Below are 72,089 nucleotides of genomic sequence, written 5' to 3'. Positions count from 1 at the left end.
AGTGAACAGTACACTGCTACAACATCATGATAGGCCATACACAATGGCCAGACATACAACAACCTCTTAGCAAAACAAATAAAATGTCTGAACATAGCAAAGAAAACTTCAACCTGCCAGTAATTCACACATGTTTATTATACTCTGATGTCTTGGCCAAAGCCTTCAAGGAGTAAACATTACCAGAAATACATGCCTTAATCACAAGAAGCAATTAACACCTAATTACATAATTGAATACACAGCCTTAAATTACACTTGTCATTTAACCCCCTACGATCACAGTTAATATTAATACATTGAGTCTGTACATAACAAATGTCTGTTTATGAATGTTTCATCATTCATCGTACTGAGAAACAGACATTTTCAGAAACAGTACCTTGAGACCCACTACTGTCCCCATGGTGAGATTTATTCAAATGTACAGCTATAGAACTGACATATTTCTTATCAGTAATATGTCTGACATGTTCCAACAGCCTAGTTTTAAAACATGTGTTACTGTCCTCCACATAAAATATGTTACAAGGCCACCTAAGAGCATTCTCCATACACCAACCTCTTGCATGTATGGGCTGCAACATGTTTCCCAGCCATTCCCCTCAGCAGGAATTACAGCACTAAATAATGATAGACCAGTATACTTATCCAACTACATCTGACATCTGGACAAAGCCTGATATAACTGGTGGACAGAAGTCCAAATACACAGCCATACATGAAATATTGCTGTTATACACTGAGAAAGCTGCTGGCGTTACAGGGATATAAAGTCAGAAAAACAAATGGAAATTACCATCTGCATAATGCAATCACCAGAGTATGCTACTGATTTGCCAAGGACAACACCTGTCTGAGGAACAGCCCATACATAACAGGCTAACCTGTGGCCATTATGTGGATGGCCCTACAGATGAGAGCTATGCAGAGACAGAACTTTGTCAGACTGAAACCCATGCAGAAGTAGCATATGCAGACAAACCCTGTTAAACTAGCAGTATTCCAAACATATAACAGCAATACTCACATCCTGCCCCTAAGTCTTGTACCTTCCCCACCATTTAGTTGGCTTGTTTCCACAAGTCTTGTTGTAAGAGGTAGTAGCTCACATACCACCAGGATGTCTTCCTCACAAGTAAGGGAAGGGCCAACACCCACATGGAGTACTCATTTATAGGAGTGTGTTGCCATGACATTGGCTATTTGAAGAACTACACAGCTGCTCTGCATGCATTTAGCAAATGGGGAACCCCAATAGGCCATAACCTGGTCATGAGCATCACCTACTAAAGCCATGCTGCCACCTATCCAAACCAGCTCTATCCCTGTAGTGCACAGGGAGAGAGAAAGAAAGAAATAACAAATGAAACATAAAGTGGAAAAGCGAAGAAAGAAAAAAAGATAAGTGGAACATGTAAGCAAGTAATTGAATGTAGTACTTGGTCTGTAATAATGGGAAATATGATTTGTAGGAATATATGTCCCAACAAGACATGCTGTACTAATGTCCTGCTAAACAGTTGCCATGGCCATATTATCTGTCCCTCTCTGCAGTAGGAGATATCACAGACATACCTCTCAATTATACAGATCTTCACAGAATGTCCACATTTTACCATCATGTATGTTTGTCTGTTTCTCCTGAGATCTGTACTTTTCTGCCAAATAGCTGAGGATTGAAGTCCTCAGGTAATGACGAACACTTGAGTTTCAGACTCCACATCCTTAAGAATATTTACAGCAATGTTAAATGTACCATTCTACGAACTTCCTATGTTTGTAACAGGAATATTTAAAGTATGTCCCTATTTATCCCCCCATAATTTTAGGCATTGTCTAGATGTGATGCTCTGAGATGTTGTGAGGTGGGATCACAGCTCAGGAGCCTGACTCACCCTGGGAAAGGACAGCTCATATATGACAACTGCAGGGGTGTCTGTTAAACAGTTGTGCCTGTGCCACTGCTAGGCCAGTTAATGGGATCTTTTCCATATCCATGTTACCTGTGATTATGAGCATGACACATGTTTAACTTGTAAAGCTAAGAGACCTATAGAGGGCATGTGTATAGTAAAGTACTGTTGCAGACATGTGTGTTGAACTGCATGTGATATATTGAATTAATAACATTCAACTGTACAGTGTTCTGCTGGACAATAAGCACATTTGTGTCTGATATCTGTAGTCACATACACACATACCTGTGTTATGTCAGCCAAACCATTGGCAGGTCTGTGAGCAATGACATTGTAACATAATAGCCTACTTATGACTGTTGGATGTCTTCCGGGTTATCACAATGATGTCAAACCCTACTGTGCAATCAATGTAGCAATGTATGGTGCAGCTATAATAATACAGTATCAATACTGATGTTCCTTTTGACACCCATTTATGTGTGCCATTGTCCAGACGTACTGCTGTAACAGGCTGAGAAGTATGATTGAGTGGCAAGACTGTAACTACAATGAAAATCAAACTGAAAATATGCCTCTGTACAAGTGAAAATTCACAGTTAAATAATACAAAAAAAGCACATGCAAGGTGTTGCAATAAATTCCAAAAGCTGCTAAGTGGTGAATCCCAAAGAAAACTTTGTTTTATTGACACAAATACAGGCTTAAGCGCTTTCGGCCATGAAAATGGCTTTTATCAGAAACACCCATGATCCCAATGGCAAACACTTAAATACCCTTCAATAACAAAAAAATATTATTCAGTTAACCAATTAATATATTTTATGCAAATAACATAAACAGTAAACTAAAAACACTATTATGAGACACTTATAAAAACTACAATTCTACTTGCATTTATTATATTGTGCTTTTCTACGTAAAACAACTTTATAATTCACCCGACTATTAAGACCAGGTTTGTTATAAGCATTGAGCAGAATCTGCCATTTAAGCTATTTAAATTCAAGCTCTCCTTCTTTGTCCCCACTGAAATAAGGAGAAACATAGTCTATTTTCTGAAAACAAAAACTTTGAACACTTAGGATCTGTGAGTTATACACAGGATATAAATAAAGTGAGGGACATCTTTGAAAGGAATTGGGGAGCATTGTTGGTGGATCCGCAGTTAAGAAACATAGTTGGAGTGAAACCTCACTTTTTATATAGGAATAGAATGAACTTACAGAGGATGTTATGTTATCCTGAGCATCATAAACAGGATTCTAATGATTTTAATGCAGAGGGTACGAGACCATGTAATAACTGTAATTTTTCTGATTTTATATGTACTGATCCCCACTTCACACTCCCTGTTTCGCGCAAGCACTTTGAATTTAGAACAGCAGCTACCTGCAATATACAGCACGTTGTTTATTTAGCTCGGTGTACAGCCTGCACATCATTTTATGTAGGCAAAACAGACAGGCATTTATGTGAAAGGATGAGCGAACATATATATAATATACGCATACAGACTACCACCAATGCTTTATCCAAACATATTTTGGACACTAGTACTCAACACAGTTTTAAGTTTCAGGTTATCCACATCAACAAACCAAATATTAGGGGAGGAGATGTGAGGAACTGCACTGAGAGGAGTGAAATTCAGTGGATCATTAGGCTCAGGGCAGATCAGAAACCTGGGCTTAATGTTAAAGTTTCAATTAAACCAGTTTTAAGAAATAGAAGGTTAATTATTAAATAAACGTTTTATGAATTGGTTAGTAATTATTAATTTATATATGTTATTTATAGATGAGTTTTTAATAGCTTTATGTTTTTAATTAAATTGAATGTTTTTAATTTGTATTAATGATGGGAAGTGATGTCATAAGTTGTTTTAGTATATAAGAGGTGCTTTTTTGAGAGATGTATTAAGGTCTGAAGAAGTCCATGAGGGTAAAAGTGCTAACCTATTTGTTCTGTTACAAATATATTTAGAATTTTGGAGATATACATATCGTGTTTTGCTGCCTAACAGTGATTTTGTATTACATTTATGTGGATTTATTTGGTCAGCCTTGGAGCGCTCCTGTACTTGCTACTTGCTTTCTTGTTTATTTTTTCAAGTTTTGGGAGCATTTACACACTGGTCACTATCGTTGGATTTTTATTTTAATAATTTTTTGTTATTGAAAGGTATTTAAGTGTTTGCCTTTGGGATTATGGGTGTTTCTGATGAAGGCTATTTTCATGGCCGAAAGCGCTTAAGCCTGTATTATGTCAATTAAAGGAAGTTTTCTTTGGGATTCACCAGTTGGCAGCTTTTGGAATTTATTGCAACACCTTGCAAGTGCTATTTTGTATATAAGACTGTAACTACAGTTGCTAACATACAACAGAAATGTATACCAGGTATCCCCTGAGCACATGTATGTATGCTTATGTTCAGCTGGAAGGCACAAAACCAAATCACATGGGTTTCAAGCATTCAGGTACATAGGTTTTGCATGTTGCATATATGTGTAATATCAGTGTCAGTGCATACAACAGACAGAAATGTGTACCGCTACTGGTTGTTGCAGTGCCCTGACACTGATATGAGTACTAGAGTAGGCATGACATCCAGCTATTAATCTGAGAAATGTCCACCTGTGTTAAGACCCTCTGTGCATGCCTACCACTACCAGCTATAGCCATGCCTATATAAAGAGGATATTACAAGTGTACACACCCCTGTTAAAATGCCAGGTATGTGTGCTGTATGACAGTCAGACCACAGAATTTCATTTCATAATGTTTCTCATCTTTATGTGACCCCCTAATCTGTACAATTCCATTGAAATACTATCAAAGGCATTTTTAGGAAGGTGACCAACTATTGACAAGCGAAGATGTGCCATGATGTTAGAGTCCAGAGCAAGACAGATGAATGCTGTAAGCATCTCAAGATGTGTATACACAATATATCAGTTTAAGGGTGTGCACACTCATTCAGCTGGCTTATTGTACTGAGTATTATTTCCATATGTTTTCACAGACCCAATTGTTATGTTTTCAATTGAATTGTACAGGTTATAGGTTACACTACAGGTGGGAATTGTTATGAAATGAGTTATTATGGTGTCATGTTCTAATTACACAAATACCAGGCAGTGTATCATGGGGTGTATACCCTTTATATCCACTGTAGCCATAGGGAAACAGCAGTACCTAACCTGTATATCCAGCCTCCACCAAGGTAGAATAATCCCCTTTGGTCGACATCAGCAATACACAAACCACATAATAGGTTGTTACATTGGCTGTACAGGGACACATAGGTGCAGGCAACAACTTTGAAACAAGTCCACTTATATCTGAGCAAGCATGTAAGTTCACAGGTGACTTCTTGTAAGGTTGACTATGACTATGAATCAGACATATCCACACCACCAAGGACAATTGCAAACATGTCTCCACATACGTTGTAAGTCTCAGATGAAACAACACAATTCACCCTGTACTGGGAGTAAAGAACACCTCATACACACACATACCATGGATATAGGCAACCTGCATCACACAGGTTGGGTGGGAACATTGCCACCCTGTCCACCCCAGTTGTACAGGGAGATATGCACATCAACCAGACTCTTCCTCTCAGCAATGGTGAGCATGAACATATTACCTACTGATGGCAACAACACATATCTCCATGGGGCAGAATAACATCAGTGTCTGCTTCCTACATGAACTCAGTCATGCGCTCAGATCTCCATCACACACCATAGTCAAACAAAGACCTGCCACCATCCTCACACCATCCACATGAAAGATGCCCACTGTCAACCCTCTATACAGAAATGAATGGAGCATAGAGGATTATGCAATTAAGTGTCCGACATTAGGGAGAATAAGCTAGCTCAGGGACAGGCGTGTAATGTAAGCTGCTATAGCCATGATAGCTTGGAGGGTTTCGGTGTAGTGTGGATTACTTGCAAGTAATATCCACTGTTGATGTGCATTTTGACAACCGTATGAGGCCCTGTGACCTTTTTTTTGTTTATGTCTTCCGGGTAACATGCAGAGTGCTTGCCTATCAGCATTCTCTGTTGGGGAAATAGACATCATCACCCAATATGTGTTTGGACATTATGCCCTGTCATTTGGGTGGAAAGCAGAAGATGTGCAGGAAAGGATTGCCCTGTGGAACAGTGAGGTCTACAGGGTAAATTATGTTGGCCTGCACAGCAGAACTTATGAGCATGTGCAGCATCGGGCCACCAACCTCAAATGCCATGCTCGTCAATGGGCTGCTGCTGTAGCGAGGAACTGACTAGCCACAGGTGGGGGCCAAGCCATCCAGCCTCCACTGACACCCACCGAGGAGCTCCTCACCACACTTGAGCTGCATGCAAAACGCACAAGCCATGATGCTGAGGGAAGCATTGTGGAGGTGGGTTGCACACACACACTGGTTGAGGTGCATGCAGGTAAGGGCCCAGTGGGGATTAGTACACTAATGTAGTAGACATACAAGTATCTGTATTGTATCTACATGCATGTGTCAGGTCCGATTGCAGTTGTGGATGGGATTTTCTAATGCACAGAAGTGCACATCTATGATGAGGACAGGACATTGTGTATTATTGTGGTTAGCACTGTAGATGTACAGACATACTGCATCCACCCTATACCAAGGCCACATGTGCGATTGCCAACAATAACTCCCTCTCCCAACTATTTAGGACCCTCTGGTCTGCATATGGAACAGCAGCCTGAAGCTGGTGAGTATGGCATTGTTCTGTTGTTGCCTGGCAATACCCCAGGCATGTGAAGTGCATGCAATTTACTGTGCACACAACTATCAGTAATAGCTATATTATTTTATGTAATGGCTATATTGCTTGTTGTGTATGTTCACTTGTGTTGGGGTTAACTGTATTGCATCACAGTGGTCACCACTGGGGCCTATCTGACATGAATTCAACATTCCTGTAGCATATCTCACAAGTTGTCAGTGCTAAGATGTCTGGACAGAGGCCAGCAAATTGTGCTGGACAAATGGCCTAAGGTAGGGTCATGAGTGACACATTACGGGTATACAGTGGATATCAACTGTGTACACACCCCTCTTAAGATGCAAGGTGTTCCTGTTACATACTAATTAGGACAATGATAATACAGTCCATGCCTCTTCCAGCCTTTAATGTGACCCATAACAGCTACAGTTCACTTGTAAAACCAAGCATCTGGACTCATGTATTGCATCTGTAAGGCTGGTCACCTGTGAGGCTGGCAGACATCCTATCAGCATGAAGTTTCAGTCAAGTATGATACCTCATGCTGCCATATGTGTCAGTACACTCACTGTGGCCTATATGGCTATTATATCACATACATGGGCATTGTTAAGAAACACAGACCACTTACGACCATGTATAGGTTTCAAACATATGGCTATTCCAGGCACATCTGTACAGAGGACTGTACAATGGTTTAAACTGCTGCATTTGAGGCAGATGCTGTTACCACACTATATAAAGTAATGGCAGCAGGAGGTGGTCACCAGCCGTGTATGGTATATACATCAAAATGATATAAGCCACACAAGATATGATCCTCACACACACACAAACAGTTGCCAGCATTAGGATTAGAACTCCTACCTATGTAGGTATTCCTACTATAGTGCTATGCAGTTATCAGATGCACCACAGAGCTTATACGCTTCCACCTCTTCCAAAGGTACTTCTAAGGTGGATGACATCAGCAGGTCTACTAAATTGGAATGAAGGGAAGTGTAAAGGGTAATACACAGGTTAAAAATTGTATGAGCCAGACAGTACATGATTCACACATGCATACACACACACACTTGCCAGTATTGGGATTAGAACTCCTACCTATGTAAGTATGTCATGTCTAATATAGTGTTACACAGTTATCAGACACACCACAGAGCTTATACATTTCCACCTCTTCCAAAGGTACTTCTAAGGTGGATGGCATCAACAGGTCTACTAAATTGGAGTGAAGAGAAGAGTAAAGGATAGTACACAGGTCAAAAATGGTATGAACCACACAGTACATGATTCACAGACACACTCGCCAGTATTGGGATTAGAAATGGTGCCTATCTAGGTATGTCTACTATAGGGTTACGCAGTTATCAGATGCACCACAGAGTTTATACATGTCCATCTCTTCCAAAGGTACTTCTAAGGTGGATGACATCAACAGGTCTACTAAATTGGAATGAAGGGAAGTGTAAAGGGTAGTACACAAGTCAAAAATAGTATGGGCCAGACAGTACATGATTCGCACATACTTGCCAATACTGGGATTAAAACTCATGCCTATCTAGGTATATATTCTATAGTGTCATGCAGTTATCAGACATGCCACTGAGCTTATACATTTCCACCTCTTCCCAATGTACTTCTAAGATGGATAACATCAACAGGCCTACTAAATTTGAGTGAAGGGAAGTGTAAAGGGTAGTGCACAGGTCAAAAATGGTATGAGCCAGACAGTACATGATTCACACACACACACACATACATACTCACACACTTGCCAGTATTGGGATTAGAACTCCTGCCAGTTTAGATATGTGTACTACAGTGTTATGCAGTTACTACACATGCTACAGAGTTTATTGAACTTTCAAATGGCCAGAGCTGCTGATAACTGCATAGCTGTGGTAAAGTATTACAGGTGGCAGACAGTCTGCCTTCTGTTCTACCCATACATCATGCTATTTCTTTCTGTCTTGCACGTCAGCTAGCATTATGGCTTGGCACTTCACCAGGTTATTGTATCAAGAAGGGTGGCACGCCTGGGAACCATCAGCAGTGCTCATTCATCACAGATGTAGCCCCAGTACTTACTAGTAATGTCCATCCCTTCTGGCATGTTTGAAGGACAATTATCTGTACTTTCACCCATTGACCTGGTGCATTTGTCCATTTTGGGGCACTGTTGCACCTGCCTCATGTACACAGACAACCTTCCCCTCTAAACTCCAAACACTCAGACCTGTCAGGGTTACCCATATATATCACCCAATGTGGACATATGCACTCTACAGCAAAGACTGGACTAGCAGGCCAAGAGGATAACATCAGCACCTACACTATACCATACCATGTGGAACACGTAACTCACCATGGCACCCACTTTGACAGCCATGACATACAGTGAAAAGCCACACACCCACCTTCCCAGAGGCACACAATGGACAGTTACCCAAACAGGACAGACCAGCAAGGCAGACACCCACTCAGACACTGTGACATGATGCATGCCAACCTACCCAGTACAACCTAAGCTCCTAAGGCTAACCACCTTGCTCAATACAGTGATCATGGGAAACTCAATACTGAGGCACACACATCTCACTCACTAAGTTGAATATGGAGCAGGTAACTGCCAAATATCTATCACATGCCTGCATCTAACACATGACACAACCAGTCATGTCACTCCACAACAACTATAAGTATCACTCCGTATCCGTGTGGGTGTGAATAACTTGGGCCACACCTCCCTGGACTACATAACAGGAGACATAGTTGAACTCTCTGATTATGTGGTCCAGGCAGGTGTGACAATAGCCCTGGGCAGTATACCACTGTCACCCAGAATGATTCTGTGGTACTATCAACAGATGATTGACTGCAACATTGGCTTACATGTTATGTGTCATTCTCAGGGGATCCAGAGCCTCTCTGACTGGGATGACATGATTGACAGAACCCAAGGACTTGCTATGGATGTCCTACATCTGTCACCACTGGGTTGCCAGGTACTGGCTAAGTGTCTTGCCACCCCTAAGGTGCTTTATTAGGCAGTGTTCTTAATGTTATTAGCACCATAACAGCTACACATGTATGCAGTCTGAGGGTCATGTTGCTCAACAGTGGACATCTAACTGTCAGGATGCAGTCACTCATAGCAGTCGGAGTGGAAGACGCATGTCTGCTGTAATGGATAGGTAGTTCACAGCAGCAAACAGCGGACCTGCAGTATCAGGCTATGCTGCATTCCACAGCTGTCAGCCCCCAAACATGGACTACACTACACCTCCACATTTATTATGGATAGGAACACCTGCAGACTAGTATCCCATCATAATGCATTGGAGATACTTCCGGTACAATTGCCTCGGGGTAATAGTACAATCCAGACCATAGCCTGCTATGGGTCCACATCTATGTCCCTAGACTGTCAATGCACATTTTCAACAACTTGCCATCTAGGATGGTCCAACGCAACACTGACATAGTACAAGTCTTCAACTACCCCTCCATCACCTGGGGAATGTAGCCAAATGCCAGTACAGTGGCCCAACACTTCTGGGATTCATAGTTTCCATTGCCCTAGACCAGCTCATACTGACCACTGGTACAGGATGCAACAACCTTGACCTGTGTTGACCACTTAAATATGGGACTGTTGCTCATCCACATATGTTAATCCCTGCATGGTAAGATCCAAACAGGCTGTAATCAACATGGAACTCAACATGTCAGCCACAACCCCCACAAAGATAACCCCCTGGCAAAACTTCTCCAAAGCTGACTTTCCAGCCATGAACACAGGGGTGGATGTCTTCACTGCACCCATGGCAATGGGAAATAGCTGCATGACTGTGGAATCATACACATAGGTACTGTACAAACAGCTACATGAATGCATGGTACAAGAGAGCCAGCAGAACCCAGACACTGTCCTCCAAACACTGGGAGACAATGTGATGGTCCCCTGCCATTACTAAAGTGTAGATCAGAAAGAAGACACTGTTGCAAGGAAATGTGGTGTCCCATGAGTGTTGAACTCCCTTATTAGCCTCAAACACAACTTTGGATCCCTCATGGAATCCCTGACAGGCATCCATGGCAGCAGAGATGCAGCAGACACTGAAGACAGTCACAACAGCCTTTGATAGTTACATCAACAACCTCCACAGCATTAAATATAAGTGCTGTGAGTTACTGCACCATGTTAATACCTATCCTGAGACAACAGATATTGGCCACAGTTTTGGCAACACATTCAGTGCCAGCTTTACCCCTCTCTCCCCCCACAAGCGAAGTGCTGAGTGAATGTGTTCTCACATCCTGTATCCCATTTCTGTTCTAGGCATCTGTGTGTCACCAGGATGTGGCCCTGCAGCTAGGCCACTGGGTATGGCAGTGTGGTAACACATCCACCATGTCATAGGCAGGGTGCAGTATGTGCACGGTAATCCCTGGTCTGTAACACAGTGATTGCATATGCCACACAGATTATAGGGCTGAGGGTTGTACATAGGTATATGCTGATTTAAAACATCTGTTGTAGAATGGAGAATGGTACATGTTGTGGTTTGGACACACCTCCGATTGCTAATAACCACAGCCACAGGGGATATTCATCAACCAAACATACTGAGATTACTGTTAACACACACACACACACACACACACACACACACACACACACACACACACACACACACACACACACACACACACACACAGCACACGTGCACATGTATATACACACACACACACACACACACACACACACACACACACACACACACACACACACACACACACACACACACACACACACACACACACACACACACACACACACACACACACACACACACACACACACACACACACACACACACACACACACACACACACACACACACACACACACACACACACACACACACACACACATCCAGAGATCCAGAGGTTCATTGTTTCATAGGCGTGTAGTAGATGAATGGGTCTGAAGGCTCTACAAGGATATCCCAAGGGAATACCCGGGCATCAGGCCACATGAAAATAGTTTCCAGTGTGGCTTAGGTGTATAATAACTGGAGTGGTCTCCAGGAGTGGGTATTATATTCCCCATCCACTCATCCAGATTTCTGTTGTGGGTGGCCAGTGATGTGCACTGCTTCCCATGTATGTGATTTATATTCCATAAAATGGACAGTGTCTGGGTTGTGCTCATGTCCCACACGCATGTTCTTTGAAGTGTGGTTGTGTGCATGAGGTCTCTGGGGCATGGTCTGTGGACAAATTGGTATCTTCTGATGTAGCATTCCTGACCTTGTTTGGTGAGACCTGACTATGTAACTGAGGTAGTGATTGCACCTACATTGACAGTATGATACGGGTATTCATTGGAGTTACTGGCGTCTGTCCATACAGGGCATATGTATAAGGCATGGTATTCCCTTTGTGGGGTACATTTGCTGACTCTACAGCTATTGCAGACATCCAGTGGGGAACATGGCAAAAGAGCCACTGTACACATTGATTGGGCTACTGAGGGGATGGAACAGGGTGCCATGTCCTTTTACTTGCTGGATAACACACGCTCAGTCAGGAGATGTAACACATCACAGTACTTCCTGATGTCAGTGGCACTGTTGTGGTCAACAGGCATGTACTCCACTGCAATCACACTGTGGGTACTATCTGTGAGGCAATATGCAGGGGAACTACTGATATAGTGGTTGTTGCCTAGCCAAGTGTGTTTGTGTATGATTCGTGGGTGGAGAGTGGTCTCTGAGTATTAGAAGGGTTGCCTATATTGTTCACTAATCCATACTGTCACATAGTCATTGCACATGGCACTAGACATTTAGGGCTATGGATTGTCTACACCAACATCTACGGTGTTTGACAACTGTTGGCCTTGTAATGTGGACATCGGGACATATACTAGGTCCTCCACATAATAATGTTATCAAAACCCAACCCCCATAGATCTTGTTATTACACATTCACACCAACCCCCACACAGGATACTGATGACAGACACACACACACACACACACACACACACACACACACACACACACACACAGACACACACACGCTTGTCAGTACTGAGTTTTGAACCCCTATCTAGCTATGTATTGCTACTACAGTGTTACACATTTATCGCATGTGCCACAGAGCTTATAAAATGGATATTGTCCCAAGGTACTTCTAAAGTGAGGAAAATCACCAGCCCTTGTAAATACTGGCATTGGGTGATGTAGTAGGTGAGAGATATTTTACCCTACACACACATTTATATTTTCCAGGAGTGATGTTCAAACCTCTATCTAACTATCTTTTTGGACCATTAGGTTATTCATTTACCACATGCACCACTGCCCTTACATGGCTTAGGATTGCCAACAGGTTACTTCTAAGGTGAATGATATCTGCAGGGCTGCTAAAGTCAGGCACTGAGATGTGTATTGGGTGTAAATGGGGCTAAAATCTTTAAGGTATGGACATATATATGTAGACATATGTATACACAGATGAAATTCTCTCTGTCGCTGTCTGTCTTTCTCTTCCCCACATCTCTGTGTGTGTATGTTTGACATATTATATTATGTTGGCCTTAGATAGGTGTGAGTATTCCTATCCAATGTGTGTGTGTGTGTGTGTGTGTGTGTGTGTGTGTGTGTGTGTGTGTGTGTGTGTGTGTGTGTGTGTGTGTGTGTGAAGTATCAATAGTGTACAATTTGGTGTGTGTGTGTGTGTGTGTGTGTGTGTGTGTGTGTGTATACAGACATCTGCGAATAACCAATATCTGTAGTCCACTGTGTTGTGAGACATGGGCTTCATTTCTCTAAGTGTAAGCACATGCCCAGTATGACCTTCTATATTGAGTGTGTGCATCCATTCCAGGGAGGGTTGGACTCCAGTTCAGGGTTTTGTGTGCTACAGCTTCACCTAGCAAACTTTTTCTGCAGGATATCTGTAGATAGGTTGCCAATATGGAGACACAATGGACTTAACATACGGGGGATACTGTAACTATTGCTGTCTGTGCTGCTTGTGTGACATGTTTGGTTGTAGCATAGATTTTCTGTCATATGTACTGTTTTACGCTGTGATGTGTCATTTCATCAACTACTGACAGTTATCATTCTTTGCTCACAGTTATTTCCGGGAAATACAAGATGAATGAAGCTGAGACCAATATTCCGAGGCATATAGATTACACATTCTGACACACACCTGCTATTGTGGAGTAGTAGCTACAGACAATAGACTTCTGGTTCTGTGTAAATGGTCCAGGACCTTGTTAGTATGCTGGCTGGGGATAGCCTCCTTGTGCTCTCAACTTCATGGAATGGCCATATCCTGCTGGGGCCATACATCTCAGCTGCACAGATACATCCAGGTTATCCAGAGGCAGGATACATATATTTGGTCAGTTTACCTTCACATTGTGGTTTACAAGGGGTTTGTGGCTATTCATTCATGGGTTTGCACTTGGGAGTAGTATGGGGGGACATTATAGTTTCAGACTTCACACACTCCATGACATCCATACTTCTACACCCCCCCTCTGTTTTCTCTCCTCCACCTAACATTATGTAAGCAATATCTCAGTGGTATCCCTATAGTTGGCCCTTTATCCCAGTAGTATTTATGGCCTGATCCAGAGTCCTTACAGTAGGACATGGGAAGGCATGCTACTGGCATTTGTCAACATGGGCTTGCATTTATTTTTTCTTTACTGTGTTAGGGTGTTAGTTGGGACCCCCTGACATTCCATACATTGGTACTATGGGTGAGGCATATGCCTTTCCAGAGGACTGTAGGCCATTTGAGAGTGCTGCAGTCCATCTTTTACTACATTTCTACATGGGATTGTGGGGGGAGGGGTGCACACCTGCAAACTTTAACATTTGGAAATGACTGTACTGGTATTCAGGTTACTCTGTTGGCTTTCATTTGCAGACAGGTGGCATATCAGTAGAGTACACATGTTAGATCTTAATGGCATATATTTCAGTTTCAGACTTCTTACCCTTTAGAACTAGAATGCAACTGCCAGACCTGTTGTAGTATGTCTGTGTAGGTCTGGTGGGGGGGGGGGGGCTGTTCACCATTGCCATCATTGGGGGCCTTAGCCCGGCCTTTCTTCATGGTCATCTACACCTGTCCTGCTAGGTGAGGCTGGTCGTGGGTATGTGACCCTCATAGACATCCATGTATGTGACCTATTGACACCCACAGTTCTTTGGGCCATCACATGCACTGCAGTGGGGGTTGTCACCTTGTGCAGTGCTGCCTAGTATGTTGACACCAGTATTTGTTATGAATTTCCTGCTGTCCCATATGGCTGTCTGCTGCTATCCCATTCAGCCACCCAATTTCCTTGCATGATTGCATCCATATCATACATACAAGTATGAGAACATACTACTCCATTCAGTACTTGATAGGAAAGGTGACTTACCTTGTTGCTGGGCCAGGATTGAGGACAGTGCTGGATGGCTCACTATGTTGCATGCACATGGTACACTCCCTATACATGGTAAAGCTCAGTTAGTGTCATGTTTGACATCCCTTTTACTGTATGTGCGAGTTGGAGAGAGGTATCAGTCCCTGGGTCCCTACAGTGTCAGTGTGTGTGCTATGTGTTGCGTTGCTTCTTTGCCAAGGCCTGGGCATACTGTGCACACCTCCTTCTGCCTACAGGGGTAGGCTCAGGATGTTCCTCCTCTGAGTCCCTCTGTGCCTGTGCTAGCTGTGGCAATGGTGGGGGACTGTGTGGCCCTGCCCTGTGCTGTTCCTGCTGCAGCTGTTTCCACAGGATCACATTGTGTAGCATTGCACATACTATGAACATTTGTGTACATGTAGCTGGAGAGTACTGCAAGGCTCCACCAGATATGTCAAGGCAGCGGAATCATGACTTGAGCATCCCAAACACATGCTCTACAATGATCCTGGTGTGTGCATGTGCCTCATGGTGTTCTTGTTCAGGTGTGTGTGCATTTCTGATGGGTGTCATCAGCCACAGCTCCAGTGCATATCCAGCATCCCCCTCTAGATGGCCATATGGGATGTCTCCCCTGGCAAATGCCTGATGCAGCTGTGAGCAATGCCAGATGTGGGAGTCGTGATAGCTTCCAGGGCTGCCAGCACACACATTCATGATAATGCCTTGGGCATCGCACACGACCTGGCAGTTGATGGAGGGGAAGCCCTTTCAGTTTATGTAGATCCTACCCTGCTCACCAGGTGTTGCTTTGATGTGGATATGTATGCAGTCTATAGCACCAACTATCTCCGGGTATTCTGCTATATGGTGGAAGAGATGCATACGTCTGGTCAGTGCCTCATGGGTGGTGGGGAAATATATGTGCTCATTGGCATGTTGTGCCATGGCATCCAGGAACTGGTGGAGTACCCTGGATGCTGATGCCTGTGAGACCCCCATGATATCCCCAAATGGTCTTTGAAAGGTACATGTGGATATTATTCTGAAGCCTAGACATACCTTGGCATCCACTGGGATGGTTTTCCCTCTATTAGTTCTGTGTGTGAGGCGTGGCCAGCACAGCTCAACAATATGCTCTAGAATGTCACTGTCCAACCTATAGTGCTCTACTATCTCCAGCTTAAAACTGAAGATATTAAAATATTAGATATATTGATGATGTTAGCAGGGAGAGTTTTATTGTGTTATGTAAGAAAGAGGCAGAATTTAGAAGAGTAGTAGCAGTGTATGCCTATACAAATAATTCTGAAAGAAAAAATGTTTGAGGAAATTGAAAAATAATGTGAACGTAAATATGTCTGTTAGGTGGTGGGAGACTTTAAGTGCAACTTAAGAAAAGTGAAAGGGAAGATAGCATAAGATATAAAAATGCTGAGAGAGAGGCAGTAAATAATGGTAGGTTAAGAAAATCGATATAAGTGAAATAAAGATGGGAAGGAAAAAAGTATAAAATAATGAAATTGAACTGTTATATTGATCCTTGGGAAAATGGGGAATGAATACAAGAAAGCAATAAGGATAAGGCAGGCAAGACTGAATCTGTTTTGAAGCAAATTATTTTTTGTGGTGTTTATTATTGGATAAACTGCCAGTGAAAAGAAACATGAAATACAAAATAACAGAACAAAGAACATGTAATAGCTGTAATACTGAAGAGACATCACAACATTGTTTTTTTTTTTTTTGGATTCTAAGAAAAATTAAGGTTTCTGGACACTATTCAAAGATGTTTATGACTAGAAAGTATTTGACAAACACTGATATGGATTTGATGCTGTATGGGAAATATAAGACTGGGAATGAAAAAGAAACTGAAAAATAGGATAAAATTCTATTCATTGCTATTTGGTGTTTATGGAAAAGATATGAAGAACTGCTGTATATAAAAGAAAATATTATGAGGGAGTACTATGTGATATAAAGAAATGGTTATGGTGGGAAGGGTAGGGTGGAGAAATGGGTTTTACATGTAAAGCATTTTATTGCAATATATAAAGTATGACATAAAATATAAATATAATGAATGTGTAAATACTGAAAGAAAGATGGAAAAGTGTTTATGTAATAAAACAACCCCTACTCTTTTTGATAGGTGCTGTGGGATCTTTTATATATACCTGAACTAACACCAGTTCAAGCAGATGAGGCCTTGGTTTAATGTCTCATTCAAAAAAGGCACACTCAGGAGTGCAGCACCCCCTTTATGCTGCACTGTAGTGTCAGTAATCAATCTGATTGGTGTGGGAATAGAATCCACAGCCTTATACTCCAAATGTGAGTGTGCTACATGTTGTACTTCTGACACTGCCTACATTACCTGCACTACCTATATTTGACAAAAGGTGATACCTCTCACTTGTCCAAATGTTGGAGGGACATCCGAATTTCTTCTCATATTTTTGCTCTATCCCTCCTAAAATTTAAATTGTGCCTAATTTGGATGCTTTCCTGTAATTATTTGTGTTCATTCACATTGTCAGAGGTAAAAGATGAGAGGTACTAATACTTGCTTTATCCTATTTGGGGTTACAGTAGAAGTGAGCCTGTCTCATCAACTAATGTCGGTAAGGCAGGAAAACAAGTCTTGAATGTAATAGAAGTCAATAGCAGGACATACTCACATAGTGCATGTACATCTACAGGTAATTCTGAGGTTTGCAGATTGATCTATAGTTATCTCATTACGAGGTCCATGGTGATACATTAAAGACTCAAAGCTTTATCCAATAACCTCAAATAATTTGCACCGATGTACTGAAAACCCTCAATCAACGCTAAACATAAACTTTTTCTTTTTTTTTTTTGCAGGGGCACTCCTTTACAAAACTAATTCCACAATCAAACAACCATGGAGATACCTGAACAAATATAATGTTCCAACACCACATCTGTAGCACTCTGCTAAGGGTAAGAACTTATACAAACTGTAGATACAGCTCAAAATGTCAAAGAAGCAAAAATCTTTCTTTTTTATCTCCAGGACCCTATAAACTTATACTATATTAAACACACCAGAAGTATAAGCAATTGCTGAAAACATATGTATAAGGCATAGAAACATGAAAAATATTTACTGTAGTTTGTTTTCTATGTTATTAATGTATGTGTACCTATGTCTTTGTTTTAAATATGAGAATTTAACAAATATGTAAAAAAATTTGAAATCCCTATTGTGGGGGGCCACCCACCCCCAACCAAAATATATTCCAACTCCGAGATCACACTACAGTAAGGAAAGGGCAAATTTTCCAATCTTCACTGTACCACGATCTCACAATATAACAACACTGTGTTTCTTATGCTTAGTCAAACACTCTGCTTATGCTATGCTGATGAGGTCATAACAAGGCCGAAATATGCATATCCATAGCTACTGGGGTTTGGCTTTATTGGCCTGATATTGTCCATTAAAACAACTTCAAATGCAAAAGTCATGTGAATCAGAATCGTCATATAGCTGAAACACCTGATGTTCATAAGGGTCATTTGCATATATCCCATGTGCCTCTGTTACAGGAGGTATGGGAGGTCACTCACTGGAAGTTCTTGCTTGGCTGGAGTTTTCAATATACTGTTGTAGGTACATTTACATTTTTAATTAATAAAATATGTGGCAAGAGTTTCCTTTGAACTGTTTTAAAGCCATATGCACATCAACAGTTATTAAATATCATACTTTGAGATTTTTTTTGATTGATTTACCCTTCTGGTATTCAAAACATAAGTAATAATATAGTTGTTAAGTGGTTCATTGGTAATGCTATTTTCTTCTGAATACAAGGGCAGCAGGTACTTTTAGCATTTGATTTGTTGGTGTACTTAGTTAAGGCAAAATATAAGCATATCATTTTGCTATGGATAAGGGAAGACATTCAAACGTTATGCTGTAATGCATATCTTATTTTGTGCCATTAGCAGCTATTATGTTTGAGAACTGCTTACTTGTCTAAAATGAAATAAGCACAACATTTATTGTTTTTAGTTTGAATCAAGCATTGTTAATAAAAATGTAACTGATTAACTTAGCATGGCATTCTTCAAAGCTGTCAAAAACTGTCAAAAACAAAATAGACTATAATAGAACTTTGAAAGGTTGCTTGTAATTACATTTCTTCTTCATTTGTTCCTTTGTTCTCTTCCTTCTTGTGGAGAGGTTTGTGCTGGCAGCTGACTATGGAAGGCAGACAAAGCTTCCATTCTCAAGCTGCATGTAGGAGGACAGAGATAATAATATGAAGTTTCATAACATAACACTTACTAATATAAATTGAAAATATTTTACAGCCACATGCACCAGCATGCAACTGTATATATGTGTGTGTGCGTGTGTGTGTGTGTGTGTGTGTGTGTGTGTGTGTGTGTGTGTGTGTGTATGTGTGCGCTTCTTTGTGTGTATAGAGAAATATACACACACATATAGAATATAACACACTGATATATCCACATGTTTCTGTGTGTCTCTACAGATATATATATATATATATATATATATATATATATATATATATATATATATATATATATATATATATATATATCCTGGTGAATTGCTATAGAATTTTTTCGGCAACACATTTTTAAATAACATATACTATCTTCATTGTTTGTGAAAGGTAACTAAATATATATTTCCTATAAATATTGTAATAGTGGGTAACTGGCTGCAATAATCTAATTTGTAAGCACTTTTTGCTAATCTAGAAGAGACATTCTCGAAGCCAGATCAGTTTTCTTTTGGCAGACATAACGGATAATTTGTAGGACTAGTTGACTTACTTGAATCTTTTTATGCTTCATCTTGTCGAATGGTGCATTACAGAGACCATATGTTGTAAAGCCTAGCTAATTGTTGATTTATGACTACTGAAAAGATTGAATTTGTGTATGGAGACTGCTCTGGCCGGTGTAGGCTATACAACTAAAGAGCTGTTTTTTCATTTGCTTTATGCTGCTTGTGATGATCTATAAATTTGGCTTTTGGTCACATACATGTATACAGTAGGTAGCATTTCAATTTACCAAACCAATAACATTTCTACGGTTCTGTATGATGTCATTTATTTGAAGTATTTACATGTTTTCTAAGGCTCCCATTCAATCATTTCAGTATGATTTCTCTTTTCTATGATCAAGCAGAAGCATTGTTTTTATAGAAAATGGTTATCATTATAATTATAAATAAATGAACATAATGAGAAATATGTGACTCAAACTGGAAATTCAAAAAAATGTACTTTGATGTTTAACCCTTAAAAAGTTTATCATAATGCATGAATAACTGATTTCTAAGCACTAAAAGTTGAACATCCTAAGTATCAGCATCAGTGGATGTTTTAATGGTAAACCTTGTTTTTATCAGGGTTTGAACAAAAAAGGAACATATTTTTTCAGATGTAACCAGCTGTGATCATAGTGCTACAAGGGATGAAGAATTCTGAAAATGATGTTATATGAGGAGGTCAAGCAACACTCCACCATGGGGAGGGGGGCACACTGGCACTGCTTCTAAAGTTTTTAATCACCTTTTGTTGCAATCAGCAAACTCTGTTTTATTTTATTTATTTTATTTTACATTTATTAAATGGGAAAGTCCAACTGAACACAAGTCCTTTTTCAGTGGAGGCATGGGGAGAAAAGCTCCAAGTAATTGAAAAGTCAAAAACTTTTACATAAAAAAGTCAAAACATTTTCATAGAAAAGCACAGGAGTAAATACACTCTATACAAGCAGTACTAAAAAGCAAACTTTTACTAAATAGTGATAGTAGCAATGGCAATGTTCACAATTAGTGAACAGTGAAATATGGATACCATAAGAGTATACAGATATAGTACACCAAGTTCCATTCAGATTACAAGTCGTACAGCTACATTTCTGATGACAAATTGTAGAGTTCAATCATTAGTGAGTTATGTACATATATTGATATTCAGTTTTTGTAACCCAGGAAATAGAGACAGAAAATATTTTATGAGTGTTTTCGGGGAAAATTGTTTTTTTATCCAGGGGTGTTGTATGAGCATAGTCAAGATTTAAATAGACATACTTCGTGTATATTTTTAAAATGGAGTGGGTTAGTAGTACTAGTTATGTCAGGAGGGAGTTTATTCCAGAATTTGGTTATATAGTTAGAACAGATGGAGTTGCCAGCCAGCAGAATCATATATTTTCCTTCCTTTGTTGTCTTCTGAATCTGGAAAAGCAAAATATCTCTTCTGAAATACACTGCTTAGAGGAATATGATTATGAAAATCCCATTTGCAGGGAGTCACAGTTTTAAAATTCACAACTAACTGAACAAAGGTCAGTGAAAATTAACCTTTCTGAATCTGCTTCATCAAGGTAGCAAATCAGTTATCTGAGCTATAGTCTTGGAGCTGACTGTTTTAGGGAAGGGGGTGCAAGGTGTTTCTTCTCACATGCACAATGTGGGGGGCTTTACTCACTAACTTTTTGCTTTTTACTTGTATGTTTTATGAGAGTGAAGCTATTACATTAGCAGTATTTCTTTGTAGTTCTCAGCGTGCTAATAAAACTGACTGTTGTAGCCTTGTGCCCCCCCCCAGCTAGTGCAGTAATCCTAACTGTCCAATAGACAGTATACATTTAATTCAGATCTCTGTGACTAAATTAACCATCAAGCAGCCCTCTCAGTGCGTTCTGCCTTATTTGAATCACTTGGAGGCCCACCTGTTTATTTGCATCTCTATACATTCCCCTTCATTGCTAATGTATCTCCCTACTCTAATCTGTGCATAAACTGGTTACTAATCAGCAAGTCAATGTGAAGACAGACTCCCAACCTTAATAAACTTTGCTGTCTCTTCTCTCCTTCAGTTTACAGGTAGTTTGAATTATTACTTACCCCCTCTGAGGCCTTCACTGATAGATTTCCACTGATTGCCTCTCTGGTTTCTTTGCATTCCACCTGGTTTACACCCCTTGTGCTATCTCCCTCCCCCAATACTAAGTCTATATTAGAATCCTACTGAGCATGGGGCCATCTTTAAATTTCTAGTCTCCCACCAGGAAACAAGTGCTCTTCAGTAATTGCATTCTGCTTGCTGGTAAGCCAATAGACCTCAAGAATTTATTTAAAGTGTTCAGATTTGTAAAGTAATACTTACTTTTTACTCTTGTCTTGGTGGGCTCTGCCCCGCTCCGTTCACCCTTGCTAACGCTCAGGCTCTCTCCAATCCCCTACCCTGCCCCCTATTCCCTCCCACCCCCACTACCTCTACATTTATAGTAATCACAGCCACACCCACAGGTCACCCTCACATCACCTCCACCAATTACAGTTCCTCAAGTCAGATCACATTATACCACACCAATTTGCTCCACACAAAATACTCCCAATCACTCTCATTCCCACTAGGTATTTTTACATCACCCACACTACTTACCCATTCACATATAGTGCAACCCTATAATTCCTATTCAGACCCCCACCTAGAACCATCTTAAACTTTATAACCATGACTATCACACAACTAAGTGTAGTCTGCCTTCTCATAATTCTTTATAACACCACAAGTTATCACTCTAGCAATATCCCTAAACTTAGTAGCGCAACACTACATTATGCACTCTCATATATAGACACTGCACATTACAATAATATCTGCCCACAATTGTTCAAGAACTACATAACAGACCAATTCAGAACTAAACACATATGCTCTCATTCCTACTCCAAAAAACACAATATTTTCTTATACTCCTCACCAAACTTCAACATCTGATTCACCATTTTAACACCAGGCTCACCATAAGTGGGGATATCCACCCCAACCCAGGCCTAAATCCATCCTGTCCAACACAAACTGCTCCAACACAAATGTCAGAACAAAACACCTCCACTATCTTCATCCCTGGACAAATCAACAACAGCAGCGAAACCAACCATCTTTTAATGCTAAATATTAATATTAGAAGTATCAAAAATAAAATACATGAACTCCAGGCCACAATAACACACTACTCCCCAGACATAGTTGCTTTAACAGAAACCTGGCTAAATAAAAACATAGCTAACTCAGAAGTTCTCCCTACTGGCTACAATATCATTAGACAAGACAGACCATTTCGTAAAGGGGGTGGAACTGCCTTACTGAATAAGTCCAGCTTAACTGTACGTCATTTACCAAACTCATACCCCTCCCACAATAATCGGGACATACTTATCTCACAACTTCAACTTCACCATAAAAAGGTCATCACCACAATTGTGATCTATATTACACCTGGTAATACACCTGCTAGCCTTGAAGACTTCTTATCTTGCTGTTCTTCCACATACTCACAAGAAACCCTTATTCTAGGGGGATTTCAACCTAGATTGGTTCACCTGTATATCAGAACCACCAAGTAATCTAATAAATCTCCATGGCTACCAGCAGCTAATCCAAATTCCAACTAGATGTGATAAAAAATCTAAAAGGGAATCCATCCTTGACTGGGTCCTAACTAACAACCCCACATTGTACCCCCACGCAGGCAGTCTCCCAGACACCTTAAGTGACCACAACATAATATACTTTATATGTAGTAGAACAAGCATATGCAAAACCATTAACTATATATCCATATATCCACTAGAAACACAAAGAAATTCTCTCCTGAGATCCTCAATACTTTACTCTGTAACTGTGACTGGATCCACTAAAAACCCTCCCACTTGACCAGGCTGTAGCATATTTCAACAAAACATTTCTACAACACCTTGACACTGTTGCTCCATTGCGCAAAATCAAGGTTAGAACCTCTACAAACCCCTGGATCAGTAAAGAAACCAAACAAATCCTCAAGTCCAGAGACACTGCCTGGCTTTACTATCAAAAAAACAAAGAAACCAAAGCCTAAATAAGTACCAAGAGCTGCGCAACCGTGCAAATAAATGCATTAGGCTGGACAAAAAAATCCTACTACACAACATTACAAACTAAATACCAAGACAACTCCCAAAAATTTTGGAAAAATGTAAACCAGCTACTAAAAAACACCCAAAAGGCTACCCCCAAACCAACCACCCCTGACACTAAACTTCCCATCGAAACACAATTCAACTCCCACTTTGTGAACTCAATTCTATCCTTAGTATCACAGGACAGTTCCTTTCTCACTATTTCCCCCAACACAAATAACACTAATACAAGCTTTACCCTCAAAACAGTTTCTACCACTTCAATCAAAAGCATGCTATCCAAACTAAAAACCTCATCAACAGCAGCCGACCTACATCCCAGCTATTTCTTGAAACTCACAGCAGATGCTATCGCTATCCCAAAATCCACTCTCATAAACAGATCAATTGTCGAAAACTATGTGCGCAAACTCTGGAAAATATCCTATGTTACACCCATACATAAAGGTGGGACCTCCACTGAACTTAATAACTACAGACCCATTGCTTTACTCTCCCCCCTGGCAAAAATCCTAGAAAAATGCATCCATACCCAGATGCTAAAATATCTCCTAGACAACAACATCCTGTCACCTACTCAGCATGGTTTCAGACCTGCCCATAGTACCACTACAGCCCTCCTCTGCTTCACAGACACAGTAAACCATTTCAAAAATGAAGGCCTGCAGGTGTCAACTCTTTTTTTGGATATGTCCAAAGCATTTGACACAGTCTCGCACCAAATCCTACTAAATATACTAAACCAATATCACCTATCAAATTCCACTCTTACCTGGTTCAAAAGCTACTTAACTGACAGGTACCAAGCTGTGAAATGGGAACACTCTCTCTCTCCTCAGCTGCCCATAACTATAGGAGTCCCACAGGCTTCTGTCTTAGGACCATTACTATTCACACTCTTCACAAATTACCTCCATAGCATGCATCAGTTATTCAGTATGCAGATGACACTACCTTAATCTGTGCTGCACAAAACATTCCCACCCTCCTGCAAACAACTCAACTAGCATTCTCTGATGTTGAAAACTACCTTACCAAAGCCCAACTTATCCTCAATCCAAAGAAAACTCAGCTTATGATTATAACCAGTTCTAACAAAAACACTAACAGTCAATTCACTATCTACTCCACAAATGCTACTCCAATTGCTCCAGTGGCACAGGCTAAGCTATTGGGAATAACAGTAGACTCCCACCTAAAATTTGATAGTCATCAAAACTTAACTATTAAAAAAGTACATGCCAAACTGGGATCACTCTACCGTATCAAACCATTTCTTGCCAACACCACAAGATCAGCAATTGCTCACTCCCAACTTCTATCCACCCTACTCTATGCATCTCCCATTCTGACTAATCTCAACAAAACTGAACTAAGCAAAATGGAAGCCTGCTATAACAGAATTGCCCACTTTGCTGCAAATTGCTCATATAGAACTCATCACTGTACTGCTTTGAGACAGCTCCACTGGCTTGAACTGCCCAACCTCCTAACCTACAATCAGCTCTGCCTCTGTCATTTATTCTATTACCTCCCCAATAAGTGTACTGCCCTCAAAAACCTAGTACAACATCACTCAGCCAACAGGCCTCTTAGATCATCAAGCAAACTACTACTAGAAGTCCCCAACAGCTACAATAGCTTTGGAGATGCACTATATAGTTGTTCAGTGGCTAAAAAAATGGAACTATGTCCTCACTAATATTCAAAACACATCATCCAAAGCCTCCTTTAAAGACCTCATTAGGCAACATCTCAAGCAAAGTTGGCAGTGCCATGATTGCTCCCCAGGCTAGTGAAAGCGGATAAGGTACACATACTAAACCTACAGTACTTGATAATAGTTTTCAGTCTTACTCACAAACACTGGCTAATCTACAATGTATGTACTGTACCTGTGTACTATGTATGTATTCTACCTATGTTCCAAATTTCAGTTGTACATTAATATTGTTTTGTTTCTTCTCTCCACTGTAACTGTTGATGTGCTGCATACCACTGTAAAAACATATATTTTGTAATTTGTGTGTATACTGATCATGTCTAAATAACTAAATGTATCTGTAAATTTTCTATGTGGAGCTTTTCTCCCTGGGTCTTTGCTGAAAAAGGGCCTTTTCGGCTCAGTCAGACACCCCAGTTAACAAATGTAAAATAAAAATAAAACTAAATAAAAAAAATAACTTAAAACACATTTTATTATTTCCTGATGTTCATAGATTGCCATAAGACCAGTTGACATAATGGTTAAGGTCTTCACTTTCTATGCAGAAGGAAGAAGGTTCGAGCCTGACATTCTGCCAATGCTTGTTTTGTTCTGAGTTTGCATGTTCTCCTTGTGTTGCTGTGAGGTTCCTGCCACCTCCAAAAAACATGATGAGTGTTTCCATCTCAAACTCACCCAAGAATGGTGATGTGGGCAGCAGCACAGATTCTAGGTGGTGCCCTACAGGGGAAAGAGTTGTATAGACCAACTATTTTAATCATCTACTGTGATGTGCGGTATCTTCAAGACAAGAGAACATGGATCACAGACTGTATGCCATGGCAGGGCTAGCCACTTGAGGGTGTAAAAATAGGGCTGTACATGATTTGGTCATGTTGACTAATGCTGTCAAATGGGTATTTGCCGGTGTTGAGGACCCAGCCTTCTCTGACCTATACCAGGGACCCCTGCTAGTGGTGGGAGGGGTGTATGTGCCCATAGTGTCAGCGTGTGCCAGCCATAAAGTGAAGCAGCCCTGGGTCAGTAACTTACTGGCTGGTGTCCAGTTTCCCAGCTTGGGTTACCTGGGATAGCTCTATTAAGTGAAAGCTGGATGTAAAACCAACCAACCCACCAAACATGAAGTAAGAATTGCTACACTTAATGTAGGTTCATTGACAGGATGCAGCTTGGAAGTGGATGACATAAAGGTAAGCATGAGGCTGGATATCCTATGTGTCCAGGAAACAAAATGGAAGGACAGTGCAGCAAAGCCACTTGGCTTGAGATCCAGAATATCCATTTGGAGGACAGACTAAAATGGTGTGGGATTGTTGTGAGGTAGAGGCTTCAGAAGGCAGTGATGGATGTTATCGGAATTAATTGCAGATTCATGCCAATCCAGTGTAAGGACAGGACACTATTTTTAATCTCAGCCTATGCTCCATAGCAGGGTTGTGATAGTGAGGAAGACAGTGCATTCAGACAGCAGCTGCTACTAGATAAAGCAGGGCAATGTGAAATGGTGTTGATAATGGTTGACAAATGCACATTTTGGGATAGACAGAACAGGATATGATGACTGACTGGGTCCACATGGGACACGTGAAATAAAGAAGGACATGCCATTCTAGACTTCTGTCTGGCAAATGCCTTGATAGTAACTAACACATGGTTGAAAAAGCGGGACAGTCACAAAATCAAATATGAAAGTAGCCAACATGCAACACCGGTAGACTTCCTCTTAGTAAGGAAAAGACACTGGGGTAGAATCAGTGATTGCAAAGTCATCCCCAGAGAGACAGTCAGCCCACAGAATAAACCACTGGTTGCCACAATCAGCTGCAAGCAGTGGTCAAAGAAGGCTATAAGGTCAACAGACACAAGACTGAAAACTTGGAAGTTAACTGCAGAGAAAGCAGAACGGTTCAAGGAATTACTCCGGGCTATAGCACATCAAGAAGAAGAAGAGGAAATAGGTGGAGTTGAAGAAGAATGGTGGCACCTCAAAATAGCATGTGTGAAGACTACAGAGCAGATATTTAGAAAGGTATGGAAATAAGGTACATAAGGAAAGCAGGTGGTGGGATGCAGTAGTCCAGGAAGCCATCAAAAGAAATAAGGAGTGCAGGAAAAAGTCAGAGAGATAGAAACGACAGACCAGGCTAGAAATAATATTGGTTGGCTAACAAAGAAGCTAATAAAGGAGTTGCAATAGCAAACAACAAGGCATCAGAGGCACTCTACCAACTTCTGGAAAGTGACGTAGTAGATGGCACAAAGAAACTATATCTTTTTGCAAGCCAATTACAAAGAGATAAAGAAGATAGTCAGGCAGTCTTCATAAGGGATGCCAGCAACAACCTACTCACTAGTCCACAGGATATCAAAGGCAGCTGGAAGGACTACTTCCAACAGTTCAGAACAAAGAAAACCCACTAGAAGCTGTACTGCCCCAGACATAACCTACAATGAGAGAAGAGAAGGAACTTTCCATAGAAGAAGTAAGAACAGCAATAAGGAAAATGAAGTCAGGGAAAGGAGCAGGTTCAGATGAGGTCACAGCAGATATAATAAAGATGTTGGGTGAGATAGAAGAGACATTTGTCCTGAGGGTACTCATAGCAGTATGGAGAGAAAAACATATCCCACATGACTGGAGAGTAAGCATACTAGTGCCAGTGATCAAGAACAAAGGGGACAATGGACATCACAGAGATATCAGACTCCTGTCACATTGCATGAACGTTCTGGAGAAGGTGATTTATAAACAAATATGCAGAGTAGTAGATATTAAAATGGTAGATGAGAAGTTCAGATTCAGATCAGGATGCAACACAACTGACCCAATGCTTGCAGTGAGACAGATGCTTGAGAAGACATTAGAAATGAGGAATGAATCCAACTGGACATTCCTAGCCTTACAGAAGGCATATGACAAGGTCCCAAGAAAGCTGATTTGGGCAGTCCTGCAGTGGTTCAAAGTTTCAGAAACACTAGAAAAATTAATGTCGGCTATGTACAAGGAACCAATGACTCAAGTATGAATAGTGTTTGGCTTCACACAGAGGTTCCCAGTGGGTGTAGGTATGCATCAGGCTTCAACTCTGAGCCCATTGCTGTTCATACTGGTGATGGACTACAGTAACAAATATGTTGGAGGGCACTGATCAAGAAAGTTAAACACCACAAACTTGCCAACAATGAATAATTAAGACAAACATATGAAATATACCATGCAGATAGAAACGGAATGAGAAAGTTACTGTATGCAGATACGTGGCATTACAGGCAGACTCTGAACTAGATCTTCAGCAAAGGATAAGGGAATGGAATGCAAAAATTAAGGCACTTGGGATGAAGCTGAATACAGATAAGATAGTTGTAATGGCAACAAATGGGAAAATCAGTGAGAATTGAGATAAAAGGGAAAATAGTGGAACAGGTTAACACCTTCTAGAACCTGGGAGGTGTGGTTGTGGAGAAGGGAAGTCTGAATGAGGAGGCCAAAGCTAGAATCAGAGGGGCTGCAGTCAACTGGTGGCACAAAGTGTCAGGGGTGGTGTATTGATCGATGAATGCAAAGAAACTGAAAAATAAGGTGTGCAAAACAGTGGTGCGACCAGTACTTTTGTGTGGTACAGAAACCTAGGCAGTAAAGGCAGAGCAGTTGAGGAAGCTAGAGGTGATAGAGAAAAAGTGCCTGAGACAGTGGTAGGATACACACTGCGGGAAAGATGAAGAAATGAGGACATAAGAGCAAAAGCCATACTATAGCTCCATTTGTAGAAAAGGTCAAAGAGAGCAGATTATGGGGGTTCAGGCACATAAAGAGAAAAGCAGACGACAATCTAATAAAGAAGAATTAGGACAGACAGACAAGAAGAAATCAAGAGCAAATTAGGGCATCTAGCAAAGAGGTGGATGGATTGTGTGAGAAAAGACCTATGCCAGTCAGTCATGAGCATTGATGAAGGTAGGAAAGTGGCATCGAATAGGGAGAGATGGTGACAGTTGACAGAATACCTGACTCCATGCAGAAAATTGGAAAAAGGAGGACGATGATGATGATAGATTGCCATAGTACAGAGAATACTCTTGTCTAAATTCTTTAGAATGAGATAGTACTCTGCATTGCTTCTCTAGGTTCTCTCTGACATTTGGCACACTGACTATGCCCTGTTGATTGAGGAGATAAACATTTACTCTTCTTCTTCATGAATGTGGGCCTGCACAAGTCTCCATGATAGGCCACTACTGGTCATGGCAGACATGCTTCCATTTCATGATCTTATTAGACAGAAATGTTTAGCATACCACATTTATGTCAGTGATACCTGTCTTTACCTTTCCTTTTCTCAAAACGATATGGCAAATGTATATTCACTCGTCAGCAATTTCAATGCCATATATTCTTGGCACAATTTAACTGAAGTATAACACATCCAAAATTAAAACCATGGTCATTCATTCTACCTTTTAGGAATCTTATGGTCTCTTTTTCCCTAACTACATCCTGTGTTTTTTGATGACGTGTACAATTTAGGTGTAATTCTGTACTGTAGGATCATATTTAGGGACCAAGTGTCGGCCACTGTAAAATCATCTTGTTTTCACATACAAAACCTCTTAGTAGCCATTCATGTCCTGATTTCCTCCCAGCTGGACTACTGTAATGTCCTGTATCTTGGACTCCCTTACACTGTGCTTGAGCATCTGTAAATGGTGTGGAACTCGGCTAATGACTGGTCCATCAACATATTATGGGTATTCTATATTGCCTACATTGGCTTCCTGTTTGATGCAAAATAATATTCAAGGTCTTAGTGTTAACGTATGTGTCCATTCACAGCTTAGGCTCTTCTAACCTGAATGAGCTGGTTGAGCCATATTATCCTGCCCAGTTCTTTGCATTCAGCCTCCTAAAGCTGCTTGCAGTTCCCTCTGTGTAGATTGAGACATCAGTCATGAATCATTTTCATATTCCTCACCGATGGAACTTACTACTTCAGTCATTTTGAGTCAATGAGTGTCCAGTGCTGGTGACCAACCTGAAGTCACATGAAACCTACTTGTTTGATAGATCCTTTTGAGTGCAGCATGACATATTCTTAACTATTACTTTATGTATATCTGCTATTGTTTGCCCATCCATTTTTACTTAGTCTTAGTATGACATTCTGCATGCCAGACCACCACTGATCAAAGGATGGTGGCTTATTTTTTACTTATTCTAAAATTCTCACAAATCTTAACTCAACACTCCTGACCAAACTCAAATCTACCTACAACAAGGTTGCTATATTTGCTGCCCAACAAACCTAAAAATCCCATCACTGTCTCTCTCTAAAACACCTAAACTGGCTTGAATTACCCAACCAGCTTCTTCTCCTCTCTCAGCTCCAGATCATCCATTCTATCCAAGCACTATCCCCTCTCATCTCCCTCCAGACCTCTCCGAAGCTCTAACCAAGACCTACTACAAATCTACAAACCCAGGTCTAAAGTTGGACACAACATGTACAGCTGTCACTCCACTATTGCTTGGAATAGGCTCCCACTAGAAATCAGGACCCTTATACATCCTAAACAATTTAAGACAGCCACCAAAGAGCACTTTAAAAGTCACTGGTTCTGCCACTGCACTCTCCATCCTTAAACATCCCCTACTTCTCATACCTTAATCTACTTTCTGCCCTTAACTCCCTCTTCTCACTAACTCTCTCTAATCTTCCTTGACTACTCTTTCTACTGTCTTCTAAAAAATATATTAAACAAATCGCCTAAGAGAAGCATTCTATTGTAATTGCCTTGCCTTCATGCAACTACATTATGATAAAACTGGGTTTTTGTAACCACTTACCCTAAAAACCATATTCACCTTAATGACATATTTCCTTTTATACATCTTGAAATAGTTTTGCTATACTCCTGATTATTGGCACTGTATAACAATGTATTGCTCCTTAATGCCTTGTAATACTCCTGTAACATTGCAGTTTAATTTATAATGAAAAGTGTTTAATATGTTGGAGCTTTTCTCCCCAGGCCTCTGCTGAAAAAGGACTCTTCACCTCAGTCAGACAATCCCGGTCAACAAATGTAAAATAAATAATAAATAATGTTTGGAGATGAACCACCTTACAAAGCTGAAGTCAAGTCAAGAAAAGTAAGCATAATATTTTGCTTTATCAGCTTCAACTATATGCCTAAAAAAATCAGATATGTCCTATTTCCAAGTACAGTGTGAATGTTGCATAGCCATAGCTATACTTTTTAATACATTCTCCATACATAAAATATAAGTAACATAAAATATATGGGTGTATACAACACAGTGGCATAGAGAAAATATAAAATTTGCATCTTTTAAACTCTTTTCAGACTAAAAAAGGCTCCTTTTTTATTTGTTGTTTACATGAAAAATGTTACTCAGAGAAAAGGCCATTTAAGTTCTGACTAAACCTATGTACTAGTATGAATACTAATTGTAACACAGGGCAGACAACACAAATAATTTATATTCATATTCAGAATGGGGGACTGGAGAGCTGCTACAAGATGACAGCCTGAACTTTGACCTCTGTCCTGGATCAAAGATTTAGTCTATGTGTGTTGCAGCTAGGAGGGTAAGGAGAGTGACAAAAAGGTGACAGGACAGTGCCATAGCATTAAATGTTGGAAATGCGTGAAGGGAAACTTGGAAGAGAAATTCAAGGCTTTATTTTGTTAGCTGGATGTCACCACAGTTGAGAAATGACCCAGGAACACCACAATTTATTGTAAGCTTACTAAAGTATGAAATGGAGAGATTGGGGAGTAAAACAGGAGACAGGAGCTCAAAGTCACTAAAGTCAAAGCAGTTGTGCATAAACAAGGGGAAGTTACTAGAACCATGGCTTGATGTGGTCACTTGCAAATTGAACAACATAGAGAACTGATCCTGTAGGGACAATATTGACATAATTTGCATGAAGGAAGGGGTGAAAGGAAGGGGTATATTGAACTTTATTCAGGACTAAGTTGTGGCCCTAGTGAGAAAGAGTGGTGGTCTGAATCCACAATTTGACAGACTGCACAGATAGTGGATAGCTGGAAATCAGCATCAGAGAAGCAGATGTATCTTCCTTAAACTTTATAACCATTCAGGAAGACAACAGCTGCTGTGGCAAGCTGCCTGGAGAAAATGGTTCACAAAAGTGGCAAGACACTGCACATTTAGGCACAGCTGGGATAAAGCAATTATATTTTACAAAAAGGTCATGTAGGAGGAAGTGCTCTGATGACAGGACTGCAGAAGAACATACTATTGAGCTGGAACAGGTGAGAGGAGGAATATAGAGATATGTGGTAACACTGCAGCAAAGTGGAATGCAGGATAAAAGGGGTGAGGGTTACGGAAGGCAATGTTTAAGCATGGTGTAATGGCAAAACCCTGTACTATGACTAGAACCAATAAGGTTGTGTCCAAAGTCCTGGTCACAATGTAAAGGAACATAAGATGAACTGATGTGGTAATGGAGGTTTCTCCTTTAAAATCTCCTATTGGCAGAGACAGGTTAGGAGTTAGCACACATGAGTAAGGTGGGCAGGTGGGCTTCACCCCTGCACTCATGTGTCCTAACTGTAACCTAATCCTATCTTTGCCCCACACCCTAATCCTACACGTTAAGTAACAAAAACCCTTTCCCTAACAATACCACTACAAAAGACAAAAGGACACAGAATACAGACAATACAAAACATGCACAACACTTAGACTGCCCCCTTACCTAACCCTTAAAGTAATCCTAACCGGCATACAGCTGTATATTCATGACTGAGTTATAGCAGTTGTGAATATGCAGCTGTATGCATATTCATGACTGCATTATTGCAGTTGTGAGTATGCATCCAGTTTCATAGTCACAACTGCTATAACACAGTCTTGCATTTCTTTGCAAGCACCATTTTGTCATTCAAACATTAATTTTCCTGTGCACTGTACAAAACTAAATTCAGGCATATGTGATACACTGAAATGATCATTCACTCAGATGACAACTTTGGCTGAACTGGTGTCCAATACATTACCACTACCATCCTCTGTAAACTGTTTACATTTTTTGCCTGTTCTGGGACTTTAGTCATTTTCAGTTCGTATGGAGATAGTGTATTACTGAAAAAAAATATAGTTGTTTATATATTATATTGCACTTCTATTTCCATAAGTAAAATTACATGCAAACAGTAGCTTTTTTGTATTTTGAACCTAGTTAGGATCCTCAGTCTTGTAGCTTCTTTCAATGTTGTGGCCGGACTGTAATCTCCTGCCAGATTTCAGCCTCATTTAGTCATTTACTACAGCATTACTGATAATTTTCTGCATAGTCTGGTGCCTTAGTCTGTGGAAGGACTGCAGGAGTGGAATTATTGTGAATTCTACTCCAGGACTTGTAGTTCAGTACATTTTATATAGCTGCTTAAAGTACAGTGTGTAAGCTGAACTTATCATAACAGTAGATGTTTAAATGATGACTGCTGCATTTCCTACATTTAATGCTATGGCACTGTCCTGTCACCTTTTTATCACACTCCTTACACTCCTGCCAAGTATATAACAGCCAGACAGTTTTCAAAGCTAGAGGAGACCTTCCATGCACCCAAACTGTCAAGCAGTTTGAGCTGAGCTGACTAAAAGACAAGTTTGGGTGTGAAGCCTTTCACAGCTTTCCTGCCAGCAGAGATAGGAAGGCTGAGCTCTGAAGGGACAATACTAGGAGAAACAAAAAATAAATGTCCTCACCCTGGCATAAAAACACATCAAGAAACAAGGAGGGTGGAGGGAGTGAGTGGTTAGTGCAGCAGTGATCATTCAAATATCTACTGTTACAGTAAGTTCAACTTACACAAATGTGCTGTCTTCATTATATCAATCACTGCTGCAGAAGCCTTAGCTTTTATGGTGGATGGTTTACTATGACTTACCTTCGATGGATAAAATCACAGTTTCCAAGAAGAATGTAATCGAACCAACAAAGGTTGAGTACACATGATCGTGTTGCATGGTGCACTCAACCTTTTGAAATGTGACATACTGACACTGTAAAGGGAGCTCACGCTTTGGTGAGGAACAGGGAATTAGCCCATTTTCTCACTGTAGTGTGATCTCAGAGTTGGTATATTTAATGTTCCGGGGGGGTGGAGGGCAGTGGGGTGGATAGTCCGCCTGCAAAATAGTAGAATTAACGCACCGTTGACTGTAGAGTTCAACAGTACATTAATGTGCATAGCAGGAGATGAGTGATGTCACCTCTTGCTACGTTGAATACATCGAACCACGGTTTCATTTTTGGTGTGGTTTTCTATTCAAAATTTTGTATTCAGCATTTTGGGTCGACATTTTACACAGTCGATCAAATCTGATTTGAAATTTCAATAGGCAACCATGGCAGAGACGCTGTCCAGTTCGATTCTCAGCTAGAGCGTCTTCTGCGTGGAGACATGCGTGAATGGGCATACCTTCATTGAAGGTTGTGCGTCAGGGCTGGTAACTCGGCACGTAAAAATCAACTACCAATCATTAGCGGACCGGAGTTCCGCTGTGGCGACCCCAAACCGGGAAAAGCCGAAAGACACAACAACAACCATGGCAGACTACTATAACTAATTACATTTGAGAGATGAGGAACCCCTAGTCCTAGCAAAGCTTAATCTGGACCTATAGAAGGAATGAAGCTTATAGTGCTTTTTTAAAGTACATACAGAGGACCAATTAGCAGCTTCTAGATTACTTCTAGAATCTAACACTTTCCAAGAAGCCATAGATGAAGCCAAGTCCCTGGTAGAGTGGGCCTTGACCCTGTCTGGAATAGTTTTGTGATAGTGAGTATAACAAACGTTAATAGCATTAGGCAACCATCTTACCTTCACAAGAAATGAACCTTTACAAGAAATCAACAATTGATCCAACGATTTGAAAGATTTAGTTTTGTTAAGGTAGTACTAGAATTGTTTATGGACATCCAAGGTATAAAGAATCCTTTCTCCCTCATTTTTAAGTTCAGGAAAGAAAAATCAGGAAAGGGATAGTAAGGCTTAAAGTAAACTTATACACCACTTTAGGAATAAAAGAAGGATTAGTTCTCAAAGAAACTCTGTACCCACAGAAAATGAGATAGGTCTGACTCACTGTAAGAGCTTGTATCTCAGATTTACTTCTTGCAGAGGTCAGAGCAATGAGTAAAACTATTTAACATGTTAAGAACCTCAAGTCAGTCAAACTAGCTGGTTCAAATGGTGCAGGTGTTAACTTCTCTAACGCAAAATTAAGACCCAAGGAGGGGCCACAGGTTTTTTTGGAGGCTTTTTACACAAAACCCCTTTCAAGAACATTCTGACATGAGATTGCATTGAAAGAGGAGGAAAAGGCCATAAGCTAGTAGCTCACATGGATATTGTAGCAGCAGAGAACAACTAGCCCTGAACGAGTGCTGATTGTGGTGTTGGCACCAACTAAAAAACGGTTTCCATTTACTAATATATGATTTTCTAGTAGCACGCATTTTATCCTCCATTAATACTTACTGTACATCCTCTATAAGCAGGTACCTTAAAGGAATTAAGACCCTATCATCCAGGCAGTCAGTTAAAGATGATTTATGTAAGGGTGTATCAAACAACTCTTCTTTTTTGACTAGATCCAGTCTGTAAAGAACCTTGTGGTAATTGAGACCGATCTTTTCCAAAGGAAGGGAGAACCACAGGTGCCTGAGCCAGAAGGGAATTACACAATGATCTTGAGGGATTCCTGATGAGTCTTCAGATGTACCCTAGATATTAGTGGAATGGGTAAAAAATCATATAGGAACATTATTGTCCAAGGAAAAGAAAAGGCATCTGCCTTCTGGGTCCTCTTTCATGGAGTCCTGGAACAAAATTTTCCCAGTTGATTTTTTCAGACAGAAGTCAAAGAGGTCTGCTACAAGAAACCCCCAGAAATGGTAAAAATCCTGGAAATTCCCCGATCTAGCTTCAATTTGTGAGGGTCAGCCCTGGTCCTGCTCAGCTTGTCTTCCACACAGTTTTGCTCTAACAGAATGTAGGATGTCAGGATGTGTGTGTGTGTGTGTGTGTGTGTGTGTGTGTGTGTGTGTGTGTGTGTGTGTGTGTGTGTGTGTATATATATATATATATATGAAATATATACATTATAATGCATATGTGTATCTGAAAAGTGAAAAATGTGCTAATAAATTTATAGGAAACGGAACAAAATACCACCAAGAGTGCTATTTTAAAGAGAAATAATAGCATAACATTTTAAAATGTTTCTTATCTGCTTGTTGTAGAGGTACACACAAAGAACAAAGCTACTACTCATTTCTACAGCAGCTAAGAATAAGTAATAATGTCATTAAGGAGGATAGTAACATAATACTTTCACCCATATCATCACTCATCTGGCTTATAATATGTATTATAGATAGCACAAAGTGTGGCTGATCAAATATATCTGTACATATCTTTGAAAACTGTAAGACAGTCAGAGCTTTATACTTGGACCCTTCCATGCAAATGCTATAGTAGAAGTTATAATAGTTTTATACATGATATCACATTGAACTAACAACTGAATTATAGGCAACATATTAATTATTTCCATCCTGACCTCATTGGATTACTTTGCTGATATTTTAAGAATGAAACTTTGCTACATACAAGATGTTTTGGTTCTTAACAGTTAGAAGGACTTGCACTAAATAACTATGTATTAACCTTAGAGGATGACCTTAAGGAGAGGATGGGATAAAGGGCTATGTGTATTCTATCTACAAGATAAGGTGAAACACCTTTGGTGGGACAATATCCAACACCTGCAGCAACTGTAAAGACCCCAAAAGTACCTCACCAAGAGGATCAAGGGACTCAAACAGATGCCCTACGCAGTTAAGCTAAAGAAACTCCAGCTCTACTCAGTTGCTTACCACCTACTCAGAGGCGATCTGTGCCTGACGTATAAAGCCATGTCCAAACCAGAATTAATGGACATGCTCCACCTCAGGAAATACAAATCCCTTAGAGCTACATGCTCCAGGGCCTTAAACCTCAGTACAGAAATAAATAGGACATGCTGGAGGGACAGATTCATATCCCAGAGGCTCCCCTCACTCTGGAACAAAATCCCAATCCATGTTAGGCAGAGCCCCTCAATGACCCTCTTCAAGAGAAATCTTGACGAGTGGATGGGAGATCGTAGATTTACCCCTGGGGTCTCTTCTGTGTCCCTACTAGACAGAGGCACAGTAAACTAACCTTAAAAGGGCTATCTTCTGTGACCTACTATACAGAGGCACAATCAACTAATCTAAAAGGGTGTCGAAAGCCAAACACACTCTGGCTAGGCCTAGAAATGCCCTAGGGCAGATAGCCTAGTATCAACCTATGAACCTATGAACCTATAAGACGCATGGTTAAACATTTCTTGGGCTGCTTCAACCAGTTCTTCACTTTACAGTCTCCCAGCAATCTACTTGTGACCAAAATACTTCTCATTAATTTGCCTTCTAGTGAAGTGAGGGCTTTACATTGCATTTCTACTTGTTTTAGTTTAGACCACATTTTATTATGGTGCATAAGATTCCAAAATCAGTTTTATTATTCAACTGTTTCGAATTTTATCCAGCTTCACCAAACATAATATCACAAATGGATGGGGCTACAATATAACCCTTGTTTTTTCTTTAGACAAAACTAGCTCTGTTTCATTATCTCAAAATAGAGATACAACATTAATATCTGAATTAATATGTGATCACAATCTCTTTAGCCCTTAGCATGTTCTTCATTCTTCAGAGAAAGATATTTTACCTTATTTTTATCACTGTATAGGTCATGGACAAGAATTAACTTTTTCTTGATCAAGAGATTTTTTCATAAGTGTAGACTTAAATGTAGCTCATAGCAAAGATTTCCTTAAACAACTCATTAATACACATGTAATTAATAGTGCATTTGCACTATGTGTATGGGTCTTATTGGAGAGTGAATGCATATGTCTGCAAAATGAACAGGTTGGGAAACATTCTGTATCTGAATTCAATCTTTTTTAAGTGTTACATCAAGATGACACAGTTCTGCCTGATATTAAATAGAGAGCCCTTACATCTGCAGTGAGGTGGGTTTTTAATCAGTAAAGCATCTTATATTAATAGATGCAGTTTAAAGCAGATTTCAACTTTATTTAAATGGATTTCACATTTAAACTCTGAGATTTATTTGCTTTATGAACTAAATAATATCTTGCCTCTAGCTGAAGCTAAGGAAGAACTGGAGTTATTGCATGCTTTACTCTCAATGTCTGAGCCCAATATTCAAGAATGGTGAGCAAAGATGGCTTAAATTTTGTCCAGACGCCTGGCTAGTTTACTAAAATGACATAATGTTTCAAACAGCATTTCACTGATGTTAGTGAATAGTTCTATATATAACCATATCAATATTATCTACACTAGGTGGGTTGCAAACTGGCTGACAGATAGAACCCACAGTGTGAAAGTAGCTGACTCCAAGTCAGACTGCTGACCAGTCATGAGTGGAGTCCCACAGAGTTCAGTCCTGGGTCCTCTCCTGTTTGGTATCTACTTCTCTGAAGTCCAGGCCAAGATGAAGGGACTCTGGCTGACAAAGCTTGCAGACGATTGCAAGTTGGGAGCTATTATTAATTCCCCAAGTGATGTTGACATGCTGCAGAAAGGCCTCACTGAGACCAACGACTGGGGTCAGAACCATGGCCTTAAGCTCAATGCCAAAAAATGTGTCATCATCCCCTTTGGGGAAAACTCGGTTCCCATGAATTAGCACATCAATGGTAGTCCATTGAACACAGAAGGCGTTATAAGAGATCTGGGAACACAGACTGACAGCAACCTCTCTTTTGACCACCACATTGCCACTGTGGTCAGAAAGTCCTTCTAGAGGCAATCTCTGCTTCATTTACAAAGCCATGTCTGACCCAGATCTGTTAGAAGGGTCCTGATAGAGAGATGAAAAGTCAGCAAGCAAAGGAGAGTAGTAGTGCTGAAACTGAATTTAGCCTCAAGTCTTGGTGAGTACCTTTGCCAGGTGGACCCTGTTTTTCTCAAAATCTCACCAAGGTGACACTGATATATAGAATGTATTTATATAGTATATATCACGGACAGACGTAAATCAAAAATAAAAAAAAGATAGCTGGGTGCACAAGACCCAGGATAAAAAAGTGCCCAATCCTGGTAGGTGCACTGGTGCCAGGACTAGAAAAAATGACAGTGTAGAATCTTCAAAATATAGAAACATTCCTACAATGGGGCCAGGCCAGGCTCAGGGGGAGGATGGCCCCCCTGTTGTAGAAAGAAGTAGCAGTCCACAAAAACTACAAAAACTAATTGGCCAAAGAAGAGCCATAAAGACGATAGAGTGGACTATTGAGGATAAGAAAGAAATTATGCATTGTTACTATTATGTAAAAAGCCCAGAATTTCCAGACACAAGATATACAAAATGATTAAGAGAGAAATTAGAGGAAAGAAAAATACTTCCACAGGAAAAACTTTCAGACGCTTTGAATAAAAATTTGCGTTCATTAATTCGACAGATTTTTGAAAAACAGTATATAGATCAAGAAATGTTGATCTGTTTGGAAAAAGAAGCATCTGAGGAAGTGAGAAAATATAAGCAACAAAACCTTGAGATATTTGAAAAATATAAAAAAGAAATATGGACATGGGAAAGAAAGAGATATTTGATATGGTGCAATATTTATGAAAAGGAGAAAGCCATGTTAACTAATATAGAGAAGGCAGTCTCAAAGATATTCAAAGAGAAATACAGGCAAAGGCATCCAGATATGGAAAATTTCACAATAAAAAGATTGATAGCACAAAGATGTAATGTAGAAAAGATGATTAGTAAAGCAGAAGTTAAAGAAATAGAAGCTGAAGTTATGGAGTGCCTGCGAAGTGAAGGATTTAATGTAGAAGGTCTGAAACCGACTTCATCACAGCATGATGGAGTCCCCAGAATAAGGAAAAGCAAGAAGATCAGGAGACATCTGAAGAAGAAATATGGACAGGGGCAAGGAAAATAGATCTAATATGGTGTAATATTTATGCAAAGGAGAAAGCAAAACTAACCAAAATAAAAAGAGCAGCACCAAAGATATTTGAAGAATATAGGTAAAGGAATCCCAGTACGGAAAACTTTACAATGCAGAAAATAAGAAGACTAAGAGGAAAAGTAGAAAAAGAGATTAATAATGGAGAAGTCAAAGAAATAGAAATTGAGGTCATGGAACAGCTGCAAAGAGAAGGATTCAGTGTAGAAAATCGAATACAAAAAGCACCACAACAGGATAGAGCAATGGATATCCAAATTAAGGGGAAACTAGTGGAACAAGAAGCAATTGGTCAAGTGCCATATCAAGATATTTTGGAGCCTTCCACAGGAAACCAGTATAAATGTTCATTTGAAGCTAGACAGCAAGGAAAGGAACAGGAAACTGTGGAAACTCTGATGCAGTCAATGTTGAGGAGTGATAGGCCAGTGAGTTCCCATATGATAGAACAACAGATGATACAGGATGAAATTGAAGAGAATGTGCTACATGAAGATGTTTAGAACTTTCTATAGAATACTTACAGGAAATGGAAAACAAGGGATGTGCCCTCAGTATGGAAAAAAATGAATTAAGAGAAGAGTTGCTTGATTTAATAGACAAAGGCAGCTACAGCGAGATCAATGAGAGAAATAGACTGCAAAAGGTTAACAAAACTCCAAAAGTCAGAAGCTTGATAAAACAAATATATACAGTAATTAGGACTGTCCATAGAAATCCATGTGATATGACAGAAGTAAACAGAATATGTTACTGTGCTGCTAAATTAATAACTCATAAAGTTCTACCACAGGAACACAGGGTAGTGAAGGAAAAGAGGGGGCTAAAGTGAATACCATCATGGAAATATCGAATAGAGAAAACAATAAAGCAGCAAAGACAAGAAGTGTAACTGTTAGAAGATTATAGAAGAGGGAATAGATCAACAAAAATACTAAGAAAGATAGATGTGATAAAAGCAATGAGCTGTATTAGAACAGACCAGGATCTATTATGCACTACTGGAGATAACAAACTAAAAAATTCAAAACAGGTGGAAAGACTTAGAAGATATGAAAATAAATATAAGGGAAAAGCACAAAATAAGCAATTTATTGATGAACCAAAAAAGTTTTATAGAGCATTGGGAAATAAGGTAAAATGAATTGAAAGACCGCCAAAAAAGAGGAAGTAGATACATTTTGGAGAAGTATCTGTGAAGATCCTGTGGAGCATAGCAAAGATGATAAATGGATAGAAGAAGTAAAAGAAAGAATAAGAAGTTTAAAGGTACAGGATATGAAATGGGATGAAGTAACAGCCAGAGAGATTGAAACAAAGTCGAGAAAAGCCTCTAACTGGAAAAACCCAGGACGAGATGCAGTACCTATCTTTTGGCTTAAAGTATTAACTTCTTTGCACGAGGATTTAGCCATGAGTAAGAACTATTTATATGTGCATCCTGAACACACACCGCACTGGTTAACAATGGGAAAAACAGTGCTCTTACTTAAAAGTGAACCTGCAAGCTACTCTAAAAATTATAGACCAATAACTTGTCTTCAAACGACGTAAAACTATACATGGGAAATGACCCCGACAGAGTTTATAGTCATTTAGAAGAAAACTCAATTATGGCAGTAGAACAAAAGGGCAATAAAAGAAAGTCATATGAAACAAAGGATTCTATAATTTGCCTATGAATGTAACCTCTGTAAATAGTGTATCTTAAACTTAACTGCTTGCTTAGATATGTAAACTATTGTAATTACTGTATTTTATAATCTAAATTGCTAACCTTGGAGCTTTTCTCCCCAGGCCCCCACTGAAAATGGACATGTATCCAGTCGGACTATCCCAGTCAGCAAATGTAAAATAAAATACATAAATAATAAATAAATCATTTGTTGTTAATCAAAGTTATAGTGGAGAACTGTAAGAAGGGGAAGAATCTAAATATGGCATGGATTGACTACAAAAAAGCATTTGATAGTATTCCACATTCATGGATAAAAGAGTGCTTAAAAATGTATAAGATACACAGTACACTGATTGACTACATTACAGTAACCATGAAAACAGTGGCAGACCACTTTGCAATTAAGCCATGATAAAAAACAGATTATTATCCCAGGGATAAAATTCAAAAGGTGATATTCCAAGGTGACTCTTTGTCACCATTGCTATTTTGCCTTGCCATTAATCCATTAAGCTGTTTACTTGACAGCTTAGGCCATGGCTACAATTTGGCTCCTAGAAAACAACAAAGTCTAATGACTTCTCATCTTCTCTTTATCAATGATTTAAAACTGTATAGCTCATCAGATGAGGAACTGAAAGCACAGCTGCAGGTTGTCAAAACTTTTTCAGATGATATTGGAATGTCATTTGGTCTTGATAAATGTGCAAAAGCAACCTTTAAAAAGGAAAATTGCAGCAGCAGGAAAACATCAGTTTGGGGCAAGAATGTGATGTAAAAGAACTTGAACAAAAGGGGGTGTATAAATAATTGGGAATTGATGAAGGATCAGCAATAAAACATGAACAAATACAAATAAAGCTCAGTAAGGAGTACTTTAGAAGACTTAAATTAATCCTGAAAACAGCAGTGACATCTAGGAACAACATCCAAGCTATAAATCAGTTTGCATTTCCTGTCCTAACTTATAGTTTTGGAGTGATTGACTGGCTCCAAAAAGGGTTGGATAGACTGGATATTAAAACAAGAAGGATGCTTCATGCTCACCAAATGATTTATAAAAATCAGTGCATACCAAGATTATATATTCCCCATTCCGAAGGAGGGATGGGCCTCTTTGAAATTGATTACCTGTATAGATCTGCAATCATGGGATTTCACACATATTTACTGACCTCACAAGATCCAAAAGTAGTGAAAGTTTTGAAACATGAGGAGAATAAATCTAAGATGACATCGCTGCTTAATTTAGTAGAAGCATATCGATGTCAAGCAGGAATAAAAATCCAACCAGAAGTGAATAAAAACCAGGCAGCAACTGAATGTGCCAAAAAATAAAAGAAAGAATATAAGGTGAAATACCAGATGAGAAGGCAAGAAATGTGGAAAAACATAAATATAGTTGCAAGTATAGAAAATTTCTGGAAGAGCCTCATGTTGATCAAGAACAAGCACAGCAATGGTTAAGGAGAGGCAAATTCAAACCAAGAAATGAAAGGTTAATATTGGCAGCGCAAGATAGTGGGCTACATACATGCTGGTTTGCAAAGTCCATTGAACATAGAGGAGAAACAGACATATGTAGGTTTTGTAAAACTGAATTGGAAACAGTCACACACCTTGTTGCTGGTTGCGATGCACTAATGACAGAGGGACTGTATACTAAAAGGCATAATAATGTAGCTAGACAGTTTCATAGGAGATTGTGCAAACATTATGGTATCAAAGTGGCTGAAAAACACTGAAAATATGAGCCATAAAGAATCATAGAAAATTATAAAGTTTATATCACATGGGATCACCCAATACCAACAGTTCAAAGGATAGATGCTAGAAAACCGGATGACTACAGTGTCTTGCATACAGACAGACACAAAGTCATAAAATACCTGGATCTGCAGGCAGAAATGAGAGCCATGTGTAAGAAAGATACCCAGACAGTTCCAATAGTAGTAGGAGCAACAGGTCTTATAAAAAAGAATTTACAATTGCATTTAGATATTTTACCAGTTCATGTAAAACCATACGAATTGCAGAAGGAGTCATTACTGGGCACATTGCGGGTGCTGTAAAGAGCACTTTTGGCTGACATCAAAGAGTGAAACAATACTAATTTTATGAACTTTAATCGTACTTTGACTTAGACATGGGATCCATTCCCTTCATGGTATTAGACACCCCAAAGCCTTGGAGAAATTAAAAACATTAGAAATGCTACATCTAAAGAAATCCCAATCCCTCCACACCAGAGGCTCCATAGACCACAGCCTTATTACCACAATCAATGGAACATGCTGGAGGGACAGTTTCATAACCCAGAGACTGCCCATGCTATGGAATAAACTTCCCATACATGTCAAACAGAGCACCTCACTGACCCGCTTCAAGAGAAATCTTGATGAGTAGATGGGAAATAGAAAATTCACCCCAGGGATCACTCCAATGGCTCCACTCGACATAGGCACTGGGAACTAATGTCTGGTGGCACAATGCCAGGGTAATCCTATGGTTTATGCTTGTAAAGGCTCCAGGGCCATTAGCCTAGTACACACCTATAAACCTATGAACCTGTATTTGAGTATTCTACAATACGTGCAATAAAATTTATATTTCCACAACATTGCATGTCTCTAAATAAAAACAAGCCAAGAAGAAACTTTGCAGTGTGGAGGGTGTGATGTTCACTTCCTAAATTATGTTATTCACTTAGTTCACTTAATAAAAATTAAACTGTAAAATATAACTGTAAATTACATGCTACAAAATAAACAAATAGAAAATAGTGGGCAGTCCACAGCTGAGTTCAAAATGGAATATCCTTTATTCCATGGATTTCTCTTTTTTGCATGATTCTAAATATAATATCAAGTACTTGTGTGAAGGTTGTCTCTCAGTGCTCCACTGGGACATTTATTTCAAAGACCAATGCATATGCTTTGTTGGAAGACGTGCTGGAAGACATTTCAAAGCTGAAGAAGAATGAGCCCACAGGCTATGGTAGTTTCAATACCACTTTTCATAACATGTTCATCTCTTTATTAATATTGCAGATCCTATGCAACTACATTAAAAATCAAAGTTAACAGTGATAAATGATTGGATAGATTAAAGGTAATACTTATTTTCAAGCTAAGACCTTTTTAGTTAAACTCATAATCCCTGACATAAAGAAAATAAAGCATAAAGAAAATATTCAATATGTGCTAAAAGATTTTGTTTAGTTATAAATCACATTATTTCTATATTGCAACCAGGTTTTATTGCTAAAATATTTTGTTTAGTTATAAATCACATTATTTCTACATTCCAATTAGGGTTTTATTGCTAAAAGATTTTGTTTAGTTATAAATCACATTATTTATACATTCCAATTAGGGTATTATTGCTAAAAGATTTTGTTTAGTTATAAATCACATTATTTTTACATTCCAACAAGGGTTTACTGCTAAAAGATTTTGTTTAGTTATAAATCACATTATTTCTACATTCCAGTCAGGGTTTATGGAGTTGAGGTAGGTTTATAATAACAATAAAACATGGAAGTTAATCTTATGTCATAGTGCATGTTCAGATAACAAAGAATGTGTATTTACTCTGGATGCAAGCAAAAAAAAATGATCATGTCCCAGTCTCACTGAATTTGATGTTTTCAAAATATTCACTTTTCCTGATAACTTACACAAGCTGTAATGATCTTATATAATTCACCTTATCATTTACTGCAATTAATACTAGGTCCTCACATCCCATAAGAATTTCTGGAGGGACTAGGCAGGGTTACCATGTGTCATCCTTTCTCCTCATTTAGATCTTTATTTACTAGAACTCTACAGGATCCTTTAATTCAGTTATCAATATTATGCATTTAATGATGATGTACTATTATATTTTCAGTAAAATATTGTCACGTGTATAGTAAACAGTAGAGGAACAGAATATCAGTTCACACTATAAATTAAATTTTGACAAAGCAAATGCGCTTCCCCTTTAGTAAGGTTTACAACTCATCTCTGGAAAATAGAATCAACATTTCACTTAAAGAACTTTAATATCTTGAAGATGAATGTAAATCATATATGTGTATATTTATTTGAGTAAATGTTGATCTGGTCTTCAAAAAAAACAAAGTCCATCCTTGAAAAGTGGACAAAAATTAAGTTCAGTCTTCTTGCATGAAATTCCATAATCAAAATAAAAATTCTCACCAGGATGTTTTATTTTTTAACAATTTTATTTTTACTTATTCTGAATGAGTTCATTAAATCCATAAATAAATCAGTTTTGAACTCATCATGAGGTAATAAGAATCCTATGGTAAGTTTAAACACTCTCTCTCTCTCTAATCCCAAGCTAAAGCCTAAACTCATAGTACTGAACATTTCCCCCCATATCTCATCAAGACTGTTTAAACCCTTTAGTATACCAGGATGCCCCTGTTCTAGCTCCCATATTATGTAGCTCTGGATTCTCTTTGCTAGATCATTTATTAAAGATTTTAGTATTTCACCTAGATGCTTATGTTTTATTGACAAAACTATGTCAATTTCTTTAGCATCTCTACAGATATAAATCTTTTAAATTTGAGATCCTAAAATCTAATGATCAAAATATGATTAAGGAATTTGCATTAATTTAACCACTTATTCAGGGTCTGTATGTTACAATTAATAATAAATCACTCAGGTCTGTATATTTTTTGGTGATGAAAGATAACTGTCCACAACATATATTGCTAGTAAACGCTCTAATCTGCATGCCTTAATGTTTGCATCCATGGAAACTCAAGACTTATGCCACTCCACGTTTGATTCTAATAATAACTGCATTTGACAAGATGCTCTGAAGTAATTTGATAGATAATAATAAGTTCAAATGTGTTTTATCTTGGTTGGAGGATTTTAAAAACAAGCACATGCTAAGATTTAGGAAAAGGGTCACCACTCACAGTGAGAGCCCAATACAAGTTGACTAATTACTGTGACAGTGGGACAATACAATTCAGAGAGAGAAGTATGGATAAAGTGAGAACGATTCCAGTATTGGCTCATTAAATGCATCTCTGAATCACACATCAACCCATACTAGTTTCTGTCAGACTTAATTACACTAGTGTTTGACCTAACAGCCAATGCAATGCCTTGGCAAAGAAAGGCAACCCCCATACACTCACATAGAAACACACTTAGACAACCCCCCCCCTCACACACACACACACACACACACACACACACATGACTATCTATTATCTTTCTGACCCACATAGTATGACCACCCATGTGGATACAGACACACACACACACACACACACACACACACACACACACACACACACACACACACACACGTGCAGCTTAATTTATATCTCTGCTGACACACAGACACACAGACACACACACACACACACACACACACACACACACACACACACACACACACACACACACACACACACACATGTCCATACACATACTACCCCCCCCCCCGTGTATTTGCTGAACTTATATGCAACTCAAGTGGTCCAGTAGGAGTGAATGGGTGACAGGTCTGCTTTTTCACTCGTTACTTTTTCCTCTAATTGTAAAATTCTATGCAGCTGAGAGATTCAACCAAGCAAATTGGGAACCACTGACATTTGTTATGAAGAACACTTGGTTAATTAGCATTAACCACCCATCTTGGCTAGCTAGCATTAACCACTCCACTGGGCTGTTGCATTATCATGCAGCTCTGCTCCTAAGACTAACCCCTAGGCTGTGGCCTGTGCAAATGGAATACCTCAATGGCAGTGTGGTTTAAGAATCAGAAACATAGTTCTCAACTAATCAGGAACAAATATCAACAGATTCGGGGACAAATCCGGAACTAACCAAGGACTCTTTTAAAATATTAGTAACATTAACTTGAAATATTGGCAGAATAATAGAATGTTAACAGATACACATTTTCTGAAGTAAAAGAAGTCTATAGATCTAATTATTGTATTTTTTATTAAGTGTAATGTGAAGATAGGAGAAGGCTGCCAGCCTAGCCAGACAGAATTTTGTAGATAATTCTGTCATTTGTAAATATTAATTTAAGGGTCTATATTAGAACATCGAAGTTTCAAAACTTCGAATGCTCTAATATTGACCCCTATTCAGCGAAAGCTGAAAACATAGAACATACAGAACAGCAATTTTTTTCCCTAGGAAAATTTTGCTGTTCCAAAACACATACACACAACACAAGCACACCAAACAAACAGCAATCCACACACATACACCTAAAATCTTACACCTAATCCTACGCTAAACTATACACACACCACTATCTATCCACTTACCTTAACCCAAACCCTAACCCTAAGGTCCATCACTATTGCACACTCACCTCACCCGTGCCCTAACCCTAACTCACCTACCCCACCCTAACCCTCACGTCCACACAATCACACACTTACCTGACCCATGCACTAACCTTAACTCACCTAACGTGCCCAAACCCTCACGTCCGCACAATCGCACACATAACTAACCCGCACCCTAACCCTAATTAACCTAACCTGCACTCAATCGCACACTTACCTGAACCCGACCCATAACTTTCCACCACAGAGCTGAAAATAGTGAAGCAACAGAAATGAACAACCAAATTCTTTCCCTAGGAAAAAATTTGGTTTTCTGTTGATTCGATATTTTTAGCTTTTGCTAAATAGGGGTCGATATTAGAACATTCAAAGTTTTGAAACTTTGATGTTCTAATATAGACCCTGATGTAAGCCACAGGCTTGTTCTCTTAAATGTGAAAAGACTGCATTGGATATTGAACTGCAAAAATGTAACAACAGTGCACTCTGCTGTAAAGCTAAGCCAAGCATTTTATGACTGTCTTTGATGTCAAAATTTGGAGCCAATATGTCTAGAGGGAGGCATCTTACCTATTGTTTTGAGGCCAGAGTTAATGGATAGAATTTGCATATATAAATGTCTTTTATTGCTCTAGTTTCTGACCAGGTGTAAAGAATGTAAATGTAGTTTCTGTTAACCTGGGAACACCAGAGACGTGTGAAGAATGATGTCATGTGAAGCAGTTCTGTGTTATCAATTTGAAGAAAGAGAATCAGAGAGCTCTGAGTATTTTATCTTGAGAACATCCAACATCACCAGCACTGCATTGCTCTATATGTAAGGTATTTAGAACTGTGTTTTCCCTTAGAAATAGCTAGAAATTAGGAAGATTAGACTAAGTGTTTTTCTGTGTTGATGTTAGAACTTTTCTACTGTATTATTTTAAGTATTTCTCTGTGATCTCTGAACTCTTGACTAGCATTGTGTAGTAAGAGGTATTGTCTTTTTATTATTTATTATTAAATATTTTTACACTTTTCAACTGTGGCTGTTTTATGTACAGATAAGTTAAGCTCTAAGAGTACATTGCATGTATATAGTAATGTTGTACCATGTCACTCCAAATAAGTTTTGACTTTTAGGTCACACTTACCATTTGGATAATAACATTGCATAGTAATAATTGGACACCCTTTTAAAGGCTTTTGAGTAGCTGATAAATATTAGTAGGTGGTGGCAGCTGGTACTATCTTTTAGACTGGACAAAAAAGGGGCATAGCTGGAGAACCTGTGCCAGTCTTCCTCAGGAGTATCTGTGTGGTTGTATATAACTCATCTCAAAGTGTGTGTGTGTGTGTGTGTGTGTGTGTGTGTGTGTGTGTGTGTGTGTGTGTGTGTGTGCGTGTGTGTATGTGTGTGTGTCAGCTACTTGGGCAGGGGCACAAAGCACTGGTTGGACAGAGAGGGTGCTGGAGGTTTTAGCTTGCCCACTAGGCTGAGATCTGGGCCCTACAGTTGTGCCAGTGGGGAGTCTTATTGGGGACCTGAAGAGAAAGGGAGAAACCAGCCCCAGACTAACTGTGATCTCTGTGTGCTCTTAAGGGAAATTGTACTTTACTGTGTGTGTATTTATTTTCCTTTCCCTATATGGATTCCCCTCACTAATATTAGTGGCGAGGATTGAGGCTCTTTAATTGCTGGCCAGTGCATAAGTGTGACATGTAATTTACCACATTTCTCTAAAAGTTACCAGTTTTAGTAGGGAATTAAGAGGTACAGAAGTAAAACCTGAGTCAAAATCAGGGACAGTTGAGATATATGGTCAGAAAGGGTTACCATGATGTGGAAAACTGCCATAGTAAGGCTTCCCTATCATGCCAATCCTTTCTGAATTATAACCAGTATTTTTATATAACTTAGTACTTAATTCTCAAACTTAATCTAGCATCCATTCTTCAAGTTATTGGATGGTACAGAACCTTAAAACTGCCAAAGGCATCCCAAGTACAAACAGAACCAGCTAACAAATCCTAGGTACACCACCACGATCACTTGGTCTCTTTTCATGAATTAAATAAGAGAGCCACAATATGGAATGATCTGATGAAGGCTATTGCCGAAAGTGCTTATTGTTGTACAGGCTCTTGTTCTTGCTGAATATTCTAGTCTTTATCCAAGTATTTTACTTTATTAAAGTGTTTTCTCATATGTTTTCAATTCAAGTGACCATGGTGGTGTACCTAGGATTTGTTAGCTGATTCTTTAAGTTATTGGTTGCTGTTATTAAATGAAGGAAACATATAAAGTGCTCCCTTTTCCTAACTTCTTGCATCAGCACTTTGTGAATCTTCATAATGCTTACCTGATTCTACACGTCAACTGCTGTAGACAAAATTTATTCAGAATATACAGTATCTAGGGAGACAATTGTAGTCTTGATATAGTTCTTATATAAATATTGCATGATTATTGTGAATGATATATTCTTTTGTTGACTAACCCTGTATTATTTAGTTATATGGAAGATAATGTGAGAAACTTAATCTCCTCTGGTAAATGTTTGTAGCTCTCCTCATGGAATTCCTAAACAAAAGGCTTTCAATGTTATTAATATGTTTCTTCATTTATACTCTAAAATGAACATAGTTTGCTGCACTGAATATTAAAATGTTATAGTTTTACATGATCATTCATGTGGTCATTACTGCCTATGATGTTTTATCCTACTGCATTTGCAAGGTGGACTTCAGCTTCTTGCAGTATTCTCCTTTGTTTTTACAATTATTGTGTTAATATATGACACTTAAGGCATGAGTGAAAGGAAAACAGATAGTAATACCAACAGTCTGCCTCATGTCTCACCTGTTTTTCCCCTTGTTTGTATTTTTCAGCTTCAGGCATGCACCGTTGTATCTGAAAGTACTGAATGATATGTGATTAATGAAAAAATGTGGATGTTCTTTGTAGTCTTGATATATTTCTTATATAAATATTGGATGATTATTCTACTGTCACCCTGAATAATGTCTCAATACAAACAGAGAATGATTGACTTTAACAATTGTCTTAGTTTCTGGTGTCATTCCAAGGGGATCCAGTACATGCAACCTGGGAATACATGATCGACAGACCATGATGCTTTGCCAAAGATGGCCTCGATCAGTCTCCCTTGGGCTTCAGGCTTCTGGTAAAGGCTCTTGCCTCCCTTATAGTGCCTTTTTTAGGTAATGCCATGAAGTCAAAAGTACCAACATAAAAACTTCATCAAAACACAAATTAAAGGTCATGCTGCTAAACACTAGGAGTCTAAACATCAAACTGCACTCATTGCAAGCATTCTTAACCCTGCAAGATGCTGATATTTGTGTGTCACAGAAACCTGGTTCAAAGCTGTGGAGAGCACCCCAGCCATACCAGGTTACTCATCCTATCATACATTCAAACCCCAAACCGTGGGCAGCAAAGCAAAAGGCGGTTGAGTTGCAATATATATTAAAGACATACACACCTCCAGGCTGTTCAAACAGTATGATGCACAGGACACAGTCCAGGTGCAGTTAACCATTGACAAGACCCTTATTCAAATCATAGCTAGCTACAGGCTCACAAGTTTGACTCAAGATGCCCAATCAACCTATCTGGACCACTTCAAATCTATCACAATTCAACCCTTTACACTGATCCTAGGCGACTTTAACTATCCAACCATAGACTGGAAGAGCTACTCATGCCAAAACACAAATGCCCAGAGATTTGTTGATTTCATCAATGCACATGCCTTGGATTAGCTGATCAACATCCCCACAAGAGGTGATAATATCTTGGACTTGATATTAACCAACATGAGTAAACACTGCAGCATCCCTACAGTGTCATCCACCCTGGTAAGATCTGACTACAAAGCGACCACTTTCGAAGTCACCATCTAACCCAAACCCCGCCCCCACCACCACCATCTAGGGTCAAACAAAAAAACTTCTCCAAAACTGATTACAACCTCGTGACGGAAGGTATAAACAGCTTCACAGCCTCCTCCCCCTCCATAGGAACTAGCACATATGTACAAAATGACACCAAAGTACTATATGAGCATTTATATAGCTACATGGAGTCAGGAATACCAGATAGGACAAAATTATACTCCTCAAGGAAGAGTAAACCTGTCTGGTAGACATCTGCAATAAATAAACTCTGTAATAAAAGGAAAAAAATTGCTGTCCAGGACCAAAAAGGAGCAGGTTCCTAATTGGAAGCAATCTCTCCTTAGCCTGAACAAGCAAATAAGGCACTAGTGAAATCCTCCAAAGCAAATTTTGAGTCCAAACTGGCCACATCTAAAGAAAATCATACGGCCTTCTTCATATATGTCTGCAATCTCAAAGGAGGCACTCAGATATGCTCAGAACTGGTGGTCTAGGACACCACATGCACAAATGCTGTAGATGTAGCCAACCTGCTGGCAAACAGTATCAGTAAAAACTTCACCCGTCTCTCCCCCATCAGTAAATTAGGACATCCCCAGCACCTGCCCCCTCCCCTTATCTCTAGGGAGAAAGTCATCACTGCTTTCTCAAAGGCATAAAATACAGCTTCCATGGGATAACATCCCAGGCTGCATCCTACACGAACTCAGACAGAAACCTGCAGCACCATTAGGCACCTTATTCAACCAAAGCCTGAGTACCAGCTTCATCCCAACCAAATGGAGGACAGCCACTGTCATCCCTTTGCACAAAGGTGGAGCGTCCACCGATCCAAGAAATTATAGACCCATCAGCCTAACTAGCCTAATCAGCAAGGCCATGTGACAGATTATCATGGACCTCATTAACAAAGACAATGGCAACCTCCAAACACTTTATCCCACACAGTTTGGTTTCGTCAAGGGGAGGTCATGCCTGTTAAATTTGGTTGACTTCTTTAAGACAGTCACCAAAGCCATGGATGAGGGGAAGATGGTGCACACCGCCTATCTTGATCTGTCCAAAGCCTTTGATACTATTACCCACTTGGGTATAATAGATAAACTCCAGGAAATTATAGACCCATCAGTCTAACTAGCCTAATCAGCAAGGCCATGTGGCAGGTTATCATGGACCTCATTAACAAAGACAATGGCAACCTCCAAACACTTTATCCCACACAGTTTGATTTCGTCAAGGGGAGGTCATGCCTGTTAAATTTGGTTGACTTCTTTAAGACAGTCACCAAAGCCATGGATGAGGAGAAGATGGTGCACACCACCTATCTTGATCTGTCCAAAGCCTTTGATACTATTACCCACTCGGGTATAATAGATAAACTCTCACAACTAGGTATCGATCCGTATGTTACCAGATGGGTAGCAAAGTGGCTGATTGATAGAACCCACCTAGTCAAAATAGGGGAAGCCATCTCAAGCAGCAGACCTGTAATAAGCAATGTTCCCCAGGGATCAGTCTTGGGGCCTCTGTTGTTTGGGATATACTTTTCTGAGGTGCAAGCCAAAACCATTGGGCTATGACTGACCAAGTTTGCAGATGACTTCAAGCTGGGGACTGTCATCAATTCCCCTAGAGTTGTGGACATCCTCCAAGATGGTCTCACCCAAACAAATGACTAGTGCCAGAAACATGGCCTCAAACTGAATGCCAAAAAAATGCATCATCTTCCCCTTTGAGGAAAGTGATGCCCTCTCCAGTTATTACATTAATAACAAGGTCCTAAGCACATAATCAGTTGTGAGAGACTTAAGCACCCAGGTTGATAGCAAACTGACTTTTGACCACCATATTGCCTCTGGTGTATGGAAAGCTTTCTACATGGTCGACCTCATTACTAAGGGCATCTCATCCAGGGACAAGGATGTCATAGCATCCCTGTCTTCTTCCCTTATAAGACCCATTACTGAGTACAATGCCCCTTTCAGCATGTACCTCACAAAGCACATGCAGCATCTGAAGAGACCACAGAGGTTCCTCAGCAGGAGAATCCAGGGCCTCAAACATCTACCCTACACAAATAGGCTAAAGGCCCTGTTCCTCTACTCAGTCTCCTACAGACTCCTCAGAGGTGACCTCTGTCTGGCATACAAAGCAATCTCAAACCCTGCCTTGATGGAACTGCTGCATATCTGTAAGTCAAGCTCCACTTGAGTAACCCTCATGCATGACCTCATTCTGGTCTGTGACATCAATAGGACTTTTTGACGGGACTGATTTGTGTCCCAGAGACTCCCTATTCTGTGTAATAGAATCCCTCTCTACGTCAAGCAGACTACCTCATTAACCTTTTTTTAAGCACAACCTGTATAACTGGATGGGGGACAGGAAATACACACCTGGGATTCCTCCTGTGTCCCTGCTGGACAAGGGCATTGGGTGCTGACTTGTCAGAACATGGGCTAAATTGTTGGCTAGGCTTGTACGGGCCACAGGGCCAATAGTCAAGTAACTTCCTATGATCCTATTCTTCCAAAACTATTATTTTCTTTCAAAGGCAGTTGTTTCCTCCCATTTCCCTACATAACTGATGCCCCTAAACTGTCATGTCCCAAGGCAAGTGTCATTGCTACGAAGTGTCCAGCTCAAGAAGGTCATTTAACCTACTTGCGTAATCCATCCATTACCTCTTTTTTCCATTTTGCACATGGGGTCGGGGTGTCACTTCCTCAGTGACAATCATCTAGAGCCAAAGTTTACATCACAAGGTGGCTAACCTTGCCACAATAATTCTTCCGCATCACACACTCTCACACCTATGGACAGTTTAGAGTGTCCACTCCACCAAATGCATGTCTTTGGAATGTGGAAGGAAACAAGAGCACTTGGAGGAAGCCAATGCAAACACAAGGAGGTCATATAGACTCCACACAGAAGATATTCCAGCTGGGAATCAAACCTGGGAACTTCTTTTTTGAGGCAACAATGTTATCTGCTGTGCCACTGTGCCACATTTTAATCTACTTGCATAACTAATATATAAATTAAGTAAGATAATTTTTTTTTTTTTTTTTTGCAGTTTGTTGCATAAAATTCTTTTTTTATTTTGCAATTTGAAGAGCAGCTTGGGTGAGGAATTTGAAAACCATTAATGAACAGTTGTAAAAATAAATATATATTAAACACTTATCCTTATGCATAATAAAATTATTGTTTCCAATTTAATTTTGTTTTATTCAACCTTTGGACATTATAATGATTGGAAGAATCCTGAGATAGTTGTCATGTGCTGAAGTACCTGTGCTTTATTTAGAATCCAGAGTTACTGATAGCCTCTGTGGTTTGGTCACAGTAATACTCAAAGTAGATAGTAGTGAACAGCAATTATAATTGCCAATGGCTGTCTGTGTGACAGAAGTCTAGTTCTTTGTGACATGTTTGGTTGGCAGAATGGGTGTTTGGTGTAATGAGAACAGTAATCACGTTAACCATGTGTCCCTACACTGAAAAATTATATATTGAGTAAATGTGGGCATGTTATTATTTACACAGATTTACATTTCTGCATTTCAGCACTAGGAGGACACAAGGTAATCTTCATTGTCATTTAGCGAGAACATCTGACATTATTACTCAGATTTAAATATTTTCTGTACAAGGAGCCAACAAAACCCCAGAAAAGATTGGGTTTCCCACTTTATACAGTGGAGGACTGTGGAATGATGTTCCAGCCTAGTGAGTGACAAACAGTGCCACATAGTGACCCTGACTGTGAAAAATGCCACACAGTGACCATCATGCTGACCAATCTGCAACAGTGCAGAGCAAAGATCATTTGAAACTTGCAATGCCAAGATCTGAGAGCTGGAGGATGCAGGCAGCAGAGGGACTAGCTGATATTGCTCCAAAGATTCCTCAAAAGCTTTAGTATCAGTTTGTGCCCAGAGGAAACACTTAGCGTCTCATTGTCACTTGTCTCATGCATTCAAAAGAGACGATGAAGTGGTGTATGGGTTCAAGATATTTATTGTACATAAACATTGTCAGGACCTGTAACTGGAACATATATATTTAAGTTAACTGTTACACATTACTTCAAACACACTTACATGTGCATCTCCATTCATACCTGCACTCACTCTGGCTGACTGTACAAAATGGCACTGCTCTCACCCGTGCTCAGTACTTATATGAACATGCTATCTAACTACAGTGGCTCAATAGGAACACTACATATAATCAACTACATCCTCCTGTTTGATTTGTTTGACATGCAATAGGAGAACAAGACAAAATATAGGCTAGATAATATTTAAATGTTAATAACAAATCAAACTCAAGTCCAGGACACTGTATATTTTGGATTTGGTCTGGAAATTCTACCCGATCTGGTTACACAAAAGCTTTGACTGGGTTTAGCAACAGGGATAGTCTCTGGGGAATTTTTCTCAATAGGAACTTCAGGGATAACATCAGGATTGTTTGAGGAAAATACAATGTCCTGTGAAATGGGAACAAGTGTAAGGTCATTCTGAGAACTAGTCTTTGGCACAGGCAATGTGTGTCACTGGTTCAGAAACTGGAAGTATATGCTTTTGGTTTGTTCTAAATTCCATTCCCTCCAATTGAACAATATAAGTTCTCGGTTCCTCACAAACATATTTGATAATACCCATTTGGTTGTATCCTCTGGTTGTTTGCATCCTTACATTTTTTCCTGGTCTTAGTGGTCTAAGAGATTTGCTAGATTTTTTGAGGTATGGTTTTTGTAAATGAGTTTCTTCAAAAGTTGTGTTTTGATCACTCTGTTGCTCTTTGCACTTGGAATCAATAGTTAGTTTTGTCTGTCTAGTCACTAATCTCTGAGAAGATGAACCAAGCAAGTTATCTCGAGGAATGTTTCTGAGACTGAGAAAGTTAAGAAAAATGTCAGTACCATCTCTCTTAGATTTCTTTAATAAACATTTTGCACTTTGGACTACATGCTAAGCTAATCCATTGGACCATGGGTACTCAGGACTACTAGTAACATGGACAAAGTCCCAACCCTCAGCAAATTTCTTGAACTGCTGATTGGTAAACTGTTTACCATTGTCAGATACAATGTTGTGTGGACTAGCATGCACAGAAAAATGTTTCTTCAATTTTGCAATGATGGTGTTAGATGTTAGATTAGGCAGGTCAATTTCAAACCAATTCAAGTAACAGTCTACTAACACTAAGTAAAGTTGACCATTCCATTCGAAAATATCAGTAGGAAACATCAGCTATGGTAGTTCAGGAATTTGGTTTAGCTGAAGTTGTTCTTTTTGTTGGTGTGGTTTAGTGCTATTACAAATAGTTAATCACAAAGATAGGCACTTAGGAAGGACAACCGACACTCATAGGATAAAGTTATTTTAATGTTCCAAAGCAAAGCACAATCACATAAAAAACATAACCAGATCCACATACACATAAACCCTTTAACAAGTAATTCCCCCAGGTTCTCAAAAGCTTGCATGGTGTGCATGATCAGTGTAAGAGGAAATTCTGCCAATATGGTGGCCGAGCAATCCACGTATGTGCTCATTTGACGTGCGTGAATGCTCTAGCACTAGTGCTGCACGTTCCCAGCCCCCGTATGGAAATTACCACATTTTCAGGTAAAAACCATGCAAATGAGGTAAATCTGACATCCAGGAAGCAGGAATCAGGGTGTGCAGGACTAGTGTAATATACAGAAATGTAGTTTGTTAGTAACCGAGTACTGTACTGCAAAATCCAAAACGGAGCTATGACAGCTCAAAATAAAGTCTGCATATCATTGAGGAAGCATGCCAATGGCCAAGTAGAAGGCCATTTGCATTGCAAACAATACAATAAATAAAAATATCAACCTTTATGTTATATTAAGCAGATCTCGGCTGTGTAAGGATAGGGCAGTGGCACACAAACGGGATTGGGGGGAAATAATAAAATAAACCTAAAATAAGCATTCTAACTAAAATCAGTATACTGACACGCAAGTCAATGGCAGGCAGAAGACAACCTGACCAGTGAATAGTGGTTGCTAAGGGGGGAGGCTCAGTGTGAGACATGTAACTATGCATTAGCAGGCAATCCTATGCAAATGAGGGGAAGGATAGTGAATCCCAGTTTTCCCCAGCATGTGAGGCAGGTCCCAACATTGTAAGAGTATGAATAGCTCAGTGCAAGACTAGGAGGTAGCTGACATCATGGGTGAGCGTGTCAGGCATACTGTAAGCGGATTGGAGCCCTGTGGCTTGGGTTTGCACCTAGCATAGCACAGCTAAGCTAGGGGGTGTGTCTAAACCTGGCTAGCACTCTTTACAAAGTGTACGCGGGTGTGCGTGCCACGTTCTGGGATTTACAGGAAGAAAAAAGAAGTTAAACCAAGAAATAGCAGCAGTGTGCACATATGACCACTCTGTTTGCATGGCGTGCACACGGGCTTAAACAGGAAGGCAATGGGAAGGGAAAACAGCAGTAGGAAGATATACAAGGAGAACTAGCTCAGCTGGCAGGTGAAATGTATCAGAATCAGCCAATTACACAGGCAGCAGACAAGCTCAGCCCAGAACACTACTATAAATTAAGAAAACACCTTCCCCTCTGGTTTTTGCCACACTTTACACCACCGAGGTGTACAAGTGGGGAAATTTTAACAAACAAACCTACAAAATGAGAAGGGCTGAAGCAGGCAACTTAGAACAACATGTGCAAGAGGCTGAGGGTGGTGAGGATGTGAATGCTGCCGAACAACCCACAGTGAGGAGATGGAGAAGAAAGTACAGACCCAGGGTAATCTACTGGGGGCTACATGAGCTGGAGATAGTGGAGCACTGTAGCGTGGACAGAGATGCCCTACAGCAAATTGTTGAGCTGTGCCCGCCACACCTGACACACCAAATGACCAAGGGAAACCCATCCCAGTGGACACCAAGGTATATGTAGGCCTAGCTATACTAGCCACAGGTACCTCCCAAAGCACAACTGGGGATATCATGGGGATCTCACAGACATCAGTATCCAGAGTATTCCACCAGTTCCTGGATACCATGTCAGCACATGCCAGTGAGCATGTATATTTCCTCAACACCCATGAGGTGCTGACCAGCAATATGAGTCTCTTCCACCAAATAGCAGAATACCCTGGGGTAGTGGGTGCTATAGACAGCACACACATACACAATAAAGCACCACCCAGTGAGCAGGGTAGGGCCTGCATCAACTGCAGGAGCCCCTCCATCAACTGCCAGGTTGTTTGTGATGACCAATGGGCATTATAATGAATGTGTATGCTGGCTGCCCTGGAAGCTATGACGATTCCCACATATGGCATCTGATGCAGCTGTACCAGAGATTTGCCAATGTGGACATCCCCTATGGTCACCTAGTGGAGGATGCTGGGTACCCACTGGAGCTGTGGCTGATGACACCCATCAGAAATGCAAACACAACTGAACAACAATGCCATAATGAGGCATATACACAGGCCAGACATATAATAGAGCATGTGTTTGGGATGCTCAGGTCATGGTTCTGGTGCCTGGATACATCTGATGGAGCCTTGCAGTATTCGCCAGCTACATGTATCCAAATTGTTATGGTATGTGCTATGCTACCCAATATGATCCTGTGGAAACAGCTGCAGCAGGAACAGCATGAGGCAGGCCCACACAGCCCCCAACCAATGCCAAGGCCTGCACAGGCATAGAGCGACCCAGAGGAGGAACAGCCTGAGCCTACCCCAGTAGGCAGAAGGAGGCATGCTCAGTATGCCCTGGCCTTGGCAAAGAGGCAATGCATAGCACATGCACTGACACAGTAGGGACCCAGGGAATGACAGCTCTCTCTGACTCGCACATACAGTAAAAGGGATGTCAAATATGACACTACCTGTGCTCAACCATGTATAGGGAGTGTACTATGTGCATCCGACATAGTCAGCCCTCCAGCACCATTGGCAAGTCTGGTGCACCCTCAAAGTAAGTCAATCAACCTACCAATTGCCAAATGGAGTAGAATGTGTTGCTACCTGTAGCTAAGGTATTGATGTGAGCATGCAAGGGAATTGGGTGGCTGAATGTTATGGCAGCAGACAGTAGACACCCATAGTGGCACCATGGCATCTGCAACACATACTGGAGTCACCATAGTAGCCAGTACTACACAGGGTGACAAAACCCACTGCAGGAAATGTGCTGTGCGACATGTGTGTCCATATGACCCATGCATGCCAGTCAGGACGGTTCACATACCCAACAACAGTCTCAGCCAGCAGGACAGGTGTAGACAAACCCAAACAGAGCCTGTGGCATGGCCCCAGAATGATGGCTATGGTTACCCCCCCCCAGGCCTACACAGACAGACCACAGCACGGCAGGCAGTGGGATGTTAGTTCTGAAGGGTAGGACGACAGACAGTAATATGTAGGGCAACCAAAGCCACGAACTGTAGTACACTGGTATGCCTCTAGTCAGTATGATAGTTATCAATACAGAATGAAATGGAGTACCTGACATACCAGTACAGTCATATAGAATGTGTACATGTTTCACGTGTGCCCCCCACAACCTACATAGTAATGTAATAACAGTCAGGTGTGCCCCCCCTCCCCCAACCATGTGTAGAAATGTAGAAATAGTCAGGTGTGCCCTCCATGCTATGCAGAAATGTAGTAACAGTCAAAGCCAAATGATCGATGGATACCCTGCAGAGACAGCATACTACCTGTTGGTGTACAACACAAAGGTCAGCACTGCAGCACAAACTACCTGGACATGATCCACAGATTCAATATAGACAGCTATACTGGGCATGCTCACACACAGAGAAATGAAGGCAATGTCAGTCTACAACATACTGAAAGGTCATACTGTGCATGCTCACACACTGAAACATATGAAGGCCATGACTGCAAACACCAGTGGACCAGACATATCGGGCAATTGCAGATGTTAGTGCAGACAGTCATCAGTATGCATCACTCATGCCTTGCACACACAGTGGATAAGAATACAGACATATATGTCAGGACAACACACTATAATAAGCCAAAGGTAGACATACATAGATGTGTGGAAGAGGGTCACTGTGACAAGGAGCCATGCAGGCCTGTCCCACCCAGCACATAGTCAAAGGGCCCCAAACAGCTGAGGTGTAGATGTCACTCACTGCAGATACTAGCCACCAGTATCTGTCAGCATTACAGACTACATGGTGCATGTGCCAGCTGTGCAACATTACTGTACAAGGAAGTAGTCATCTAGCAGCTGTATACATGTACCTATGACATATGACCCCGTGTGTGCCTGCATGTGGTGTGTCAACCCGTACACGAATGGGTTATGGCCCATGCACTCACCACCCTCCCCATAGCCCTACTATGACAAGCCCGCTGAGGTAAACCAATGTGAAATACGCCTTTGGGAGAGTTGTACCCTGGTAATCTCTGTGGCATGTCCCCTAACTGTGTACTGCTGTAGTGTGATAAAGTAGTTAGGTAGGTGTTCTAATGCCGGACTTGGAAACTTGGAAACTGTGTGTGTGTGTGTGTGTGTGTGTGTGTGTGTGTGTGTGTGTGTGTGTGTGTGTGTGTGTGTGTGTGTGTGTGTGTGCGTGTGTGAGTCTGTGTGTGCATTTGTGTGCGTGTCTGTCTGCATCTGATTGTGCAGAGAGCAATGCTTTTTAGGGTACTCACACTCTGTACAATTCATATACTCAACTTTTACAAGGCTGTTGATGTCACCCACCTAGAACTACACCTCTGGGAAGGTTGTTGTCTAGTAATCTCCGTAGCGTGTCCTGTGTCTGTGTACTGCTGTATTGTGATAAAGTAGTTAGGTAGGTGTTCTAACCCTGGACTTGGCAACTGAGTGTGTGTGTGTGTGTGTGTGTGTGTGTGTGTGTGTGTGTGTGTGTGTGTGTGTGTGTGTGTGTGTGTGTGTGTGTGAGTGAGTCTGTGTGTGCATCTGATTGTGTAGACAGCAATGCTTTTAGGGTACTCACACTCTGTACAATTCATATACTCAACTTTGGCAAGGCTGCTGATGTCACCCACCTAAAACTACACCTCTGGGAAGGTTGTTGCCTAGTAATCTCCATAGCGCATCCTGTAACTGCATACTGCTGTAGCATAATAAAGCAGTTAGGTAGATGTTCTAACCCCTGTGTGTGCGTGTGAGTCTGTGTTTCTGTGTGTGTCTGTCTGTCTCTGATTATGTAGAGAGCAATGCTTTTTTGGGGGCTCACACAACTTACAAGTCATATACCCAACAGTAACAAGGCTGCTGATTTCACCCACCTAGAACTACACCTCTGTGAAGGTTGTAGCCCAATAATCTCTGTAGTGCATCCGGTAACTGCGTACTACTGGAGTGTGATGTAGAACTGTGTTAGGGTTCCATCTCCACCCATGGCAGTTCTGGATGTTTTGTGTGTGTTTCAATGTCTGTGTAAGGAGCAATGCATCATAGGCTTGTCACTCGCAGTACATTTCAAATGCCCTACTTTGGTAAACCTACTGATATAATTCATTGTGAAATGCACCTTTGGGGAAGGAGTACTCCAGTAATCCCCATGGTGCGTCCTATAACAGCTTCATGCTGTAGTGTGATATAGACCTCTGTCAGGGGTTCTATACCCACACATGTCGGATGTGGATGTTTTGGGTGTGTCTCACTGTCCATGTAGGGAGCGATGCATTTCAGGCTAGTCACTCACAGTACATTTCAAATGGCCTACTTTGGCAATCCTGCTGATGTCATTCAGTGTGAAATACACCTTTGGGGAAGGAATACTCCAGTAATGTCTGTGGAGTGTACTATAACTGCTTAGTGCTGTAGTGTAATAAACTAGTTAGGTAGGGGTTCTACTCCCAGACATGACAGGTGTGTGTGTGTGTGTGTGTGTGTGTGTGTGTGTGTGTGTGTGTGTGTGTGTGTGTGTGTGATTGGGTTTGCAAAACTCGTATATGGTGGCCCTAGTACATATCACAATGTCCACTGTACAGGGATAACAGCTGTGAAATAGCCGAGAGGCTGGGTGCAAATCCACACCCATACATGTGACATCAAGGCCACGCAATCACAGTTAGCAACCCCAGTATTACTCAGAGCACACTTTCACCCATGTCTCATAGACTCACACATGCCTAGGCAACAGCCAATATGTGAGTAGTACACTGCATATTGGCCACTGACAGTAACTATGGAGTGATATCAGTGGGCTACAGAGGGCATGTCACTCTCCCCATCTGCCCAATATGCACATACATGCAGACAGTGCACCTCCCCCATGTTCCCCAATGGACACCTGCATTACCTGTGCTGCCTTCACATGTGACCCACAACAGACATACCATGCCTGACAACATGCCTTGTATGGACAGATGCCACTGACACCAGGGAATGCTGTTAGCATGCTATCAATGTATGTGCAGGGTAAACCTGCTGCCTATTACCAGTCCCTGCCACAGGTGGGCAAGACTGGCACATCTGATGATAATCTGTGTTCACAACATGGGCCAGATACCCTAGGTACAGTTCCACATGTCACTGTACATGCATGTGGGAGGAGTGCACATCTTAGACACCGTCCATGTTATGGACTGAGGACATATACATGGCAAGCGATGCACAGCATTCGCCACACACAATAGTCACCCAGGTGACTGGATGGAGGATACAATACCCACCTTTGTGGGCAAATGCAGAAACTACAGCCCTGAGCCACAATGCATACCATTGTCATGTGGCCTGATGCCAAGGTATACCCATTGCCTACCATTGTATAGCCTGCTGGCACAGTCAACCACCATACACCTGTGCAGACATGCACCCATGTATGTCAGTACTGGCACCTTGTGTGTTTGTGTGTGTGTGTCGTATGGTGCGTATGTCCACATCCACACTCACTACAACCCCCATGGGCATACTGAAGCATGCTGTCTGATGTCTGACACCTCCTCATAATTATTGCCCATACAACCTCCGTATGACCCGTGTGGTGCATGTGATACCTGCACAGTGATGTGTTGTGGCAATCCCAATACTGATGAGTTGTACTCCTGGCCCTGCCAAGTGTGTAAATGTGTGTGCGTCCCTGCAAGAGTATGGCTGTGTTAACGCTGGCACCTGTTCATGTGGACAGGCATGTGTACGTCACCTACCATATAGCTACCATATCCCTGTTGCAGATGTCACTCACCATCACATATATGTTCTGAGTGCACCACAACAGGTAACCCATGTGGTGCATCCAATAACTGCATCGAACTGTGATAGCACTACACAGTTGTCAGGGGTTTGATACTCTGTGCTGGTAGGTGTGTGATACAAACATGCTTCAGTTTTACTCTCCCACCCCTCCCTGACATGTATTTGCCTCTGTCTGCCTATCCCACTCCCTCTCTGGTGGATGTGGAGACCCACACCTGCTTTGCTTAGGCAGTAGCATGTGTATTTTAAGTGATGCTCATGATCAGCTGATGGCCTCTGCGCCTCTGCACGAATTGCAGACCTCCCCTTGCTGATTGCATGCGGAACAGCTGTGATAACATTCCTATAGGCAATTGCATAGAAACACACTCCAATATCTAGGAACATCATGGTGGTGTTGGCCCTTTTCATTCACTGTGAGCGGGAACTAGATCTGTTGCTTGGCAAACAGCATCTCACATGGATTGGGGATTTACCTCTAACAAGATACACTGTTGAGAGAGGGCAAAAAACAGGAGGGGGAAGTGCTGGACCTGACTACAGACTGTAAGTGCTGCTATACTGCATGTGGAGTGACGTTGATTTCACAGTGTTTGGATATGGCTGTCATACATGTCTCAATAACTGCTATGTCAGTTGCATGTTTATGAGGCATCTCCATCTGCAGGGTCATCTGCAGACTAGGTTGTGTTGTGCCTTTGGTTTCATATGTTACCCACGGACCATCTATCTGTGGACTGCAGAAGGTAGTGTGAGGATTGGAGTCTGTAGATGGTGAAGGTCATGACAGTTACTGACTTCATATCCATCATAGGACATAGGACATATGTTGCAACAAACCCTGCTACAACAGTAAATGTATGAGGTAATCACAGCAACATGTCAATATTGGCCCTGTGTATGTGCTCCCAGCCACACCTCTGTCAACATTTGTCGATATGTCGTGCAGGAAATGGTGCATATGTGCTGTACACCATGATTAGTGTCATAATATCCAATAACAAGCCAGTGATATATCAGACTGCTACACATGTTATGTACAGTAGGGGTTATATTTCATGACATAACCTAGACATTCTGTGGATGTTTGTACAGTACTGAGGTCTGTGTACTTATGGTGAATGTCAACAGTGTGTGTGTGTATTGTTAATATGTACTGTAGCCTCTGTACAGACTGTGGTAGATGTCATTGTTCTAGTTCCCCTCCTATCTGATGTTACATGCTGCCCCAGTGAATGGTACCGTATTGGCATACATGTTTGTAAGGCCATACACACCCAAGTCCCATACCACAGACAGCCATCAGACCAAACTATGTAGCAGTCCAGTATATATAGGGTCAGTCTGTGAGTGGCACATATGAGGATGGTGTAGAACAGATAGGCCATATACTGTAATATTATGCTAGCTTACCATATGTGGCTGTGTTCACATTGGTTGTGGTTATGCACTTTCACACAGGTGTATCTTACCCTGTGCTGTGACATGCCTGTTGAGCCTGCCATATATGCAGGTACATGTGCATTCCATCATAGAAGATGTAGGCCAGTGTTCAGCCAGTCTGCCTGTAGCCTGCACAGTGCATTGTTACATGCCTAGCAGCTTATTGTACTTACCCAGTGAGATGTCATTAGCAGATACTTGCCAGATATACTACTGCTGGGCCTCCCTTAAAAGTCATGTATGTCAGACAGAGCAGTGGGATGCTGTACAGATGTATGTCAATATCTAGTGGGTAATATGTGGCCATGGCACACCTGTACCAGTGGTCATTATGTGTCAGGCCAGACAGTAGTGTGTGAATGCATTACCTATGCTGGCAAATGTATACCAGTTGTTATGTGTTATACTCATCTACATGGCTGTCTACATCCATACTGTCAGGCATAGTACACATGTTCTTCCCTAAGGGCTTATGTGCAAACCTCTAATCTGTAGAGGGTGTGTCGGAATTTCCACATATATCAGCTAATATCTCTTCTGCAGTCCACAAGGGCATTACATGCTAGTAGTGGTACTTTACAATGATGTCCTTAGGATGTCTGTCAGTAGCCAATGGCACAGATGTTATAAACAGATGTGACCTCCCACACACACCATGTGATGACAATCCCAATGACAGTAGCAATAGTCTATTAATATACCTGTTATACATACCTGACATCCCCTTGCACTACGACTTTGGGACTATAGGGGCTAGGGTAGGGCTACACTCCATGTCCAGGACATATGGTGGAAATATATGTACATATACATATCCAGATAACCATATATATATATATATATATATATATATATATATATATATATATATATATATGTTTACACATGTGTAGTACTTCGAATTACCACTGTCATGGCAACCACCCACTATAAATCCCTACATCATGTGGGCGTGGTCCCTTTACATTTCATGTGTGATGGACATCCTTCCTGTGTGTGGGCATCAGTGTTACAGACAGCAGGTAGCAATGCCTCTTACAGGAGAACCAGCACACTCAGGGCAGCCACATATTTGTAGGAGGATCATGAACAACAGACAGACTGTGAGTAGAGTTGTGTTATGCTTCGTATAGTACTGGTGTTACAGGGTGTGTGTGTGTGTGTGTGTGTGTGTGTGTGTGTGTGTACATACTAGTTTAACTTGGAATGCAGTCTGTCTGCATAGCTCACAATTGTGGTCCTATCATCTTGCTGGACAGAGGTATGCCTATCATGTTTTGTCTGTCCACCATACAGGTCCTGTGTCAGATATTACACTGGCAGTGTGTGTGTTGAGTGCTATCAGTACATGGGTACATCCATTTCTGTTTCTAACCTCATTTCCCTGATTACAGGTATGTTGCAGACTATTCTGTAACACCAGCAACTTGCTTAGTGCATGACAGCAGTTTTCCACATATGTGCCTGTGTTCTAGCTTCAGTCCTCCACCTACATACCAAACTTTACACATATGTTTTGCTGTCGGAGGTTGTTCTGTAGTGGGCTGTGAGTATATCACACTGCCATTGCTGCCATCAGTCCACTGCTGTTGTATCCCCCACACATACAGGGGCCATATATGCACTCCAGAGGCCAGTATATGTAACAGTAGTATATGGCCCTGTATTATTGAGTCTGGGGGGGAGCACCATAAATGACCTAGGCTGTTACAGAATGCGGGGGTATCAGGGGTGAGCTGCCGTAAGGTATCTGGATGTACAGTACCATAGACTTCACCTATATTTACATTACTTACATGAATTGGGGTAATGCAAGCCTACTGCCTCCTGCCATACAGACTGTTCTGTTTGTCAGTGATTGTGTCAGTTATGCCTTGTTATGTAACTGTTACAACCCATTTGATCACATAACGTCTTTACCACTTACTGAGTTTGTACAGAGTGTAGATAGAGGCTGCTGAACTATACACCTGCATTACACACTGTTGATTGTTTGGTATCCTGTGGCCCAGTCTGTCTTCACTATTGTACAATTTGAAGGGCTTGGTCTGGACAGCAACAGTTGTGAACCTTTACAAACTACTGTATTAGTGTAACTGTTTCACGGTTGCAGTACTCTATTTATATGGTTGTCAATGTCTGAACAGCTATATGACATGGCATATAGACCTGTAATAGTACACAATTAAAGGTTTTCCATTTCTGCAAACCTGTGTGTGGTGTCATTCCTATGACCTCTCTATGGGTATATGTTGCAGGCAACAATTAACATATGTATGGGTGGCCCATACAGTGTCCAATTGTTCAGGTGTTAACTGTAGGCATAGTGGCTGTTCCATATTGTGTGCACCTTCTACATATGTATCTTACTGTACATATATCTGTGGGTGTATGTGTAGTCACATGTATATCTATATATATCCATATATCTATCTATATCTATCTATCTATCTATATATATATATATATATATATATATATATATATATATATATATATATATATATATATATATATATATATATATTTATATTTATATATATATATCTGCATCTGCATATCTGTATCTGTGTATCTATATCCTGGGGATGTTGCTGACTTCCACATATTACATTTCCTATGGGAGGCAGACTGTACTGCATGATATGTTAACAATACCAGCCTGACATCATACAGGTGGGATGGCTTATTGTTAACATCTTGTGGCCATGTCATGTCAGGTCCTGGTTATGGGATCTGCAACACTTGGTAGTGTATTGCAGGGCAGTCGTGTTTGGCTGTGGGGGGATGCCTATTCAAACAAGACGTATATTGTGTGGGGTCTCACAACCCCATTAACGGTGCATGTGGACATATATGTGTTTATTAGTCTGCCATTGCTATCTACAGATGTATGGCCATATATACCTATATAGATATATATAGACATATATCTGCTTACATATAGATAACTATGTCCGTATATACCTACGTAGATATATATCTGTGTACACATATGTAACGTGCTGTGTATATGTAGACATATAGGTGTAGACACATATATGTGTCGATGTAGGCATTTGTATGTATATATGTGCATATAAATTGATATATATGTATATAGCTGCAGACATATATATATATATATATATATATATATATATATACATATATATATATATATATATATATATATATATATATATATATATATATATATATATATATATATATATATATATATATATATATACATATACATATATAGATATGTTGTATCTGTTTAGATATTAATATATCTACACACACATACATCTAGATGTTGGTATACATTCTCTCTACTGCTGCATGACTGGACTGGATGATATGTTTCTGAAAACATCAAATTTCATTGTATCGGTCATGGCTTAGTGTTAAATCACTTTGTCTAGGGTGTGCAGGGTCCTTGGTTTGAGCCTTGCAGGAGCTGCTTATTTTGTTGCTGGGCATAACACCTGCAGTTGGATACTGAGTAATTAAGGCACTTTAAAGCAGTTGTAAGCAGGTTTTCGTGGGTTTGCGCGGATCTCAGAACTACTAACCATCTGGTTACAGTTTCTAGCACTCAATTACCTTCTATTTTGCTTAATCTGTGTAGGTCATGCTTATCCCCTGTGCAAACGCACTTAAACACACTTACTACTGCTTATCTATGCTTACTACTGCTTATTTGTTCTTACACCTGCTTACTAATGCCTTATTCATTATGACACTGACACTTCACATGTGCATTTCATGCAGTACTCCTGTTCAAATATAAATATTATTTAGTAGGTTATACATCAAAATGATGTTGATATACAGATTTCACATGGAAAATAGAATGTATTGCAGTGGGACTCGAACCGGGAATGCGTGTGCATTAGGCGGATGCTCTGCCCACTACACTATTGCTGTTCTGCTTCATTTGCATATTATTAACATAATGCCATACCCATGTTCCTTTTCCCCAGTCCCTGAGCTCCATGTACACAGCATCCATCCATTCTCCAGTTGCTAGCCCTGCCATACCACACCTCCACACATTTCCCACTCTGCACGTTCCGGTACTCCTCCAGTATACTGTCTCGACCCAAGCGTCTGCAGGCTATTCATCCATTTAGTCCACATATGTATGAGCTTTCCCTTGATCCTCCTCCGATACTGGTGGAGACATCGATGTGACCCACAACATTTGGTCCGTTCCGCCAGGGATGGGCCTGCTGTTGTGTCAAGAGTAGACCTAGCTGGTCTACACTGTTTCATCCACTGGTAGCATCCTGTCAGGGATATGAGAAACAGCAGTTTGCTCACATACCTAGCCAGCCTCATCTCCCGGGTCCGTGGAACCAATGCCGCAGGTGTGACATTCTGTGCATGAAGCATGGCCACATACCCCCACGGTGTGCACCGTTTTTCACTCTTCACTTCAGTATTATGCAAGGCTACTGTTCTCTCAGTATGATTGGGCAGGCACTGTTCTTTGGTGTGCATAGACTGCTCGTAATACTGTGGTTGAGCAATGTACACATGTTTGCTGGTATTAATCTACACACTTACATACATTCCCTATACTGTTGGATGACTGTGCTGGATGATATGTTTGTTATCACAACAGCTGAATGTGTATCTGCCATGGCTTAGTGGAACTCACATAGACTATAGTGTGCAGGGTCGGGAGGTTGCAACCTGGCAGTGCAGATTATTTTGTTAAGGGCCGCGATGACAGCTGTTGGCTACAGAGTGACTAAGGCACTGTAGAGCAATTGTGGGTGGGTATGCACTGGTTTGCATGAGGATCAGCATTGCTGACCTCTGGTTGTGGTGTCTTGCACTGAGGTAGCATCTACATTGCTTAACCAGTATGGTAATTGCTTACTACTACCCAAAAAGGCTTATAATCGCTTGCTCCTGCATACCTTCATGCTACTTCATGTATTTAGGTTACATTTGTGGACCGGGACAATCCAACTGGATGCTTGTCCATCTTCATTGGTGGCTCAGGGAGTAGAGCTCCACAGTGACCCCAGCTACTAATTCCAATTAATACTGAGGTGTTCACATTCATAGAGAGTAACAGACGTAACATAGCTACATCCCCCATTCTTCATGCTTAGTTTACGTTAACATGTCGGTATTTGACATGCTTAGGTCAGGCTTACATGTCAGGTATGACTGTTGACAAAGGTCAGTTTACGGTGGAGTTGGATTCCAGTTTAATGGTTCTGGATAGGTTACATGCAGGTATTTGGGGTAGGTTTAGTTATTCCATACCTGTGTGGTACAGTAGAGGGGAATAGTGAAGGATTAGGCAGGTAGGTAGTGGGGGTGACATTGTAACTGTATAGTAGCCTGTTTGAATAATTAGATGGGAAGCAGCAGAGACAGTTTGTCGGATGTTGGGATTTGTATGCAGGGCAGGACAATTTTATTTTTATTTTTATTTTTTTATTTATTTAACATTTGTTGACCGGGAATGTCCGACTAGGTTCCACAGAGCCTGTTTTCAGCGGAGGCCTGGGGAGAAATGCTCC

This window comes from Protopterus annectens, chromosome 1.part1 (genome assembly GCF_019279795.1).
Source record: "Protopterus annectens isolate FY-2018-M chromosome 1.part1, PAN1.0, whole genome shotgun sequence".
Lineage (NCBI taxonomy): Eukaryota > Metazoa > Chordata > Ceratodontiformes > Protopteridae > Protopterus > Protopterus annectens.
Note: the sequence above shows the minus strand (reverse complement) of the source record.